General features: G+C 46.7%; 1 long non-coding RNA gene and 1 pseudogene across 4 annotated transcripts; one reads left to right on the forward strand and one right to left on the reverse strand.

The window, feature by feature from the left end:
* Nucleotides 1-35,630: 35,630 nt before the first annotated feature.
* Nucleotides 35,631-35,805, forward strand: LOC132210273 (U2 spliceosomal RNA; annotated as a pseudogene).
* A 1,771-nt stretch (nucleotides 35,806-37,576) lies between these two features.
* Nucleotides 37,577-53,289, reverse strand: LOC132210169 (uncharacterized). 4 transcript variants are annotated; one of them, XR_009446408.1, is made up of 5 exons: nucleotides 53,100-53,289; nucleotides 49,847-50,001; nucleotides 47,594-47,986; nucleotides 44,537-44,634; nucleotides 37,577-39,416 (listed from the first exon to the last, which is right to left on the reverse strand). It is a non-coding gene; the product is annotated as an uncharacterized LOC132210169 (long non-coding RNA). The 4 variants fall into 4 exon arrangements; XR_009446407.1 differs by lacking the exon at nucleotides 47,594-47,986 and having other exon boundaries at nucleotides 49,960-50,001; XR_009446409.1 differs by lacking the exon at nucleotides 47,594-47,986 and having other exon boundaries at nucleotides 49,916-50,001.
* Between the last annotated feature and the right edge of the window lie 7,659 nt (nucleotides 53,290-60,948).

A 60,948-nucleotide genomic window follows, 5' to 3' on the forward strand; every position in this document is an offset into this window, starting at 1 on the left:
GGAACAAGATAAACCCATGGTTGATTAAATGATAAATGTTTTCTGTATCCCCAGGCACGACTGTGACAGACGCTTAAGAATCTCAAATACATCTCACTCCCTCCATCTCTCTCTTCTCCCCCACCCCCCCCGCTCCCTGTTGCAAGTCTGTCTCTCACTAACAATGTCGACTTCACATTCATTCATTATTACCCTGACATCAGAACAATTTTTTTGTGAGATTTCACATTTACAGTTTTAATTTCCTCCTTGGGGAGTCATGTTTGTGTCAAATTCCAAGGCCCCGATTACTTTAACCCCAAGCTTCAAACCCTGGGGCACAGCCTGCCCAATAAGCCTCAGGATGATGTTCCCCCTTTGGAGAAAGCCCTTGTTCGATGTTTTGTGGGCCCCAAACGCTTCCCCTTTGGATCTACTAATCACTTTGGAGAAAAAAAGAGACAGGAATGGTTGAAAGGCAAAGCAGAGACAGTGCAACAAGATCCTGGGATTTCCTCTCTGTCACACGGCCAGTCTCTCGGCAACTTCTGAACACAAACATATCGGGTGACACGTTGAGTTTCCATGCCAGTCCCTTTGTAAAGCTTTGAAATGGTGAGTTACCTGATTAAAACAGTCACAGCCTGTAACAATGGCACTGGGACAATTAATACACAGCAAGATCCCACATGCAGCAGTGTCCCAGCGGCCAGATAATCTGATTTTTTTCCCCCTTCTGTGATGCTGGCTCAGTTTAACTATTTCCTGTAACCCCAGAATCTGACATTACAGTTAATTCGCAATCTCAAATACTCTCCCTGGCTCCTGTTTGTCCTGCTCTTTCAATTCTTCGAATCCTTCTCTCACTGTCACATTTTATCATGTTGCCCTCCTGCATAACCCAAATTAAACCTCAGGGTCAGACACAGATATGGCTCATGCAGGTCCCTCATGGGATGCAGTGGGTACAGGCATTAACTCAATGTTGTCCCTCTCTGGAAGCAAAGGGGGTGGCCATGGGCACCCGCTTTGGCCAAGCTACGCCTGTCTCTCTGTAGGTTACGTGGAACAATCCCTCTCCCGAAGCTGCACTGGCCCTAAACCTCACCTCTTCCTCTGTTACATTGATGACTGTATCAGCGCCACCTCATGCTCCCACAAGGTGCAGAGACAGTTCATCCACTTCACCAACACCTTCCACCCCAAACTTAAGTTCACCTGCACCATCTCTAATACTTTTCTCTCCTTTTTGGGCCTCTCTCTCTCCATCTCAGGCAGCCACCTAGAAACTGATATCCATTTCAAGCCCACCGACTCCCACAGCTACCTAGAATAACCGCCTCCCACCCACCTTCCTGCAAAAATGCGACACCCTATTCCCAATTCCTTCACCTCTGCCACAACTGCTCCCAAGATGAGGCATTCCACTCTCATACATCTCAGATGACCTTGTTTTTCAAGAACAGCAACTCCCCCCACCACAGTAGTTGAGAATGCCCTCGACCGTATCGCTCGCATTTCCTGCGCCTCATCGTGTCCCCGCAATAACCACCAAAAGAGAAGCCCCCTCTTCCTCACATACCACCCCACCAACCTCTGGATCCAACGTATCATCCTCCGACACTTCTGCCATCTGCAATCAGAACCCACCACCAAAGACATTTTTCCCTCCCCACCCTTATCTGCCTTCCAGAGGGACCACTCTCTCTGTGACTCTCTTGTCTGCTCCACACTCCCCACCACACCCAGCACTTTACCCTGCAACCGCAGGAAGTGCTACACCTGCCCCAACACCTCCTCCCTCACCCCCATCCCAGGCCCCAAGATGACATTCCACATCACCAGGTGTTCACCTGCACATCTGCCAATGTGGTATACTGTATCCGCTGTTCCCATTGTGGCCACCTTTACATCGGGGAAATCAAACGGAGGCTTGGGGACCGCTTTGCCGAACACCATCTCTCGGTTCGCAATAAAACAATTGCACCTCCCAGTCGCGAACCATTTCAACTCCTCCTCACATTCTGCAGACGACATGTCCATCCTGGGCCTCCTGCAGTGCCACAAAGATGACACCCGAAGGTTGCAGGAACAGCAACTCATATTCCGCTTGGGAACCCTGCAGCCCAATGGTATCAATGTGGATTTGACAAGCTTCAAAATTTCCTCTCCCCCACTGCATCCCAAAACCAGCCCAGCTCCTTCCCTCCTCCCTAACCTGTCTTTCCACCTATATCCTCCTCCCACCTCAAGCCCCACCCAATCTCCTACCTACTAACCTCATCCCACCCCCTTGACCTGTCCATCCTCCCTGGACTGACCTATCCCCTCCCTACCTCCCCACCTACACTCACCTTTACTGCCTCCATCCCCTCTTCTTTGACCAGTCTGTCTCCTCTCCACCTATCTTCTATCCACCTCCCCCCCTCCCTATTTATTTCAGAACATCCTCCCCCTCCCCCATTTTTGAAGGCAGGTCTAGGCCCGAATCATCAGCTTTCCTGCTCCTCTGATGCTGCTTGGCCTGCTGTGTTCATCCAGCTCTACATTGCATTATCTCTTATTCCCTCTGGAAGTTGTTCTTTTTCAAAGCTTTCCTGGCCCCAGACATTTTGGATCTTCACGTTGTAGCTTTCCAAACCAGAAATTCCTGGGGATAAAAGAGAAAAGATTAGTTGAAAGGGGGAACTAAAGCATTTTGCAGCAAAATTATACAACAAGGGGCCAGGCTTATCTGCACTACCCCACCTCCACGGCATTACAAAACATCATAGCAACATCAAACTACCAAACAAATCATAAGCTGGTAATAAACCAGAGGTTTAAAATATTAATAAACACACGTATACACGCACAATCTCAACCAAACAGGGAGAGCTGCTCACTCTCACAGTGTGTCAGGATAAACCTGATACATTTCTCAGTGAGTGGTTTGCAGACTCCGCCTCTTGACACATTGAAATTCCCTCAGGCTGCTCGTCAGGGAGGCCTCTGTGTGATAGAGATGGTAATTCCCAGGACTGGAGTCTTTTGTTGGATTTTCCTGGTCATTGAGATGTTAATTCTCCAGCAGCAAAGCTTTACCATTCCTTGTTCATTGAAACCCTTTTTAAAGCCCTGTTGGTTCTGTCAGTGCAGTTTGAAAATATTTAACACTGGTCTCATAATAGCACCTAAAAGCCTGCACCCCTCAAGAGACAGGAATGGAAATATAGTGGGGATATTTGCTGAGGATCTCTCAGGATTTTCCTGCTGTCAGTGTGGCTCCCAGAATCAAACTCTCTTTCTCACTCTCTTCTGCCCCTGTCTCTCCCTGGCCTGCACTACAGGCAGCCATTTCTAACTGGGCTTTCAAAATTTTATTTCTTCTCCTCCTCTTAGAGAGGAAGAAGGTGAGGAGGTGACCTAACAGATACATACAAGATGATCAGAGGATTAGATAGGGTGGACAGTGAGAGCCTTTTTCCTCAGATGGTGATGGCTAGCATGAGGGGACATAGATTTAAATTGAGGTGTGATAGATATAGGACAGATGTTAGAGGTAGGTTCTTTACTCAGAGAGTAGTAAGGGCGTGGAATGCCCTGCCTGCGACAGTAGTAGACTCACCAACTTTAAAGGCGTTTAAATGGTCGTTGGTTAAACGTACAGATGATAATGGAATAGTGTAACAAAGTGTGGAGCTGGATGAACACAGCAGGCCAAGCAGCATCTCAGGAGCACAAAAGCTGTGTTTTTGACGTGTTTAAATTGGGGAGGGGAGGGGTGAGCTGGATACTCCTGTCCATCCATCAAACTGTTTTCTGTCCTGCATTTCATCTTGGAATATCTGGGAGAAACTCCACTGGGATTTATTGTCATTTTAATGGAGAGGTGGGTGGGTGGGGTGGGGATGCCAGGAAGTGGGAAGGGAGGAGTAGGATCCCACGACCTTCCCTCACTGCCCCATGTCCCAATCCCACCTCTTGGCCCCTCTCGGTCTGTCTGTGAGGTTTGGGGGTGAATGGAGGGAATTGTTCCCATTGACTGGGACCTTATTCTGATCTCTGGGAGGGGTGGGGGTGAGGGAGTGGAGATCAGTGCAGAGTCTGGGACAGGGGTGGGGCTCAGCATTAGAAAGGGGCAGAAACTGCAGGGTCTAATGTCCCACCCCCACTCCCCCTTCGCCAGTGTTCAGGATGATTTAAGCTCCTCCATCAACGTGTGGCCATTTTCACATTCTGCTGTTTGTGGGACCCTGCACAGCGGGGAGTGTGGGGGTGGGGGTGGGGTGAAGACGAGAGTGTTGGAGGGAAAAGGGATACAGCTGAAACAGAGAATATGGGAACTGCAGATGCTGGAGAATCCGAGGTAACAAAGTGTAGGGTGGATGAACACAGCAGGCCAAGCAGCATGTCAGGAGCACAAAACATTGATGTTTCAGGCCTAGACCCTTCATCAGGAAATGGACTGGGCACGAAATGGCAGCTTTTATGCTCCTAAGATGCTGCTTGGCATGCTGTGTTCATCTAGCTTCACACTTTGTTATCACAGCTGAAACAGATAGAAAAGGTGGGCATGTTTAGCAGGGCTAGGAACGGGATCTAGGGAGGTGGTGGTGAGGGGATAGCTCCCGTATTCAATCCGAGCCCAACTCCAAGTTGAAATGGGAGAGTTTAGTGTTTGCTGGCGGGGAGGACCTTTATTCACTTTGCAGCCTGTGGGATCTTGCTGTGTGGGGACAGCCTGCAGCCGTTTGCTGTACAGTAGCGAGGCTGCACTTTCCAAATTCAGATTACACGGGGTGGTGGAGGGCAGGGTTTCTGAAAGTGGGTGGTAATGATACAGAAACTTTCAGGCTACTTCAGTGTTGGGGCGGGTGCGGGTGCATTGCAGGGAACAGCAGGTGGGATCACGTTGTGCAGAATGCCCTTCATTCCTATGTCAGCTCCTCTCTTTGTGGGGGGCGCTGTGGTGGTGGGGGGATGGGCTCTTGCAGGTTGTTAAGGGAATCCATCTGAGGTCCTGCATACTGCAGTCTGTGGGATCTTGCTGTGTACCCCTTTGGCTGCATGTCTCCCTCAGACTGTCTGCAGGGACCCGGACCGAGTTTTCTGACAGTCTGATAGTGGGTGGGGTGTATAATCCCTCCTTTCCCTGCCTAGGTCAGACACGCCCCTCTCCACCACCTCTCGTCACCCCCCCACCCTCCAAAATGTGACAGTGACATTGCGAATGTCTCCCAGACACAGGGGGGAGATGGGAACACATGGCAAATGTGAGGTAGGAGAGGGCATCACTGTCAAATAGAGAGGGAATAGAGAGAGAGGGAGGCATTGAGCAATTATCGAGCAAGGGAAAGCTCAACAGGGAAGGAGACATTGATAGGGGCAGAGAGAGAAAGCACAGGGCTGAAGGGAAAGAGAGAGAGAGAGGTGACTGTACCAGTGGAAAGCTCATTTTTAATATTTAATGTAGAAACAGCACCAATCCCGGACAGAATGGACGTGGGGTCTGAGCCTGGAGAATGGGAGTGAACCGGGGGGGACGGGGGCATTGATTTTGTTTTTCAACACACGCTCCCCACCCCATAATGTCAAGGAACCAGCTGGAGGGGGCAGGTTAAACACAGAGGGAGGGAGAGACACAGGCCCTGTGGGGTCACTCCTCCCACTGAGTCATTGCCCAGCCTCTTAGAAAATAAACCCTGGGGACAGTCAGAAAGCATTTGCCCCTCGAATCCAGATGAAATCTGTTCCCATTCTCTGGATTTAAAAATGAGGGGAAAGTACTAAGAAATTTGGGAGATTTTGGAAGTCAGTCAATGATGGGACCTCGTTTTGATCCTCATTTTTGTTTCAAAATTTACGGGCTTTGATGGGATCAATTTCCATCTCTCTTTCTCTCCGTGGGAGATTGCTGAGAGACTGAAGTTTCGGCACAGACAGAGGGAGACAAACTAAGCCTGGGAGTGGGGATGGGGGTGTGAATCCCAGCCTCTGGAGTAAACATTTCTCCCACACCCCTCTCCTCAAACAGAAACACTGGGACAGGCCTGAGACAGGTTGAGACAACTTCCTGTTCGCTGTTCTCTCAGTTTAACATCAGAGGCTGTGCTGGGGGAGTGGGAAGCTGTCAGGTTGTGACGTCCAAACAGCCGGGGGATCTTGCTGTGCTTTTGATGGTTTTTTGTTTAATTATTCAATTTTCATTTCTCTCTGTCTTTCCACATCCCACTCCCGAGGAGATTTTATTTGGATGCTGAAACTCGGGGCGATATGGGGCTTCTGCACAGTCTGATCCCACAGATTTCACTATCTCCCTCTCTCTCTGCCTCCAAATCTCAGCTTCCTGTACCTCCCACAGTTTTCCATAATTCTCCTTGTCTCCCACATCCTTCACACCTCCCCGTTCACCATCACCCCACCTCCTCAGATCCCTCCCCCAACTCTCTCACCCCTTTCCCCAGTTTTTGCAGGAACTGTTTTAACGTTCAACCTTTCCCATTTCTGAACTTCCCTGTCCACCTCTCTCCACACCTTTCTCTCTGCCTGATGGTCATTCTATCTGTGACCACCCCTCTCTGTATCTCCATCACTCACTCTCCATGGTATCTATTTGCTCTCCTCTCCTTCCATTTCTCTCTGTACCTGTCCTTTCTCGTTCTCTCCCTGGGATTTCTCTCTTTCTCTCTCTGTCAGTCCTTCTCTCTCCACTCTGGATTTATCCTCCATTCACCTTCTCCCTGATAATAGCCAAGGGGCATCACAGCACTGTCTCACTTTCTCATTGGCATTTCATTCGTAAAAGCTGGGAATTATCTGATTGACAAGAACTGTCTTGAAGCTGGTTAATCTCAGGGCGGTATCAGTTACTGCACATGGGATCTGTATGTGTCATTTTGTTTCTTTGTGTCTGTGTGTTTCTGTGGGTTTATGGTGTCTGCTTCTGCGTTTGTATGTGGCTGTGTGTTTCTGTCTTTGCATGACTGGGTCTGAGTGTATATGTGTGTGCATAAATGTATCCGTGTGTCTCCATGTCTGTGTGTATATGTGCGTGTGTCTCTGTGTCTAAGTGTGCATATGTCTGTGTGTGTGTGTTTGTATGTGTGTGTTGACACTTCTGTGGGCTACTCTCCCTCTCTGACTGAACCCCCTGCTGGCTTTCACCATCTACCATCCCTGTGCAGTGGCATGAGGAGGCCAGCAGGGGGTAGTATTGTTTCACTTTAAACTCGAGGGAGCAATTGCGATCAGAGATGATAAAGTGTGGAGCTGGATGAACACAGCAGGCCAAGCAGCATCTCAGGAGCACAAAAGCTGACGTTTCGGGCCTTGACCCTTCATCAGAAAAGGGGGATGGGGAGAGGATTCAGAAATAAATAGGGATAGAGAGGGAGGCGGACCGAAGATGGTTTGCAGTGGGAGAGAGATCCCCTGAGGTTGGTCCGGAGGGAGGAGGGTAACTTCTTCAGGTTAGGCATCCAGGAAGATGATTTGCAGTGAGGTTAAAATTGTATCAGAGATAATGGGAACTGCAGATTCTGGACCAATAGGGAGTGAGATGTAGATCCTTCTCTCTCTCTCTCTCTCTCTCTCTCTCTCTACCCCCCACCTCATTCTATCTTTGCCCCCTCTCTCTGCCTCTCCTGCCCTCTCACTCCATCTCTCTCCTCCATCCCTTTCTCTCCCCCTCTCTCTCTCCTTGTCTGTCTGATCCCTCGAGTTTGGCCCACCATGAGGAAAGCTCATGTTTGATGTGATGGTGGGTGCCAGAAGGTGCGGAAGGAAGGTGATAAATAGAATGTGAGAAGCAAGATGGAACTATGGACAAAGACAGCGAATATCAGAAAATATTGAGTGTCAGTGAACAGCAAATTGTTGAGAATGTGATGCTTGCGAGCCCTGTCCACTTCCCTTCCATCACTTCACTGAACATCGAAGATAACTCACTGGGAGACAGTAGGAACTGCAGATGCTGGAGTCTGAGATAACACAGTGTGGAGAGACACAGCAGGCCGGGCATAGTCAGAGGAGCAGGAAAGCTTATGTTTCGGTGCGGGAGCCTTCTTCAATAATGGGGGAGGGGGAAGGAGGCTCTAAAATAAATAGAGAGAGGGGCAGCAGTGATAGACGGTACACAGTGGAGGGATAGGGTGGGAGAAAAGATGAACAGGTCAAGGAGGCATGGATGATGCCAGGAGACGTGAGTGTGGGTGGTGGGGACAGTCAGTGAGGTGGAGGGAGAGGATAGGCGGGAGGAGCGGATACGTGGGAGGAATGGGTAGGTGGGAGGGAAGATGGACAGGTCAAGGAGGCAGGGACTGGAGAGGGCGCTGGATTTAGGATAAGAACTAGTGGGGAGTGTGGAGTGTATGAGGATATACTGTCCATGCCTATCTGCCTTTTGAGGAACTGCTGTCTCCGCGATTCCTTCGTGTGCTCCACACTCCCCACTAACCCCACCAACTCCGGCACATTTCCCTGCAACTGCAGGAGGTGCTACACCTGCCCCTTCACCTCCCCCCTCACCCACATCCCAGACGCCAAAAAAGCCTTCCACGTTAAACAGATGTTCACCTGCACATCCAGTAATGTGGTCTATTGTATCCGCTGTTCCCAATGTGGCTCCTCTACATCAGGGAAAGCAAATGGATGCCCGGAGACCGCTTTGTGGAACACCTACACTCGGTTTGTGACAAATGACGGCACCACCCAGTCGTGAACCAGTTCAACACTCCCTCCCACTCCCTGAATGACATGTCCATCCTGGGCCTCCTCCAGCGCCACATCGATGGCACCCGGAAACTGGAGGAACAGCGAGAATAATACAGTTCACTCTGCTGCTTGGCTCTCTTTAATGTGCATATTTATCAATTACATACTGAAGTAATAGTTACAGTCAGTGGAATGGTGCCTTTTCTCTTTGGCCTGTGAGTTGAGAGAAACATTGGCATGTTTCCCTGTAACCCCCTGTGGGATAAGGTTGGATAAACCAGCACTACCCTCAGTCTGTTACCATAGCGACAGGCTGCTTCATTGCTGAAACATTGAACTGAAATGAGAAAATCCTGGATGGATTGATTAATGAGTGAATTTGATTGATTGATGAATTTGGGTAAAGGGATATTTCAGCACATTCTTCAGCTGCTGCCTGAACTTAGTCTGGGTCACGGCATAAATCGCGGTGTTTGAGCAGCAACTGAGGAGCTGCAGCATGAAGCCCAATTCCTGCACAAAGTGATCTAGACGCACAGATTTATACCCAAAATCATACATTCGGACCCACGTAGAAAACACCATTAATGTTGACCATAACAGGATGAAATTGGCCGAGATCACAAACAGTAAAATGATGGATTTTTTTTCGATTTCTCATTTCTGTGTCACACTGACCGTCCCCATTGGTGTGAGCCCGGAGTCTCCTGCGGGCTCTGCTGGTCACTAAAATGTGTCTGACGGTGAAAACATTGAGCAGCAGAATCAGGAGAAATGGGAGAGTCGGGGTTAGAATGTGGTGGAGGAACTCGATTGTGACCCAGACACGAGAGTATTGAACATCGATTGTTACGTCACAAAACCAGGGTTCGTTCCACTGCGAATAGCGAGCTGTGAGCATAAAATACCAGAAAATGTTCTTTAAACAGCTCAGCACAGTCACTGTTCCCAGAACCACAGCCGCCGTTTTCTTACTGCAATATTTACTTTTCAGCTTCTGGCAACAAATGGCCACAAATCGATCAAAGGTGAAAGTGACAGTGAACCAGACAGAACAGTCAGTGGCTGCATAAAGCAGGACGGCGTGGATATTACACACGGGGATGGAATACAGGAATAAAAACTGTTCCTCATAAACAGTGGGAATGTGTCTCAATATCAGGTCGAGGATAATGACCAGTAGATCCGCCAATGCCATGGCCCCCAGGTAACGTCTGACACATGGAGACAATCCACAATCTTTATAAAGCAGGACATAGATCGTCACTACGTTAACTGTGAGGAAAGAAAATAAATAAATTACACATCAGCCTGGAAGCAAAGTTACCAGTTTGCTTGAGGACTCAGTGACATTTTCAAACGTATCACTGATTTATTGAAAAAAAATGAAGTTGAAATAACAAACAGTAATGTCTCATTTATTTTTACAATAAACGTAACGTAAAACACAAGAAACACTCCCTCCCCAAACACACAGATAAACATCCAGGGAACAGATGGTTTCTAGAACATTCCCACGGACTCGATCACTTGAGAGCAGGCACAGGTTACTTCTTTCCAGTTCCTGATATAAAGGTTGAAGACGTTGCCTTCCTGAAGGATTCTCTCCCAGTTCTCCGAAGACAAACAGAGTTTGGAATTTTGTGTCTCTTCGTCTAAATTGTGGCCAATTTTCGGTTGTGTAGAAACAGGAACGCAGGGAAAATGTATTCACCCCTTTCACAGCCCTGAATGGATTTTGAAATAGTGTCTCCTTCTCCCTGGAATGGGACCTTTTCCCTCGGGATCTTATCTTTTGTTCAATTAACTGACATCCAACCGTTCACAAACAATGTCGGATACAGAATGTTCCGGGGAATGTCGGTTCCAGAATGTTCTGGGGAAAGTCGGTTACAGAATGTGATGGAGTCACAAAGACCCACATCACAAAGCCCCTTCTGTCCATCAGTTTTGGTGAGACCCACTCAGCCTCGCGGTGGAAATCTCTCCCCAATCCCAACACAACTGGCAAACACAAATTAAAGGCATTGCCAGATCAGCTGAAGTGGTCAATTATCTCACGTTCTCAATCCACCTCACAGAACCAGCCCAGACACCACATACCCAGATGGAATATCTGTTCAGCATGGAGCACTGTGCAGACCAGGCTAGTGTCCTGCTCAATACAAGCCGGCAATCTGTCCAGAGTGGGACACTGTGCAGGCCTCACCAGCCAAATAGAACTGATATCTATTTGGGAGCTGTGCAGACCACACCAGTGCATTGATCTATAAACCCGGACCAGATATCACTCCAGCACAGGGGGCTGTGAAGTGAACACCACTGAACTGATCTGTAAACCCGGAGCAGTTACCCTCCCAGCGTGTAGATCTGTACAGACCACCCCAGTGCAGTGCTCAGTAACGCTGCGTTAAATCGCTGCCCAGCCTGGGGAAACTTGCAGCCCATGCTGGAAGTGACAGGGTGTGCGGCTCCCATCCATTTACAGCTCCATATCTCCAATGTTCCATGACAAGGGGTGCCATGTGTGTGAGAATCACTGCCAGAGAGAGATGGTGGGGAATCAGTTTAGATACGAACAAATGGGATGGGTTGGATATATAGACAGAGAGGGGGAGTTTGAGAGACAGTACCATGGAAGGATGTGTTCACAAGTTTTAGAATGCTGACATGTGGACATTTTGATAGAATCTTGCAACATGAGTCAGTTTTTCAGGAATGATGCGTGAATAGGATATTGCTGTGAGTTCAGATGATGGAGAGTTTTGAATGAGCATTTGTTCTGCATTTGTGACTGAGAGTGTGGTGAGCACAGTCTTTGACTCATTGGGCTGAAACTAACAGTAATTTGTCTCAGTGACATTTTAATTGAGTGTGACAGAGGGATAGTCTGCAGGAGGCTGAGCTAGTTTTCTGATGCTATCTTATCAAACTCCCCTCATTATCTACCTACCCCAGCACATGCCATTCCTCTCATTCAATGCCAGTCTGATTCTCCCAACCATCATGGCTGGTAATAGTTCCCATCGCCTGGATGGCCCGGGTATCCCATGACCCTTGGCACAGGTGCCAACTTTAAAAAGCCAATCGGCACACATTTGAACTTTCTCAGTTTGGAGCCACCCTGAACAGTTTACGCCGAGTCTGGCAGATAAGGGGCAATTGCAGCAAGATTTGTTGAAAGGGACACAGAGGTCCTGATGGATGGCCTGGTACAAAGGAGGAGCATTCTTTTAACAGAGGAAGCCACACCGAGCATGGTCTGAGCCCTTGATTCCTTGTGAATTTGTCGATTTCTGCCTTGAAGGCATCCAATGTCCTGTAGTTGAGGCAAGTGCCTTGCATTTGTTCAACACGGAAAAGTCTTCCCTTATAAAACTGTAAAGTCAACCAGAATTTGATAAATCCAAACTCAGCTGAAACCTGGCACGCAAAATGTGACCCAAAACCTGGGCATGACTTTGGTCTTCTGTAATGGGTAGCACCAATGCCTCTGTGCCTGTGCTCTGATTTGATTCCCATCCCTGAACCTGTGGTAATGTCACTAGCTCTGGATCAAAAGTTCTGGATTCAAGTCCTGCCAGTCGCAGAGCTGTGTCTCAGCCTGTTAGAACAGGCTGATGAGCAAATATACAGGAGAGTAATGTCGCAGAATCAGGGGCCATCGCAGCGTGGTGCTAGTGTCTCCACCTTTGGGCCCCAAGGTCTAGATTCAAATTCCCCAGATATGTTTCATAATACTTCTGAACAAGTTGGTTAATTTTTTTCTAAAATTGTGACTTGATTGAGAAAGAAGCCACATCAGTGTTGAATTTCAGAATTTAGCCCCAGGGTAACAGAAGAATAATGTTGCGGGATCAGGGACGATTGCAGTGTGGTGGTAATATCCCTACCTGTGGGCATAAAGGTCTAGATTCAAATCCCACGGAGCTGACTCATAGTATGTTTGAACAAGTTGACTGAAATTTTTTTTCTAGAATTAGATTAGATTCCCTACAGTGTGGAAACAGTCCCTTCGGCCCAACAAGTCCACACTGACCCTGGAGGATCCCACCCAGGCCCATCCCCCTATAAGCCACACACCCCTGAACACTATGGGCAATTTAGCATGGCCAATCCAACTAGCCTGCACATCTTTGGACTGTGGGAGGAAACAGGAGCATCCGGAGGAAATCCACGCAGACCCGGGGAGAATGTGCACACTCCGCACAGACAGTTACCCGAGGCTGGAGTCGAACCTGGGTTCCTGGCGTTGTGAGGCTGCAGTGCTAACCACTGAGCCACTGTGCTGCACTGTGGGGACTTAATCGAGAAGCAAGCGGTATCAGTTTTGAATTTCAGGATTCAGGCCTGGGATAACAGAAAGCACAGCCAATCGTGTTGACTCAAGTAAAACTTGCACTTTGCATGTGTGTATAAAATCATGAAGGGTATGGAGAGAGTGAATTGTCAATGTCTTTTTCCCAGAGCATGGGGAGTCAAAAGTTAGAGGGCAAAGATAAAAAAAAGGAATGAACTGCCAGACGAATTGCTGGAGGCTTGTGAAAACAACATTTTAAAGGTATCTGGATGGGTATATGAATTGGAAGGGTCCAGAGGAATATTGGCCAAATGCTGGCAAATGGGAAGACATTAATTCGGATATCTGGTCAGCATGGACATGTTGAACCAGAGGATTTGCTACATCTTGAGGTTCAATCATCCAATTGTTCAAGATCTCTTTGTAATCTAAGACACCCTTCCCACTGTACATGCAAATAATCTCAGTGTATATACACACACACACACACACACACACACACACACACACACACACACACACACACACACACACACACACACACACACAGAGAGAGAGCCATGTCTCTAAGACAGAGATAGATACGTTTTGATCAATAAGCAGATCGAGGGTTACGGTGAGAACACAAACATGTCAAGCATAATCAAATAGCAGAGCAGATTCGATGGGCCAAATGGCTAATTCTGCTCCAATTTCTTATATTGTCTGGTCAGAAGGTATCAGGAATATTTTCCTAAGAGAGCAGTGATGGTTCAGATTGGTAAATACTTTACAGAACAGAGTCAATTGGAATATGGATAGGTTTGAGGGGATGAATGGCCGACATCTGCTCCTATTTGTTGTGCTCTTTAAAGAGGAGGTAACTTGCTGTGAGGTTAACACACTTTAAGGAGTCTCCTAATTAACATTGAGATAAGAATATATCTTTCTCTTTAATATTGTGCTGTCTGTGGTGTTCTCATCCCCAGGGCACAGTGAAGATTGGGTTAGTGAAAATATTCAAGGCAGAGCTCAACTGACCTTGAATGGACAAGAGAGTCCATTATTGGGAATAAACAGGAAAAGTGTGTTCAGCCACAAACTGAACAGCCATGATCTTTCTAAATTAAGCAGCAGGCTTCAGGGTCCAATTTGCCAACTGCAGCTCGTATCCTGCGTGTTGCTCTCTCACTCCAACCCTCAAGGCTGTTACAGAGGGAAAGGAAGTCCCCATTCAAACAATGAGATGGTTCTGGCAATGAGATAGGAGATCATTTTTCCTCTCTCAGGAGTTACACAGGATTAAAATGATGTATTCAGACATCGAGTCAGAGAGACATAAAGACATACAGTATACAAACAGACCCTTCGATCCAACTCGTCCTCACTGCCCAAATATCCTAAATAAATCTAGGCCCATTTGCCAGCATTTGGTCCATACCTCTCTCAACCTTTCCCAAACGTATACTCATCATGAAGCCATTTAAATGTTGTAATTGTACCAGCCTGCACCACTTCCTCTCGCAGCTCATCCCAATAAACACACCACCCTCTGCATGGAAATGTTGTCCCTTAAGTCTCTTTTAAACCTTCCCCCCCTCTCCTGAAAGCTGTGCCCCCTCGTTTTGGACTCTCCCACCCCAGGGAAAAGACCTTGATTCTTTCCACCTCTCTGCCCCTTATGGCTTTGCAAACGTCTGGAAGGTCATTCGTCAAAGACATATTTTAAAACTTTATTGTGTACCAATTGTGGCATTTTTCCACACAGCACCCGCAGCCAAAAATGAAATTAATCATTAAGATTATCTGTGTTCATGGTGTTGTTAAAGGGACAAATGTTAACCAGACTGATAGGAAACTCCCCTCCTGCTCAATACATTTCCAGGGAAAATTGGGCACCTGATTGAGAGGGCAGACTAGATTTATTGCTGCATCTGAAAGGCAGCATTTTTGACCGTGCAGCATTCTACCCACATGTCAGTCTATATTCTGTGCTTGTTTTTTAAACACTCAAGGATAAGAATCATAGACAGTACAACGCCTACCTGATGATCTGACAACAAATAGCCCAAATGGTGTGTTGCTGAGCTCAGAAACACCTCAACAACCAGCTGCACACCACAGGAGAGGCCCTAGAGATAATGGGAACTGCAGATGCTGGAGAATTCCAAGATAATAAAATGTGAGGCTGGATGAACACAGCAGGCCAAGCAGCATCTCAGGAGCACAAAAGCTGACGTTTCGGGCCTAGACCCTTCATCAGAGAGGGGGATGGGGAGAGGGAACTGGAATAAATAGGGAGAGAGGGGGAGGCGGACCGAAGATGGAGAGTAAAGAAGATAGGTGGAGAGAGTGTAGGTGGGGAGGTAGGGAGGGGATAGGTCGGTCCAGGGAAGACGGACTTTCCGTCTTCCCTGGACCGACCTATCCCCTCCCTACCTCCCCACCTACACTCTCTCCACCTATCTTCTTTACTCTCCATCTTCGGTCCGCCTCCCCCTCTCTCCCTATTTATTCCAGTTCCCTCTCCCCATCCCCCTCTCTGATGAAGGGTCTAGGCCCGAAACGTCAGCTTTTGTGCTCCTGAGATGCTGCTTGGCCTGCTGTGTTCATCCAGCCTCACATTTTATCATACAGGAGAGGCCCTGCAACCTTTCCCCGCTGCTACACAGCGAGCCCTGGTTAGCTAACAGGAAATGCAGAGTAGAGATAATTATTTATTTTCAGTTTGGGAAGCTGCAACTACTGGAATTCCTCAGGGATCAGTGTGAGGTCATCAACAGCTTACAAACTAGATTACCGCTTTGGATCAAGGGCTGAGAGGATTGGAGCTCAATTTGCTAGTACACCAGCAGTGTCGTCCAATAAGATGTCAAGTGGAGGCAGAGCATCTACAACGGGCTGTAGGCAGGGGATGAGAATGAGCAAACTTTCGGCATTGCAATTAAAACAGCACAGTGTGTGTTACGGGAAGTTTGTATTTCGGAGAAAGGATAAAACAGCAGTAAATTATATGACTGGAGAAGGAACCCAGAGGTTCGTGCCACTGAGGGATTTGTGTGACCTGGTACATAAATCATATAATATTGCTCTGTAGAAGTTGCAAGTGACTTGGAAAGTGAATTGAATGATGTTGTTTCTTGCAAAGTGTGCCGGGTATGATCTTAGGCATGTTTCCCTGCATCTGTGCAGTGCAAACACGACAATGTTTGAAAATTTTCAAAGATGCTTCTCTATACACTGCCCTGGGATGAAGGCATTATGTTCTGGAGGATTAACAGCTCAGGCCTGAGAACGAGAAATGTTCTTTTTGATTATGCAAGATTTTCAAGATGGCGCACCTGGTGAATACCTGATGGATATTTCCTCGTGTATGGGAGAATAAAACTGAGGAACTAATTTAAAAAAATAAAACAGGTTCTGAGGAAGGTTCACTGGACCTGAAACATTAACTCTGATTTGTCTTCATCAATGCTCCCTGCCTGCTGAGCTTTTCTAGTAATTTTTGTGTTTATTCAGGAATAAGACACATTCATTTCAACAAAGATATTGTGAAGACATTAAACATTTTACTTTTAAATTACGCAGGCACATATAACATATCTTTAAATCAAGTAGGCCCACTTGTTGCAAAGGAAATGGCTCTGTGTCCGACAGCAGTAATGATGCACCGACATGGAGCAGGAATGTGGTGGAAACATATAGTTCGGACAAACAGAACATGTTCCAGTTTGGGGGTCGAATAACATTATTGTGTGACTCAACTCAGAAAGGGAAAAATAATGCAACCTCCCTGTTGAGCAATGGCCTATTGCTCCCTCTCTCATTCCTTCTTCCTCATCTCAGCAATGTATGAGAGCTAAACACCGGTCAGTCACCTTTACCGCTCGTGGAGGATTCATGACAACGATTCACTGGAATCTCCCGCTGCCTGGAGCAAAGGGAATTCAGCCAAATCTAACTGTTCCAGGAAGGAATCTCATTGCCAACAACTTGTGCGAACAGAACATATTTGGAAGCAGAATAACAATTGGGGAAGTCTCATATTTTTCCTTTAATCATCAGTTCATCTCTTATGTGGACAAAGTTATTTCAAATTAACATTTCAGTTTGTCTTCAAACATCCATATGTGTGTGTGTGTGTCTGTGTGTGTGTGTGTGTGTGCGTGTGTGTGTGTGTGTGTGTGTGTCTGTGTGTGTGCGTGTGTGTGTCTGTGTGTGTGTGTGTGTGTGTGTGTGTGTGTGTGTGTGTGTGTGTGTGTGTGTGTGTGTGTGTGTGTGTGTGTGTCATTATTTTTAGAAAGGAAAAATATCAATGTACATATTTGCAGACGCAAACTGTTTTACATTCTTCTTTCCAGCATAGCTTGAGTAACTTTATGTTGGTCATAAAAGTGCTTTTTAGCAGATTAAAGAAAACTGCCTGTCTTGTTCCTAACATCAACCCTGACCCAGCCTGCACCAACCTGGTTGCGTTTAAAATTTGCTGTGACCAGTGGAGGAGTGGGACTGGAAAAGGAAACAGTGACCCGCCAAGCCAGGGAACCATAGACCAGTGAGGCTGACATGAGAGCTGGGTAAGTTGTTGGAGGGGATTCTGAGGGATAGGATTTACATGCAATTGGAAAGGCAAGCATTGATTAGAGATAGGCAACACGGCTTTGTGCGGTGTAAAACATGTCTCAACAACTTGATTATTTGGAAGAGGTGATAAAGAAGGTTGATGAAGGCAGTGTTGTCTATATGTGCTTTAGGATGGTGTTTGGTAAGGTTCCGAACGGTAGACAGTTTATGAATGGGAGGGCACATGGGATCTGGGGGAGATAGCCAATTGAATTCAAAACTGGCTTGAAGGCAGAGGATTGTTTTACAGACTGGAGATCAGTGACCAGTGGTGTACCGCAAGTATCAGTGCTGAGTTCACTCCTTTCTATCATTAATATCAAGGATGTGGATGTGAATATCAGAGACATGACTAGTCAGTTTCCAGATAACATTAAAAAGTGGTGCAGTGGGCAGTGGTGAAGATTATCTCAGAGTGCAAAGGGACATTGATCAGATGGGCCAATGGGCCAAGGTGTGGCTGATGGAGTTTAATTTAGGTAAATAAGAGGTTTTGCATTTGGTAAGGTGAAGCAGGGCAGGACTTATACAGTTAATGCTGGGGCCCAGGGGACCGTTGCCAGATAAAGAGACCTTGGGTGCAGACACTTAGTTCCTTGAAAGTGGAGTAGCAGGTAGACAGGATGCTGAAGAACACGTTTGTCACCCTTGCCCTAATCAGTCAGAGCATTGGGTATAGGGGCTGGGATGGCATGTTGCTCCTGTACAGGACGTTGATGAGGCCACTTTAAGAATACTGTGTACATTTCGGTTGGCTCTGCTGAAGGAAGGACGTTGTTAACCTTGAGAGCAGCAGAAAAGATTGACAAGCATGCTCCTGGATTTGAGGGTTTGAGCGAGAGGGAGACGCTGAATAGTTTGAAGCTTTTTCCCCTGGAATGTTGGAGATTGAGGGTAGATATTGCAGAGGTTTATTCAACCATGAGGAGCATGAATAGTCTGAAAAACCAAGATCTGTTTCCCAGGAGTCAAAAAGTAAAGTGCCTATGTTGAAGGTGAGAGGGGAAAGATATAGAAGGGAATGTGGGACAACATTTTCATGCAGAGAGTGGCGTGTGTACAGAAAGTGCAGCCAGAAGTGATGGGGACGGGTGCATTTACACAGTTAAAGGGAACCTGGATTGGTAAATGCATAGGAAGGGTTTAGATCGATATCGGCCAAATACTGGAAAAGGGGGAATAGATCAGATTGCATTGCTACATTACATGAGTTTCTTATTCTATAAGATGCATGAGAAGAAATTCTAAAAGGCCATTTTGAATGGGAGTTCTCTTCCCCAGAAGTCTGTGGTGCCTTTCTGTTTACATTTATTCAGAGATACAGTCGTGAAATAGTTAACAGATGTTGGGAAAAAAGCCAAAGCCTCTCAAGCTGCTTCCTCAAGTATTATTAACTAGGCAGCTTTGTGCCTCTTGCTCAATCCCTCTCTTAAAAGAAACCAAAACAAAATAACCTCATACAGTTACAGCATTGTCACACTAGTTCGCACATTGAGCTGTTACACAGGTACCCGGGGAAGCCCAATGAGGCACTTGGCCCTGCTGTACAGCCCCTTGAGTCACTGACATATGAACAGGAGGAGGCCATTCAGCCCCTCCAGTCACTTACATGGAAGCAGAGTGAGGTAACTGATGCTCCAACACGACAAGCAAATGGGGCAGGGGCTGCACAGATAGACTGCTTCACGCTGTTCCTCATGTGTCCATTGCTCGTGGTACACATGTGGTACTTTAATGCAGTTTTCCAGAAGTGAGGTGGGAAGCCTAATGTTTTGTGCAAAATCTCAAGCTCGCATCCTCCGAGAAGACAGACTTGTGTTCTCTGTGGACGTCAGAATCTGGTTCGGATGGCTTTCTGTTTCAAAAGTAAGGTATTCTGGAAAATGTCGGGATTGTGAACAACGTGACATTCAGTGTCGGGTCACACATCAATGTGGAGAGAGTTCATTCAGAGCCAGCATTACTATCTCAATCGACATGGAGCTCTGTGTAATTTTACATGTAAAACCAAGATGTATTTACATCGCTAAAGTATGGAATTTCTCACCGTATCAATGTGTTGTTTGGGCATAATTGTTCACCGCCAACCCTAAGTTTTAATGGAATTATCTATTATTCTTTCACAGCTCTACAGATTAAACAGCCAGTTTCCTCATGGTGCCATCATCTCAGGGATGAGACTGGTGATACTCGTCTGCACCGTGCCTGTGGGAAGGTGAGCTTTCCTTACAAAAGAGACCATATTGTACACAGTGACCCTAAATACTCTCTGATCAAGGCTCTACAAGTGCAGAAAGATGGCTTTATTTTTGTACTTGAATCATTTACAATGTAGGACAACATACCATTTACTTCCCTCATTACTGATACCCCTGTGTGTACTATATTTGGCAACCTGCGATCACAGACAGGCAGGTCGTTTTGGACAACAACACTTTCCAACCTCCCACCATTTAATCAACACAAAATGAGATGTATACTCTTGCTGGTCACATCCAAATTGTCTGCATGCCTTTCAAATTACTGTGGTACAAACACGTAACAGTGTTCAGTCTGGAAAAGGGATTAACTCTCTGTATGGTCTCGACTAAACAATTCTCAATCCATGTAGTAGACCCCCCTTACCCCTGGACTCCAGCTTTATTCATTCACCTGTGTGCAACCGTATCAAAAGTATTCTGTTAATTCAAATACACCGCTCCCACTGGTTCTCATGTGTGGATGCTTCAACCAATATATACATATTACTCAGCCGGACATGCACTGGATAAAGGACCACAACACACAGGAATTGCCAAAACAAATAGGAAAGTACATCTACTTCTGACGATATTCTCGTTTTCTCTATTTTTACATCTCATCATCCATATTCTCTCTCACTTTCTCTCTCTCTCATACATACATGACATATACTGAGTTAATAAATACTCCAATCTTTCTCCATGTCTTATCTCTCAAGCCTCCCTTTTTCAGTTTAAATGTATTGCTCACATTTGGATGTGACTTGATTATAATTGAGGAATGAAACTGCAAAGACATGACGGGCGAACAGGTCAAAATTAGAGGAATACAATCTTAGCAGGGAAGACTGTGAAGCAGCAATGGAAGATGTTTCTGGGGATAATTTGGACGCAGGTCCAAAATTTGTGGATGCTTTAATTAACACAAACTCCACAGGTTTATCAAAGATGATTTCCCTTTCCTAACCTAAGTTGACTTTGCCAAGTCATAATATGATTCCCCAAGTGACAAGTTTTCACAGTCCTCATAAAAGATTCCAATATTTCCTCATAAATGGCAACAAGTTGTCCAAATTTTCATTTTTTCCCCTCCCACTCCGGATTTTATCTGGATTACAACAGTTATTTTCCAATCTGCAGGAACATGAAATTCCACAATCTTAAGACTTCTGTATGGTTGCAAATAATTCTTTCTTGCAGTTACGTTTTAAATGACATTTGGATAATTGCATGAACAGGAAGCAATTGGAGAGGTATGGACCAAGCCCAGGCAGGTGGGACTCAGATAGTTTGGGATTATGTTTGACATGGACTGGTCAGACTGAAGAGCTGTATAGCCCTGTAACTCTTTCACTAGCTCTATTGCCACCTCCATGTATACTCTGGGACGCACCAGAGCAAAGTAGCAAACTTCAGTTCAATTAGTTTTGTGTAATTCCTCTTTATTAATTCTAATCTTCCACAGTTTCTCATTTTCACAGTCACTCTGCCCTGTGGAATTTCTGGAAGATTTTCTGTGTCTTCTTCTGTGGAGACAGAGTAATGTATCCCACTCAGCAGCGGGTCAGTGGGGGTGAGGTGAAGAGAGATGTCCTCTGTCACCAAATGAATACATTGGAGCACTGCACTGAGGAGATGATGGACATGGTCCCCACTCATGGCTATTGACGGGTTATGCTGAAACCAGTGATACAAAGCTGTAACCACCTCATTTTAGAATCAAACTGCCCTCACACTTTGCAACTGACATAGGACCAGGGAGAGATAAGAATAAGTACACAATTAAAATATTAGTCACTGCAAGTGTGGCCAGAAGAGAACTGCAACTGGAAAGGAGCAGATTTCAGTTTATTCAGAAAGAGCATTGAATAAGAAGTGAAAAGTGGGAATATTATTGGTGATAAAGGGAATATTGTGATATAAATCAGATCAGGACAAAATGGGCCAATGCTGGTTATGAACACTTTTGTTGCTCCGCGGGTGTTTGTAAGTGAAGGTGAAAAAAGCCATGGAATAAGAATAGAGTTTGTAATTGAAAGTGAATACAGTAGTTTACATCTTTTCCAGATATAGATCATAGAAATTGAGATGCTGTTCACAAAGTTTTACAGAATAAATGAATGGACAGAGATAGAGAGACTTACCAGGAACACCAACAATAGCGAGGATGGGATAGTAACCAGCCTGAATAACCATCAGTACACCTTCTATTCGCCATGTTAACGGGAACCAATCGATCGAAAGCCAGTAAAGGCCATCGGATAAACTCCTGTCCATTGCTGGAACATTCCAATATATTCCTCCCAGATTCTGGTACATTGTTGTAACATTCCGGTGTGTGGTTCTGAGATTCTGATCCATTATTGGAACATCCCAATCTGCTGGTCACAGATTCTGATCTCTCCCTCTCTCTGGAGCTGCTGATCCCAATCGTGTTGAGGATGACACAGCCACGGATACTACGGGATAGCGCATTGGAAGAAACCCCTTATTAATAGCAGAGTGAAACCCTCCAGTGACACAGTTAGTATCCATGGAGACTGACATTAATTCCAGTCACGGAACAAACAGCTCCAGTTAACCCCTTTCACTCTGACACTTTTAATGTAACAACAATACCTGTTCTGTGTGGGATGCTGACATCGCCTGCTATTGGTCTTAGTGCCCATCTCCAATTACTCTCACAATGATAGAGTTAGAGGAGAAAGGTGATGCTTTCTCTGCACAGGCTCAATGATTCTGCCGTGTCATCCACATGCGATATCACATGTAACCGCGTTCCTGAGAGCCAATCGAGAGGTTGTTACTGCACTGATGTCTCCTCCACCACAACACCTGCCAATCTAAACCCTGTCTCTGGCCACAACTGCCTGGAGAAAGACAGGAAATGTGGATTTCGCTGAACTTTCCTCTCACTGCCCTAATAGGGCATCATTTTATCTTTAACACAACACTTTCAATAATTTGCTTCTAAAGTTACAAACAACTTTTTTTGCAGTTTATACAGCTTTTCTTTTACCGATTTTTTGGCTTTCGCCCAAAAGCAAGCATTACATTTCCAATTGCTTTGCTTATTGGGATTAAAGGGTCAGAGACATATTTATGTGAGTGATTCAGAAACAGAAATGGAGAGGGGACAGTGGCTGTGCAGACTGGGCAGGATTAACGTGATATCGCCCAGTAGGCAATTTCTTCTTCATGGACGGAATAAAATAAAACACAGAGAAAGAAACAGAATAAATTTGGCTGAAGGCATGGTGAGTGACAATGTAAACAAAACACGGTAGTTTGAAATGGAATGGAGGAGAAATGATTTTATATACACTGTTTAATCAGTGCGTGTGCAGATAGATAAGATTGCTTGTATATGCACACGACATTCAGAGTTATTAATGGAGACATGTTGAACACAATATGATGCAGAAGATGTGACTTTGTCTTGTTTGAGTCTTGTTAACATTGCACTCAATAGAGAGAACCCATCTCCCCCATTCACACCTTTATTTATTCCCACTGTACATCTGCTCCTCTTTCACCACAATTAAAAGCCCATTGTATCTTATACGGCGTCCCCACACCCTCTGGTTCCTGTCACCACTCCTCTACCTCTGTCAAGGTATTAAAAAGATCATTTTCCAATCCTTTCTAGTTCTGAACAAGGGTCTCACTAGACTTGAAACCTTAACTCTGTTTCTCTGTCTCCTAGACCTGCTGAGTTTCTCCAGAAATGAATCGGCACTGACTGAATTTTCAACAAAACAAAGCACCGTGCATGCTGGAAATCTGAAGAAAGAAAAATTGCTGCAGAAACTGGGATCTTTGAAAAGTCATCACTGGGTCCAACAGCTTAACTTTGCTTTCACTCTGCGGATGCTGCCAGACCTGCTGAGTTTCTTCAGCAATTTGTGTTTTTGAATAAATTCTGAAAAAGTGTGTCAAAGTTGCTCAACTGCCCTGTCCAACACGGATCACCAAACACCGAGAAGTGAGTGACACCGCAAGGTGCACAAATGCATTGGTTCCAAACGACATAACGCTGGCATCACTGACACTGCAGAGCTCTTAGTCATGGTCAGGGAGAGAAACATTCACTTTAAAAACCTTCCTACAGTGTGGAAGCATGTCCTCCAGCCTAACAAGTCCACACCGACCCTCAGAGCACCCCATCCAGACCAATCCCCTTGTTACCAACCTAACCTACACATCCCTCAACACTCTGCACAATTTAGCGTGGCCAATTCAGCTAGCCCGCACATCTTTAGACTGTGGGTGCAAAGCCAACCACCTGGAGGAAACCCACACAGACACGGGGAGAATATGCAAACTCTTCACAGACCGTTGGAATTGAACCTACATCCTGGGCACTGTGAAGCAGCAGTGCTAACCACTACGCCACCGTGCCACCCGAAGGTGCCCCTAGTGGAAGGGAAAAGATTCAGATGAATATGTTAAATGTGTTTTGAGGAATGTAACAAATTGGAGACGTGACAGCACAGAAAGACCGTCAGAAGAATAAGAATATTCAAATGGAAGTGTTGCCACATCAGAAAACAGAGTCGGTCACTGCGTACAAGGGCGATGGGGACTCGGTCTGAACTGGGGGACATTACGTTGCACTTATTGCAGCTCCAAACTGGGCATCCATGTGGTGATGGAAACCACAGCAGCAGCAGAAGCAGAATTGTATTCCACCAGAATCTGTGACTCTTTGTCCCGGATATCCCCTCAGTCTATGATTCCCATGAAGCTGGTCAATGGTTCAGTGACGAGTGCAGGCAAACGTGCCGGAGTCAGAACCATGTGTACCTAAAACTGATGCCAACTGTTATAGATACTGCATTTGACTGCTTGCATTACAAACAGCAGAACTAATGCATTACAGACAGGGTGGAATGATTGCAAGATCAACAGGCCAACTATCCTGCTAGAGCCAATCATAAATGGTGATGGGGGCAGCAGGAACTGCCGGTGCTAGAATCTGAGATAACAAGGTGTGGAGCTGGATGAACATAGCAGGCCAGGCAGCATCAAAGGAGCAGGAAAGCTGATGTTTCAGGTCTGGACCCTTCTTCAGTAAAAAAGTAGGGGAACAGAGCACTGAAATAAATAGAGAAAGGGGGAGGCAGTAATAGAAGGTAGACAGTGGAGCAGATAGGTGGAGAGAGGATGGACAGGTCAAGGAGTTGGGGATAAAGCCAGTAAAGGTGAGTGTAGGTAGGGAGATTTGACGGGGGTTGGTCAGTGAGGAGGGAGGGGCGGGTAGTGGGAGGGAAGACAGACAGGTTGAGGAGGCAGGAATGAGGCTAGTAGAGGTGAGGTGAGTCTAGATGGGAAGAGGGGGTGGGGGTTGGTCAGTGAGGGGGAAGTGTAGGTGCTCCACAAAGCAGTCTCCAAGCATCCGAGATAACACGGTGTGAAGCTGGATGAACACAGCAGGCCAAGCAGCATCAGGGGGACAGGAAAGTTTGACGTTTCGGGTTCGGACCCTTCTTCAGAAATGGGGGAGAGGAAGGGGCTTCTGAAATAAATAGGGAGATGGGGAGGCGGATCGAAGATGGATAAAGGAGAAGATAGGGTGAGAGGAGACAGGCAGGTCAAAGAGTTGGGGTTAGAACCAGTGAAGGTGAATGTCGATGTGGAGTTAGGGGGAGATAGGTCAGTCCAGGGAGGACGGACAGGTCGTTGGGGTGGTGGTGTTGGGTGAGGATAGTGGATAGGGGATGGGGGTGGGGCTTGAGATGGGAAAAATGGTTAGGGAGGTAGGGACTGGCTGGGTTGGTTTTGGCATGTGGGTGAGGGAGGGGAGATTTTGAAGCTTGTGGAATCCACATTGATACACCCTTGGGCTGCAGAGTTCCCAAGCGAAATATGAGATGCTGTTCCTGCATCTTTCAGGTGGCATCATTGTGGCAATTCAGGAGGCCCAGGATGTACATGCCATCCGAGGAGTTGCGGGTGGTGGTGGAAATTGGTTTGCGACTGGGAGGTGTAGTTGTTTGTTGCGAACAGAGCATTGGTGTTCTGCAAAGTGGTCTCCAAGCTTCTGCTTGGTTTCCCTGATGTAGAGGAGGCCGCAACGGGAACAGCGGATACAGTATATAACATTGACAAATGTGCAGATGAACATCTGTTTGATGTGAAAAGTCTTCCTCGGGCCAGGGATTGGGGCGAAGGGGGAGATATAGGGCAGGTATGGCACTTGCTTCGGTTGCAGGGAAAAGTGCCAGGGTTTGGTGGGGCTGGAGGGGAGTGTGGAGCAGACAAGGGAGTCACGGAGAGCGTGGTCCTTCTGGAAAGCAGATAAGGGTAGGAACGGAAAAATGTTTTTGGTGGTGGGGTCGGATTGCAGATGGCGGAAATGGCGGAGGATGATGCGTTGGATTTGGAGGATGGTTGGGTGGTACGTGAGGACGAGGGGTACCCTGTTTTGGTTATTATTGTGAATAGTGGGCGAGAGGGATGACTTGCGGGAAATGAGGGGAAGTTGCAGTTTTTGAAAAAAGAAGACATCTGGGATGTTCAGGAGTATTATAGACCTTGACATCTTTGTCAAAGATCATCGGTCTCGTTCGCTTTGTGCAGAAAAACCTCAGTTTCTCCAACCTGACCTTACAACTAATATCCCTCAGTTCCTGAATCATTCTAATCAATATCCTTTTGATCACTCCACACACCCTCACATCCTTCGTGCAGACCACCTGTTTGTGCAGACCCGAATGCTCTGTGTTCAAGTGGGTGATGTTATCACACACAGGCAATTGCCTAGTGACATCACCCTGATTCCTGGGCATTTCCTGAACTGTGGGCTTCCCCTCACCCCAGTGCTTCTGATATCTTTTGAGCTGCAGACTCCAGCCTTTGATTTTAAAGTTGAAGACAATGAAATTATTTCAGTATTTTTAACCAGTAGTGTACACATTTTGTATCAGAGATAATGGGAACTGCAGATGCTGGAGAATCCGAGATAACAAAGTGTGGAGCTGGATGAACACAGCAGGCCAAGCAGCATCTTAGGAGCACAAAAGCTGATGTTTCAGGCCTAGACCCTTCATCAGAAAAGGGGGATGTGGAGAGGGTTCTGACATAAATAGGGATAGAGGGAGAGGCGAATCAAAGATGGATAGGGGAGATGGATAGAGGGTTCTCCATCCCCTATTCCCAATTCCTCCTCCTCCGCCGTATCTGCTCCCAGGATGAGGCATTCCACTCCCGCACATCCCAGATGTCCAAGTTCTTCAAGAACCGCAACTTTCCCCCCACAGTGGTCGAGAACGCCCTTGACCGCATCTCCCACATTTCCCGCAACACATTCCTCACACCCCGCCCCCCACCAGAACCGCCCAAAGAGGATCCCCCTCGTTCTGACACACCACCCCACCAACCTCCGGATACAACGCATCTTCCTCCGCCACTTCCGCCATCTACAATCCGACCCCACCACCCAAGACATTTTTCCATCCCCACCCTTGTCTGCTTTCCAGAGAGACCACTCTCTCCGTGACTCCCTTGCTCGCTCCACACTGCCCTCCAACCCCACCACACCCGGCACCTTCTCCTGCAACCACAGGAAATGCTACACTTGCCCCCACACCTCCTCCCTCACCCCTATCCCAGGCCCCAAGATGACTTTCCATATTAAGCAGAGGTTCACCTGCACCTCTGCCAATGTGGCATTCTGTATCCATTGTAGCCGGTGTGGCTTCCTCTACATTGGGGAAACCAAGCGGAGGCTTGGGGACCGCTTTGCAGAACACCTCCGCTCGGTTCGCAATAAACAACTGCACCTCCCCGTCACGAGCCATTTCAACTCCCCCTCCCATTCTTTAGATGACATGTCCATGGGCCTCCTGCAGTGCCACAATGATGCCACCTGAAGGTTGCAGGAACAGCAACTCATATTCCACTTGGGAACCCTGCAGCCCAATGGTATCAATGTGGGCTTCACCAGCTTCAAAATCTCCCCTTCCCCCACCACATCCCAAAACCAGCCCGGTTCGTCCCCTCCCCCCACTGCACCACACAACCAGCCCAGCCCTTCCTCTCCATCCACTGCATCCCAAAACCAGCTCACTCTGTCTCTGCCTCCCTAACCTGTTCTTCCTCTCACCCATCCCTTCCTCCAACCCCAAGCCGTACCTCCATTTCCTAACTACTAACTGCATCCCACCTTCTTGACCTGTGCATCATCCCTGGACTGACCTATCCCCTCATTACCTCCCCATCTATACGCTCCTCTCCACCTATCTTCTTTTCTCTCCATCTTTGGTCCGCCTCCCCCTCTCTCCCTATTTATTCCAGAACCCTCATCCCATCCCCCTCTCTGATGAAAGGTCTAGGCCCGAAACGTCAGCTTTTGTGCTCCTGAGATGCTGCTTGGCCTGTGGTGCTCATCCAGCTTCCCACTTTATTATCTTGGATAGAGGAGAAGATAGCTGGAGAGGCAAAGGTGGCAGAAAAACAAAACTGCTTGATGTCCCAACATGACTGCCATTCGTGGATGTGTGGGTGAATGGGGACAAAGGTGAGCCCCTTATTGGGGACTAACCGTTTGACCTCATCAGTGGGAGGTCTGGGGAATGGTGAAAATTTGGCAGGGCTCAGCGTGGCTGTGTCCTCTGGGGCTGCTGGCTGTGGGCTGTTTGGCCTGCTGTGTTCATCCAGCTCCACACTTTGTTATCTCATGTACACATTTTGCTTCATATGCTGTTCCCAGTCATCTGACTCTGGTATTGGTGTGATGTAAATCAAATCCCACTAACTTGAGTATTTTGCAGAGGTGACAAAGAAGATTGATGAAGGCAGAGAGGGTAAACATTGTTTGGATGCACTTCGGAAAGGTGTTTGAAAAAGTTCCTCATGGTAGGCTGGTTAGATCACATGGAATCCAGTGGAAGCTAGTGGTTTGGATCCAAGACTGGCTTGAAGGCAGGAGGCACAGAGTGACGGTAGAGTGTTATATATTGGACTGGAGACCTGTGACCTGTGGTGTGTCACGAGAATCAGTGCTGGGACACTGCTTGTCCATAATTTTATATAAATGATTTAGATGGAAGCACAGGAGGGATGGTTAGTAAGTTTGCAGATGGCCCCAAATTTCATGTTGTTGTGGACAGTGAGGAATGTTATCTCAGAGTAGAACGGGACCTTGATCAGATGGGCCAATGGGCCAATGAGTGGCAGGCAGTGTTCAGATAAATGTGAGGTGATGCGACTTGGTAAGGCAAACTAGGGCAGGACTTACAGGTTAATGGTCAGCCTTTGTGGAGTGTCACCAAAAAGAGACATTGGGGTGCAGATGCATTGTTCGTTGAAAGTGGACTCACAGTTAGACAGGGTGGCGAAGAAGGCATTTGGCATACTTGCTTTTATTGTGTTGAGTAGCGGAGTTTGGACGTTACGATGCAGATGTACAGAACATTGCCACTTTTAGAATACTGCACTCAGTTATAATATCCCTGTTACAGGAAAGTTGTTAAACTGAAAGGTTTCAGAAAAAAAAGATTTACAAGGATGGTGCTTGGAATGAATGGTTTGAGCTACAGGGAGAGGAGGCTGAATAGGCTGGGGCTGATTCCCTGGAACGTCATAGGCTGAGGTGTGACCTTACAGAGGTTTATAAAATCATGAGGGGCTTGGATAGGGTGAATTGGCAAAACCTTTCCCTCAGGGAAAGGAATCCAAACCTGACAGCATGGGTTTAAGTTGAGAGGCGAAAGATTTAAAAGGGACCTGAGGGACAGTTTTACATGTACAGAATGCTGCATGTATGGAGGAGGTGGTACAATCCCAGCTCTTAAACGGCACCAGGATTGGTAAATGAATAGGAAGGGGACTGAGGGATACGGGACAAATGCTGGGAAATGGGACTAAAATAATTTAGGATATCTGGTTCGAATAGACAAGTTGCAGCAATCAGTCTGTTTCCATCCTTTATATCTCTACAGCTCTTGGATCTTAATTTGCAATTCTAAATTAGCAGATTGTAATTGGAATGTATGGAGTCAAAGCCAAACCATTTGTGACTTATTCAATGTACTGAACTTAATATCCACCATCACGCTGTTCATTTCCATGAAGGGAGAGGAGTGATGTTCCACATGTTGGAGTGGTTTGGGGACCAGAGTTCATATATTCTCGGTCAGATGGATTAGTCTAAGAAATTCTGTTTATAATTGTGACCCAGTACTTCCTGACAGGGATATAACTTGATCAGAATTAGAATTTGTTTCAAGTATTTGCTTTGATTTGATTTGGGAAGAGGCAGGCATTTATTGCTTTGCAAACAGTTCAGTTTGTTTAGTGCACAGAATAGAACAGCACAAAATCAGACCCTTTTAGCAACTGCAGGCACATTGACACTGCAGGCAGTTACACATTCCAAAGAAACAGATGGGGTGGGATGGGTTTGGAGGGAAGGGGTGGTGATTCGTCTTTTTTGTACTGAAGAGTCATATTTAATCGAGGGAAGTAGACCCACCATCATCAAGTGGTTCCTGCCAGCCATGCACTGCCTGTGAGGGCACTGGAAATAGAATCATTCGTGGCCCTCAGGAGAGATTTGCATGATGAGAAATTTACAGGGCAGAAGGAAGAGCACAGTGGCTGGGATTGGTGAAGCTGCCCGTAAGGACAGCTGATGCAGACAATGACAGAGAATGATGCAGGCAATGACGGGAGCAGCTGACCTGCAACGATGGCTGTGGCGAGGGCTCGTGTCCCCGGTCAGGGGGTCCAGAACACTGTGGAATTTTCTGTGGAGAAAGTGGATGAAGGTGCACCTGTGGACCAGACCTTCTTTGAGAAGAGGGTCCTGTTGGACTGTTGTGGGTTTTGTGCCACGGACATTTACTGCCTGCAGGATTTCCCCGGGGGAGAATTCTTTGATGTAACATTCAGGAGTGCCAAGCTTTGCGAGCGCTTCCTGGAGGTTTTCAAGGAGAAAAGTGGTGAGGGCCTCCTCTCTGTACTGACAGCCGTCCCGCTGTTCGTGATGCCAGTGCAGAGGAGCCGTATGGTGACTGCACACATGGACAACCCGCATGTGCCAGCAGTTGATGTTCTGACCTTCCTTGGAAGGTACGTGAAGGTGGAAGGGGACCTACCCAACATAATGGACCCTTCGGGATCTGGACCAGAAAAGACAGGTCAGGGTGACGCTGAGGACGGACGCGGATGGGAACATCATACACCCACCCTCCAGATTCACAATCAGCGGGAGCAGGGGCTACTTGACCTACGCAGGGCAACCCAAAGTCTGCCATGCCTGTGGTAGGTCAGGTCACGTGGCGGCCGACTGCAAAGCCACCATCTGCAGGAACTGCAGGGAGGAGGGACACCTTGCAAAGGATTGCCCAAAAGAAAAAAAGCTGCAACATTTGTCGGGAAGTGGGCCACCTCTACAGGGCATGCCCGTGCCGGGGGACCACCTACGCCCAGGTCGCCGGCAGGGGCAATGCAGGCCAGCCCCCTGGAGGAGAGGAAGGCACCAGGCCCCTGCAAGGACCCCCTAGTGTGCAGGAGGGCCAGGTCATGCAGGAGGGACAAGCCCCGCAGGATGGACCCGACGCCAGCAAAGCGCCCCTGCAGGATCTGCACCCCCCCGCCAACAACCCGGAGTCGATGGAGGAGGCGACAGGTGACTCATGGTAGTGGACGACAGTCTGGAAGGCAAGGAGGAAGGCGGGCCCCAGCACCGCAACCATCAGGCGGGAAGAGGCAGCTACAGGGGTGCTATAAGAGCTCCTCTGACGAGGGGGATTCAGAGGAGGTCCGCCCAAAGCAGAAGGTGAAGATTTCCAGGGAGAAGGAAAGCAGCACCCGGCTTCCAGGGGACGGGAGGCATCCTGAGGCTCCCTCCGACACCCAGCCACGCGCCACTGGGGCCCTGGAGGGCCCTCTGGAACCATCAGAAGGGAAGCAGGGAACAGTGTGTCCCCAGTCTGACCCAGAGCCGGACTCTCCTGCCTCCGAACCCCCGACGGTGGGACGCGACCCGGAAGGCAGCACGGATGGTTTCCTGAGCCCAGAGAGCATCCAGCAGTTCGCCTGGGTAATGGGCATGAAGGGACAGATGGAGGGACTGGACCTTGGACTCGGGGAGGGTACTGTGGTCCTTGCCCACAATGGGGGTACGAGTTGCGAGTGTTAATGTGCACAGGGTCAAGTCCACAGCAAGATGTGCATCCATGTTGGCCTACCTGACCACCGTCAAGACAGACCTCCTGTTTCTGCAGTAGTGTGGGATACCGCACCTCAGCAGGTACGGGAAATGGTCGGGAGCCTGGACCTGTGGGCCTTCGATCTGGTTGGGGGGTAACGACTGTCGCTCCTCGGGCCTGGCTATTCTGCTGCGGGGGCACAACTTCACCATCTCTCAAGTTCAGGAGGTGGTGGGGGGCGCCTCCTAGTGGCTGATGTCACCTACAGGAACGATTCCCTGAGGCTGATCAACATGTATGCCCCAGCGGTACGGAGTAAGCAGTTGGCCGTCCTGCAGTGCCTTCCACCTCTGCTGGCGACGTCCACACCGGTCATCCTAGGTGGAGACTTCAACTGCATCATCGATGCAGATTGAAGATCCGGCCTGGGGACAGCAGGTGGGGGGAGTAAGCTGGGTGTCACGTCCAGATTCCTGATGGTCACGGTGAAGGACGCCAAGCTGCTCGACGTCTTCTGCATCCCTGCAGATGGAGCGCAGTGGAGACACGCCTGGTCACGGCCAGACGGGTCTGTCAGCTCAAGGATAGACTTCCTGTTTGTGTCGCAGGTGTTCTCGGTCAGGTCCACCAGCGTCGAGCCGGTATTCTTCTCTGACCACTGCCTCCTGCTGGCCAACTGTCACTTACAGGACGACCAGCAGGCCAGCAAGGTGACGTGGAAGCTCAACACAACTTTGTTGACCCCAGAGAACGTCGAGGAGCTCAAGAGGGAGTATGCTGGCTGGAGAACCGTGAAACCCCTCTTTGAGTCTCTGGGCGACTGGTGGGAGATGGTGAAGGAGAACATCAAGGGGTTCTTTGTCCTCAAGGGTGTTCGGAAGGCGAGAAAGAGGCAGGGAAAGCTGTCGCGACTCCAGAGAAGGATGCAGAACCTGCTCCTTCTGCAGTCGATGGGGGTCGATGTCACGGAGGACCTCCGTGAGGTGAGGGGCCAGCAAGCCTCCCTCTTCGTCGCGGAGGCCGCCAGGATAATCTTCTGGTCCAGGGTCCGCTCTGTGGAGCACGACAAGACACGCTCGCGTTTCTTCTTTCAGAAGGTGCGCAAAGAGAGCTCTGTGCTTAGCCGGCTGAAGGAGGACGACGGCTCGGTGACGTCGTCTTGGCCTGACATTTTGAGGATCGGCAGATCCTTCTATACCAGACTGTACAACGCGAAGCCCACGGACAGCACAGCCTCCGAGTCATTCCTGTCATCTATCACGGAGGTCTTAGACGACGGCACAAGGGAGTGGCTGGACCGGATGATATCCCTGGACGAGCTGACCAGAGCCCTCAAGTCCTTTGAGAGGAATAACAATCCCGAGAGTGACGGGATAAGACTGGTCGAGCTGTATTCCGCTCTGTGGGACCTGGTCAGCCAGGACCTGCTGGAGGTGTGCGATCGTGCACTTCGGGCAGAGGAAATGTGCAAGTCCATGAGGAAGGGCATCATCACCCTCATTTACAAGAGGAAGGGTGAGAGGGAAGAAATTAAGAAATGGCGTCCCATTTCACTATTGTACGTGGACTACAAAATCCTGGCCAAGGTCATAGCCAACCGTGTCAGGTCTGTCCTGGAGTCGGTGATTCACCCTGACCAAACCTGTGCTGTGCCGGGCAGGAAGATCGCCGAGAGCCTCGTGCTCATCAGGGATATGATCGCCTACGTACAGGACAGGCGGGTGGACACCAGCCTCGTCAGCCTGGACCAGGAGAAGGCCTTCGACAGGGTCTCCCATGCTTACATGAGGGACATCCTCTCCAAATTGGGGTTTGGAAAGGGCATCCGCATTTGGATCCGACTGCTCTCCACCAACATCATTAGCACAGTCTCGATCAACGGGTGGGAATCGGACAGTCTTCCCGTCAGATCTGGAGTCAGGCAGGGCTGCCCGCTCTCTCCTGCTGAGTACGTGTGCTGGATGGAGCCCTTCGCTGCATCCATCAGGAAGGACGTGAGCCTGAAGGACGTGATTATCCCAGGCAGCGGAGGCCTTCAGGTCAAGACCTCCTTGTACATGGACGATGTCGCCATCTTCTGCACTGATCGTCGGTCGGTGAGTCGGCTGTTGGGCATCTGCAGCCAGTTTGAACTGGCCTCGGGTGCCAAAGTCAATAGGGGTAAGAGCGAGGCCATGTTCTTCGGGAACTGGGACGACCGCTCCTTCATCCCCTTCACCGTCTGGACAGACTACCTGAAGGTGCTGGGTGTTTGGTTCAGTGGAGGTGGGGCGTGCACTAAGACTTGGGAGGAGCGTATCTCCAAACTGAGGCAGAAGCTAGGCAGGTGGACATTCCGGTCCCTCTCGATCGCAGGTAAAAACCTGGTTGTCAGGTGCGAGGGGCTTTCGGTACTGTTGTATGTGGCCCAGGCCTGGCCTATTCCCTAGACCTGCGCCGCTGCGGTCACCCAGGCCATTTTCCACTTCATGTGGGGGTCAAGGATGGACCAGGTCCGCAGGAACACCATGTGCAAAGACCTTGAAAATGGGGGAAAGGATGTACCGAACGCCAGCCTCGCCCTGATGGCTACCTTTGTGTGCAGCTGCATCAAGCTGTGCGTAGATCCTCAGTACGCAAACACCAAGTGTCACTACTTACCGAGGTTCTACCTGTCCCTGGTATTGCGAAGGATGGGCCTGGCCTGATTGCTGCGGAACGCTCCGAGTAGTTGGACTGTCCCGTACCACCTGTCCTTCATGGAGAAATTTTTGAAAGGAAACACCTTTGACCACAAGGCCGTCAGGCAGTGGTCAGCACGTAGTATCCTCGAGGCCCTTCGAGAAAAGGAGAGGGTGGATCCCGTCGTGTGGCTCCCCCCCGCAGACTGCCACAGTCGTTTGGCAGAATGCCTCATCGCCAGAACTTTCAAACAAGCACAAGGACATTGATTGGCTGGCAGAGAGAGAGGCTCTGCCAGTGAGATCATTTATGCATGCCCGGAATCTCTGCGCCACCGCACGCTGTCCGAGGCAGCTGCGGCGGTGCGGGGGGGGGGTAACGAGACTGTGGATCACCTCCTTCTGGAGTGTGCCTATGCGCAGGAGGTCTGGAGGGGGATGCAGTGGTATTTGTCGAGGTTCATCCCGAGCAGGTCCGTGATATGGGACTCCGTGCTCTACGGGCTGTTTCCCGGGACGCACACCGAGACCAACATCAACTGCGCCTGGAGGACCATCAATGCGGTGAAACACGCTCTTTGGTCTGCCCACGACTTGCTGGTCTGCCAGCTGAAAGAACTGACCCCGACCGCGTTTTGCAGACTGGCGCACTCCAAGGCTCAGGACTACGTGCTGAGGGACACATGAAAGCTTGGGGCAGCTAACGCCAAGGCACGGTGGAGAAAGACCACCGTATGAAACCCCTCGTCCAGAATAGAAAAAAGGGCCCTATCTGGTAACTGGGCCCAGCTTACGCCTTCCCCAACTGGTCAGGGGGCCAACGGGGACTGTGCTGGGAGACGACTGCCAGGGTATTTTTTCTTTTGTTTTGCTTTTGCTTTGTTTTGTTTTTTTCCTTTAGTTGGTGTACGTAGCCCCCTGGGTAACCAGGAGCAGCTTGCATGACTGGGTAGGTGTATAAATGTGTTTTATTTTTTGTACATCTTATGAATGAAGTATATTTTTTCAAATAAAAAAAATCTGTTCTTATCAGCTTTAATATGTGACATGTCCTTTACTTAAGGACCCTATGTCAAACTGATTTTTGGAGCAGGAATTGGAACAGGGGCTTGCTCCATCCTCTCCACGCATCATCCTGGTATTGCAGTGTTTCCAGGAACGGTACAGTCTCATTAAACCAAGTTTAAAAAACAGCCTGATCAAAACTTGAAGAAGGGTGTCTCGGCCTGAGACATCAGACTTCCTGTTCCTTCAGTCCTAGTTGGCCTGTTATCTCAGATTCTCCACCATCTGCTCAACACTCTGGAACCATAACAGCCCTTCAGCCCGACAAGTCCACACCAAACCTCAGAGCATCCCAGCCCGATCTATAACCCACCTGAACTACCTCTCCCTAAACATTACAGGCAATTTAACATGGCTAATCCACCTAACCTGCGCATCTTTGGACTGTGGGAGCACTCTGAGGAAACCCACAGACACAGGGAGAATGTGCAAACTCCACACAGGCAGTCAGTCACCCACGGCTGGAATCAAACACGTGTCCTGGTGCTGCCACCAAAGTGCTTTCTCTCAGTACTCTCACCCAACCTTCTCCAACTATGCTTGTTCCAAGGTACCTGTTAATCTCTCCTTTTGTGCATGTTCAGCACTTGCTCTGAATGTTAGTGCCTCATCCCTGGCACATGCCGCATCTTCCCACCAACACCATCCCTGAAAATCCACACATGGCATCAGAAGTAAAAGAAAATAGCCTGCCAACACTACCTCACTACAAATAGCATTTCAGAAAAAAAATGAAGCTATCGAAGTATTCACTCGTTTTGACTCTGATGATGACGACTTGGGATGTATTGATCTAGAGATTTTGGAAACACTGAGCCAGGAAAGAAGATGGTGTATACAACGCATGTTTTTCATTTGAGTGCAAGAGCAACCAATCAAACAAGTGTGCATGCGACTGCTTTATTTTTCCCACGTCAAGGCCTGTGAGTTTCATCAGATTACCACTTCTCACATTAGCCAGACCAAGAGATATTTGCAGATTTAGTGAAATGAGCCAGAAGTTAAATAAAAATGCTACATCAAGATGCAGAATTGCCTGTGCACAAAGTACATTCTTGCTGACAGAACTCTACAAACTTTTCAGCACCTGAGATGTGTTCTGCCACACTATCTCTGCCTTTCCCTGGCATTTTTGCACTTTGAAGTCTCAACTAGAACCTAATGTCTCACAGTGCTCCTGTCTTGCCTGGTGTTTATCACAGGCATAAGCCAGGCAGCTTAGCACTGTTATTACCAGCAGACAGTCAAGGGCTGGTCAGCAGCTGTGGCAACAAACACATGTTTCGACCAAATGGTCACGTCGCAAAGTCTCAGGGAAACAGTTCGCAGTCAGGGCAAGGGAGACAGGATTCAGTCAGGATATCCTGACACAGCATGTCCACGGAATCATTCAATATCAGGCATGTAGGGCAAGCAGGATCAGGGGATCTGTATCACTACAGTACAGAGAGGTGGCCACACTCACCACTAATTACATTCTCAAAATGCTCCAGTAGATTTGTTGAGCCTGAATGATGATCATCAATCCAAGCTGGCCCTGTCTATTCCTGCCATGGGGGGTCAGTTTGATGAAATTCTCAAGGTGTTCGGGAGTTTGGGAGGTTCAAGTCCACAGCTCCCTGAAATAGCAACACAAGCGGATAAGACGGTGAAGAATTTCACTTCCATGGTACACAGCATCTGGATCTGGTCAACTTTGATATCTGGCTCATAAGTGAGATGAGGTATTTTTTTCAAACACATCAAAGCATGCATTGTTCCTACGAGAACAACTGTGGTTCCATTCACGCATTTTTTTTGTTTCAACCATGAAAGTGAAAGTGACCATCAACCAGTTTGAACTGTCGGTTGTCAAATAAATTAAGACACAGAGATAAATGTATTTGCAGGAGTTTTATTTAAAATTAATTTTTAAAAATTCATTCATGGGATCTTGATATCCCTGGACAAGAATGGCAGTTTCCTTCCCTAAAAGACATAGGTTTTTCCAACAATGAAAACAGATTTACAGTCATCATTAGATTCTTATTTCAGATTTTTTTGTTTAAACTCAAATTCTACCATCTGGAATGGTGGGTTTCAAACCTAGGTCCCCAGACCGTTATCTCAGTCTCTGTGGAGTAATGGACAGAAGAATAAATAGAAAATAAACCAAGACATTGTGTGATATCTGGTGTATATGTATTCATCATGAGATCCATCATTGCTACGGACAACAGGTAAGGATCTGAGGAGACTGCATTTCCCCCGGACAGAGTCACAATGGTCACCAGGTTTCATAGCTGATTGCATTTTCCCCAATCAGGGATTGTAGTGCAGGACTCATCCCAATTTTATGTTTCGATTTAAAACTTTCATTTTGTGGATAGAAATCAAAAGGAAAGATTGCATTGTTTCCAATAAACAAATATCTATTAAAAATTGAAACACGTCTGTGGAGAGCAATAGAATCCGTAATTGTAAAAGGTGCACAGACATATTGACCAGACATAACTAACAAATAAAGGGCCATCAAGATCATCATAGAATTCTTACAGTGTGGAAGATGGCCATTCAGTCCATCGAGTCCACACGAACCCTCCAAAGAGCATCCCACCCTACCCAGTCCCTGCATTTTACACACGTGACACTACGGGCAATTTAGCATAGTCAATCTACCCAATTTGCATATTTTTGGACTGTGGGAGGAACCTGGAGGAAACCCACGCAGGCAGGGTCTGGGTAAGACACTCTTCATAAGTTCAGTGTGGACTTGATGGGCTAAATGGTCTGCTTCCACACCGGAGGGATCCTATGGTCTCCAGAAACAAGCCCAAAAAACATGGTTTGTATATAGCTAACAGCAGAATCAAAAACCAACTTAACAGTTACTCAGAAATTTGCTGCTAGTTAACCAGTCCTGATGAACCGGGAAATCCCTTTTCACATACCGTGCAGGTGGATAGTCTTTCGTCAGTGTGAATGTGTCGATGTGTCATGACAACGTGACTATTTCCAAGCTCTACCTGACAGATACACAACTGATTAACATTTTATCCACAATACCAGTACCTTGAATTGAACCGGGATCAGTAACATCAGTACAAACAGCCCAAAACCATGGTTCATTTGATAGTGACAGTGACAGCAAAATCCTTCAACTGTGCTGCTTTGCGAACCCACTGGTGTGTTAACAGTTTGGATGACTGAGTGAATGCTTTCCCACATTTAGAGCAGGTGAATGGTCTCTCCCCAGTGTCACTGAGCTGGTGTAAGGACATTTCAGATGAATCTTCACAGACCATGTGCATTTCTCCCCACTGTGAGTGCTGCTTTTTCCTTCAGTGTTCAAAATCCTGAGGTAATTGAGTTGTGATGAACAAAGTAACTGTCAGATCTGGATGTGTTCCTGTTTGAATTCTCCAACTGTAGACTAAGCTTTCAAACAGAAAGCAAGTGCAGTGAGCGAGGAACCAGAAGAACACACACAGATTGTGAAACTGAGAAATCCTCTGGACATTTGTGGAGTGATACTTGGGGAATATGCTGGATTATCATTAGAACAAATTCATAAATAAATATCCTCCAGGTAAGGGATCCAGTCAGTGTTTGCACAAACCTACCATAAGAGAGAGGTGGGAGAGCCAGGGAGGAAGGACAGGCATTGTATAGATCTGTAACTCAGTCTTTCAGAGGGCTCGAAAGACTAAGAACGGTGCAGAAGTAAAATTGTGGAAATCTGAAATGTAAACAAAAAATGCTTAGTCAGAGTTGTACACCAGGAAACAATCCCTTTGGTCCCAGTTGTCCATGCTGACCAGATATCCCAAATTAATCTAATCCCATTTGCAAGCATTTGACCTATATTCCTCGAAACCCTTCCTATTCACATGCCCATCCAGATGCCTCTCAAATGTCATAACTGTCCCAGCTTCCACCAGTTCCTCCAGCAGGCCATTCTACACAGGCACCACCCACTTTCCCTTTTAAAAAAAAACCTTTCCCTCTCAGCTTAAACTGGCTACTCACCCTATGCCCACCATAATTTTATTAACTTCTATAAGGTCACCTCTCAGCCTTCAATGCTCTCGGAAAAACAGCCCCAGCGTATTCAGCCTACAGCTCAAAATTTCCAACTCTTCCAACATCCTCGTAAATCTTTTCTGCACCCTGCCGAGTTTAACAGCATCATTCCTACAGCGGGGAGACCAGAACTGAACAGTATTCCAAACACAGCATAATCAATGCCTTGTTCAGCCTATAACATGACCTCCCAACTCCTACGCTCAATGCACTGACCAATAAATGCAAGCAGAGCAAATATCATCTTCACTACATTCTGCACCTACAATCCACCTTCAAGGAACTGTGCACCTGCACCCCAAGGAGTCTCTGTTGTGTAACAGTCCCCAGGGCCTCATCATTAAGGGTTTAAGCCCTGTCCTGATTTTCATTACCATAATGCAATAGCTCACATTTATCCAAACTAAACTGATTTCTGTCACTCCTCGGCCCATCGACCCATCTGATTAAGTTCCCATTGTACTTGGAGGCAAACTTCTTTGCTGTTTACTACACCAACAATTTGTGTCATCTGCACACTTAGTAACCATTCCTCCAATATGCATTCCACATGATTTGTATCAATGACAAAAAGCAGTGGACCCAGCGCCAATCCTTGCAGCACACTGCTGTTCATAGTCCTCTCGACTGAAAAAATAGACAACACGACCCCCCTCACCATGATCTTGTCTCCTACTTTCATGCCAATTTTGTTTCAAGTAGCTAACTCTCCCTGGATTCCATTTGATCTAATCTTGCGAACCAGTCTGTCATGTGGAGCTTTGGTGAATGTTTATATGGACTTCAGCAAGGCCATGTCCACTGCTTTGCCTTCTTCAAAAAACTCAGTCAAGTTAGTGAGACAAGATTCCCCACTCACAAAGCCATGTTGACTATCCCTAATCAGTCTTTGCTTCTCTAAACACATGCAAATCCAGTCCCTCAGAATCCCCTCCAGCAATTTACCCACCACTGACATCAGGCTCAACGGTCGATAGTTCTCTGGCTTTTCCTTAAAGAATGGCACCACATTCGCCACCCGGCCTTCTGGCACTTCACCAGTGTCTGTCAGTGATGCAAATATCTCAGCAAGGGACCCAGCGGTAGTACATGTTCCAGGACATCAAAAGGGAAATGCCCTGAAGCCTCACCACCCTCTCTATTTGTGGGTAGTTTGTGGGTAACACCTGATTAGGTGCCACCTTTATGCAGTTTAAGACGTCCAGCACCTAGACCACTGTAATATGGACACTTTTCACGACTCATCATTTATGTCTCCAAGCTCTCTAGCTTCCATATCCTTCTCTGCAGTAAATACTCATGTGAAATACTTATTTGCTATCTCAGACTCATGTCTTTTTTTTAAATATGTCTTTCTCCTCTCATCTTACACGTGTCCCCTTGTCTTGAAATCGCCCAACCGTAGGGAAAAAAGCCCTTAATAGCAACATAATCTGTGCCCTCATGATTTTATAAGCCTCTGTAAGGTCACCCCTTAACCTCCTATGCTCCAGTGAGAAAAGTCCTAGCTTTGGCAGTCTATTTTAATAATCAAGCCCTCCATTCCTGGCAACATCCCAGCAAATTTTTTCTGACCTGTCTCCAGTTTAATAATAACATCCTTCCTGTAACAACTGCACACAATACCTCAAATGAAGCTTCACCATGTCCTGTACAATCTCAACACAACATCCCAACTCCGAGACTCCAAAGGTTGAGCAATGAAGGCAAGTGTGCGAAACAACTTGGTAACCACCCTGTCTACCTGTCTCCAGAAACTTGAAAGAATTATGTACCTGAATCTCAGCATTTCTCTGTTCCACAACACTATCCTGGGTGCAACCATCAATTGCGCAAGTCCTACACTTGTTCATTTTACCAAAATACAATGTCTCACATTTATTCAAATTGAACTTCATCCTCCACTCCGCAACCCATTGAGCAAATTGATCAAGATCTCGCTGTCACCTTAGATAACCTTCAGTAACCACTATAACCACCATTTCCAGTATCATCTGCAAACTTATTACTTTTGTCCCTTAAATTCTCATCCAAATCAATTATATTTGAAGAACAAAGAAGTGGACCATGTGCAGATGGCTGTGGAACACACTAGTCACAGAACTCCACTCTGAAAAATCCTCCAGCACCACCTGCTCTCCTATAACTGAGCCAATTTTGCTTCCAATTAGCAAGTTCTTCCTGAATCACATGTGATCTAACTTTACTCATCAGTCTACCATGTGGAACCCTGTCAAAAGTTTCACTCTCATTTCAGAGGTGATGCAAATCTGACCCAATTCCCCTGCCATTTGTCCACTGCCCTCTTGATCATGCCTTAAAAGTTAATCCCAACTCTCTTTTGAGAATAACTGCTAAATCTGCTTCCAGTTGCCGTTCAGACTGTTCCAGGTCCTGGGGACTTGCTGAGTCAAGTAATCTTCACATTTTCACCCTGCATTATTTGCCAATTATCTGAGTGTTGTATTCTGCGGTTACCAACATTGACACTGTTAATAATTTTTCTCTCTCTGCAAACTAATATCCTGGAAACAAATCTACAACTCAACAAAATCATTGCTAATTAGCCCCAAGGAGAATTATCTCAGCTTCTTCTAGCTCTCTCCAACCAGAAACCCATAATTTTAATTTACTTATGGGATGTGGCCTTTGCTGCACAGACTAATATTGATTGCCCATTTTTATTTGATTTGGAGAAAGTGATGGTGAACCACTTCCTGTAACTGCTGCACTCCATGTGCTGTGTACTCTACTGTGCTGTTTAAGACGATAACCTGCCCTGAGGCCTCACCACCCTCTCTATTGCAGGAATCATATCGCAAACCTCACCACCCTCCCTATCATGAGAATGACCCTCAAGCCTCACTACTTGCACTATTGCAGCCATCACCTCGAGCCTCACCACCCTCCACATTGCTGAAATCCCTCTCCAGCCTCACGACCTGCCTATCGTTGGAATCCCTCTCTAGCCTCTGAATTATCACCATCTCTGTAGATTCCTCCAGTCTCACAAACCTCACCTCTGTAATCTCCTCCAGATTTCAAGGTGAGAGGGGAAAGTTTAAGGGGGATATGTGTGGTAAATTCTTTACACAGCAGGTGGAGTGTGCCTGGAACACATTGCCAGCGGAGGTGTTAGAGGTGGGCACGATAGCATCATTTAAGATGTATCTAGACAGATACATGAATGGGCAGGGAGCAGAGGGATACAGATCATTGGAAAATAGGTGACAGGTTTGGATAGAGGATCTGAATTGGCACAGGCTTACAGAGCCGAAGGGCCTGTTCCTGTGCTGTAATTTTCTTCGTTCTTTATTCAACACCCTCCTGTCTCTGTAAATTCCTCCAGCCCATATAAACTTCCTCAGCGCTGTAGTTGTCTTTACCCTCACAAACCTCCCTTTGTTTGCCATCTAATCCAGCCTCACAATCCTCACCATTTCTGTAACCTCCTCCAACCTCACTTTTCCCTATTTTTGTAATCTTCTCCAGTCTCAGAACCCTTCCTGTCTCTAATATTCTCCAGCCTCACAAATCTCAACATGTCCCTTCCTCTAATACAGTCCTAATGATGATGCCCCATTTTTATTCCTCCACTTGATGGTGGCACTTGCAATTTCCTGGGATTCAAGCTCCAGAACTTCCTGGTAAACCACTTCATCTTTGTACCTCACTTTTCTCCAGAAAACACTGAGCAATCATGAGTCATTCATTCTAGTATCTCATTTTCTGAGATGGCTTGAAATATTGCTGGGCATCTTCCTATGTGAAGTGTCTCGGAGGTCTACAGTACAGAAAGAGGCTTTGTGTCCCAACCAGCCTGTGCCAGTTAATAACCACACCCTAACTATTCTAATCTAATTTTCCAGCACTTGGCCCATAGACCTGTCTGCGTTGGTATCACAAGTGTGCATCTAAATATGCCTTAAACGCTATGAGGATCTCTGTGCCTACCACCCTCACAGACAGTGAGGCTCAGTGCCATTGTCACAGCATGATGACATCACAGACAGGAACAGAGACGAGCTGAGTCTGTACAAACTAAAGATCCCCCACACACTGTGAAGGACGGGATGGTCCCTGATAGGGGGCAGAGGAGATTTAACAGAATGGTTTGTAGGAAGAGGGTTTTTAGTTGCATGGTTAGGGCTGTTTTTTTTAAAACATTATTCTTTCATGTGACTTGGGCATTGCTGGTACATATTGAGAATATCCATCTACAATAGATGAACTCTCCTTCTCAAACTCTCCCCTTGCCTGGGGTGTGGTAATCTTCAGGTTAAACCAGCCCTATGGTCAGGTAGGACAATGGTGACTTTACCTTTGGCACAGTGATGCCACTTTGCTCAGTGGTGTAGAGGGCAATGTTGAATGTGGTGGATGGGACACCACTCCGACAGTGCTTCATCTGGAGGCTGTTCACTTTCTTTCATATTGTCAGGGCTGCACTGATGCAGGGAAGTGGAAAACGTTTCAACACAAGCCGGATGAGTTCCTTATCGACAGCAAACAAAGTCAGTCATTGGGGAATCAGGTGTTTGGGGAAACTGAGATTATTCTCCTCGTAACAAAGGGTTTTGAGGGGACCTTTGACAGAGATGTTTACAAAAGATATACATTACGATGATAAAACGTACACCCGCTCATCAACTGACCAGACAAATGATTACACGACATATATTGAAAGTTTAAGGGACGATCTATTGAGAGAATGGGGTGATATAAAAGAGAAATTTTACGTGGCAAATGGGAAATGAGCAGGAACACAATACTCACATAATGCGAATATCCAGGTCCTGATGAATTGAGTAATTCTGTCAGAGTCTGGTGCTACAATTATTGAGATTCCCACCTGAAAGTCCACTTGCAATATCCTGTAACACAAATTCATAAAATCCAATCAGTCCGGTTAGAATTTCACACCAGCCCCTCCTCCTGGCCGAGGATAACCGTGCATTGTCCCTGCTACACATTATCCTTTGTGGGGGTCAGCAGTTGATTCAGGGGGAAATGTATTGGGGTTTCTAGGAATTTCCACCTTGGGGCTTCGTGTCACTAAACAGATCAGCAGGTTTTTGACACATGGCAAAGAATGCCCGAGAGTTAGTGAGATGCAGACAGCAGGATTCGCTTCCTTTTCTTTCCTTCTGTGCTGCTGCACTGCCACAATGAGATATTGGGCCGGAAAAGCTGATGCAGCTTGATGGACAAGTTGTCTCGATTCTGAGCAATGGACAGTAAGCCTCTGGTCATTCGAAAGAATGCCCCTTAAAAAGATAGCAATTACATATGCGCCATCTTGCCCAGTGCTCCCAACAAAAAGAATGAGGGAGGATCGCATTTAAAAAGAGGGGATAACAGTCAAGTTCCATGAGGGTTACAGTTTATGGAGAGACATTGATAAATGGGCGACAAGTTGGCAAATGGAGTACAACTGTGGGAAAATGTGAAGTTGTTCATTTGAGGAGACAACCAAAGAATACAGTGTTATTTAAAAAGGTAAAATCTGCGGAAAACCAATACACAACAGGACTCAGGAATAATTGTGCAGGAAACACAAAGTGAGCACACAGTTGCAACAGGTAATCCGGGAGGGTAATGGGATGTTATCCCTTATGTCAAGGTGTTTGTAGTATAAGAGTTTGGAATACAAGTCTTAGGACAAATGTACAAATTGCTGGCAAGACAACATCTGGAGGAATGCGAGCAGCTTTTTTGGTCGACTTATTCGAGCAAGTATATCACTTCACTGGAGGCATTTCAGAGAAGATGGACTAGCATGATCACTGGTTTGGACGGACTATCATTTAAGCTAAGACTAAACAGGCCTGGAATCTACTATTTAGAATATTGAAGATGGAGAGACAAGAATCCTATATTTTTAATTAGCTTAAGTCGGTTTACAGGATAAATGCTGAGGGGATATTTCCCATCGTGGGAGCAGATTCCTGATCAGGCAGACAATAGAGGGTTCTCTTTTGGAATCGTCAAGTTTAAGGCAACACAGACATGGGTGAGGGGTTTCGGTCACAAATGAGCTGGAGTGAGGTGGAGAGAAGGAGCATTTTAGAGATTGAAATTTCTGACATGTGATTGAGAAGACGTATGTTAGGATGTTCATCTTGAGGCCAGATGTGAGAACATTATTGAGAAGAGTGCAGTTCAACCTCAGACAGTTCCCAGCAAGAGGGATGGATTCAGTACAGTAGTAAGGAAAAGTAATTTGTAATAATAACTGAAGGGAACGTGTTTAACTATCACAAAGTGTTATTGGAGGAAATTCCAGCTAATCAAGTAGTGGAAGTATGATAAGCAGTTTTATAATTGAGTAACAGTGGAGCAAAGGAGAGTGATGAGGGGGGAGTTAGATCTGAACATTGTAGAATACATGCAAAACCTGACAGTGCTTGTGGAAGACCTCACCTCCTGGCAGTATGTCGGTGAGAAACAGGATGGACCAAGGATAGACCCTTGAGGGACAACGACGACATTGATTTCAGGCAGGAGTGGAGATGGAGTGGGATTTTCCAATGATGGTGAGGTCAAACATTGGTTTTTAAACAGAATGGGTGAGAAGGACATAGCCAGAAAAGTGAAGCCGACAGAACAAGTAACAATATCTGTGAATTGGCATGGGTTGGGGGGGGGGGGGGGGGGGGGGGGGGGGAGGGGGGGGGCGCGGAGGCGGGGGGAGAGGCAAGGAGGAGGAGAAATAAGAGAGAGAGAGAGTTAGAATGTTTGGAGTTTAAGAGAATAGGGAAAAGGGTTAGGATAAGTTCTGGTAAGGCTTGACATGAGACTGGACAAAGATGCAAGTTTAAGCCTAACATGAGGAGCAACGTGCCAGGCAATTTGGTTTGGTAGGCTCGTGGAAGAGAGGGAAGCAGCAGAGGCAGCTGATTGGATTGACTCAATCTTAGTGACATAGAAACTCCATGTGTCTCCCTCACTTGCTGTTGGAGGGGAGGATGGAGGAGGCAGGATGATGGACAGCGTTTTGCAAAGAAACAAAGCCTGCATTGGTGATATTAACTTTTATCTAGAATATTAAAATGTACAACAGAAGTCTGGATCGAATCCCATCTCAGCAAATGGTGGAATTTGAATTCAATTTAAAAAAGACTGGAATTAAGAATCAGCTGGTTGCCATGGAACCATTGCTAATGGCAGAAAACAAAAACAAAAAAATATCATGTCCTTCAGGGAAAGAAATTTGCCAACCAAGCCACTCAGTTGCAAAATCTCAACAAAGGTATGAAGCTGGGTGGCCCACTTGGCATCTACCAAAGCACAAAGAAAGACACCTGCAGAATTAGTCCTATTGACCCCACCAACTCCTCCTTACTCATATCTGGGGGCTAGCGGCAAAACTTGGAGAGGTGACTCAAAGTCTAGACAAGAAACAGCGTCAGACTCATGGAAACTAACCTTACAGACAACGACACATCACCACTGTCCTCAGTGAAGGCCTGTCCCACGAGCAGGACAGACCCGGCAGACGTGGCAGCACAGTGCTATTCTGACCGGATTATTTGTCCCGAGAGTACTCGACATCGACGCCTGGAAGTCTCATGGCTCCTGCTCGTTACCATGTATCATCCTTCCTCGGTTGATAAATTGGCAGGAGTATTATTGCTAGATTATTAATCCAGAGACCCAGATAGCGTTCTGCGGACCTGGGTTCAAATCCTGCCATGGCAGATGGTGAAACCTGAATTAAGTAATTATCTGGAATTACGAGTCTAACGATGACCATGAAACCATTGCTGATTTTCAGGGAAGACTCATCTGGTTCATTTGTATCCTTTTGGGAAGGAAATCTGCCATCCTTACCTGGTCTGCAATACATATGACTCCAAACCCACAGCAATGCGGTTACTATTAACTGCCTTCTGGGCAATAAACACTGGTCCAGCTGGTGATTTCCATATCCCAAGAGAGAATTTTAATTGAAAAAAAACTCCATGTTGAACAGCACTTGGAGGAAGCACTGCGAGTGTGAATGGCACTACTTGTACTCAATGCCCACCATCAGGAGTAGTTTGCAGCAGGATTACCAATCGAGCTGGACAGGTCCCAAAGGAAAAAGCTGCCTGGCTGGGACCGCAGCAGGTGGTGCCACAACCAACAGAAGGGAAAAACATAGCTGGTCTCATCGTCACAAATTTCCCAGCTGCAGATGCATCTGTCCGTGACAGGATTGATAACAGCGACCAGCGCGTAGTCCTGTGGAGACAAAGCCTCATCTTAAACTTGAGAATACCCCCATTGCATGATAATAAAATATGAGGCTCGATGAACACAGCAGGGCCAGCAGCATCTCAGGAGCACAAAAGCTGACTTTTCGGGCCTAGACCCTTCATCAGAGGAGATGCTGCTGGCCCTGCTGCGTTCATCCAGGCTCACATTTTATTATCTTGGATTCTCCAGCATCTGCAGTTCCCATTATCACTGATACAATACCCACCATTGCGTTGGGTGGCATGAACTTCGGCTGAAAGAGACAGACTTGGAACAGACACAGGAACTCAAAACCAGATATCTATGAGGCTTTGTGGGACATCAACAGCAGCAGAACTTCATCCAGCACAGTCTGTAACCACGTGGCTCGGCATATCCTACAGTCAACCATTAGCATTGATCCAAGGGATCAACACTGGTTGAATGGATAGTATCGGAGGGCATGCCAAGAGCAGCACCAGGCTTACCTAAAAATAAAGGTGCCAACCTCAAAACTACCAAACAGGACTATCTGCATGCCAAATAGCATAAGCAGCAAGCGTTAGAGCTGAGCCACCCCTAACCAATAGATCAGATGTGAGCTCTGCAGTTCTGCCACACCCAGTTGAGAATGGTGATGGACAATTAAGCAACTCACTGGAGGAAGCATGCCAAAAATCCCCATCCTTACTGACAGAGGAGCCCAACCTATCCATGCAAAAGATAAGACTGCAGCAAATGTCAGCCAAAAATGCCAATTGGATGATCCATCTCACCTTCTCCAGAGGTCCCCGACATCTGATGTGAGTTTTCATCCAACTTGATTCATTTCAAATAATATTAATAAATGAACGAAAGGTTACAGACCCTGGCAACACTCTGGCAATAGTACCGATGACTAGTGCTCTAGAGCTTGCTAGCGCCAAGCCAAACTGTTTCAGTCCTGCTACAGTGCTGGCATCTATTGACAATTTGGAAAACTGCCCAGGTCTGTTCAGCACAAAAACACAGCAAATCCAACCCGACCAATTTCCCCTCAACCTGTCTACTCTCTATCATCAGTAAAGTGATGGAAGGTGTTGACAACAGCACTATTAAGCAGCACTTACTCAGCAGTAACCTGCTCAGTGATGCCCAGTTTGGGCCACGGCGGGCACTCGGTTCCTGATCTTATTACAGATTTGATCCACATATTCACAAACAGCTGAATTCCTGAGGTGAGGTGAGGGTAACTGCAGAGCCCTGTACAAAAACCACTTATTTCCACTTCAGTGGAAATGACCCGACAGTGACACCTTAGTTTCAGCTCATCTGCTGAACCTCTCATCTATTCCTGTGTTACCTCTAGACGTAACTATCCAAACTCACTGCCAGTTGGCCTCCCACATTCAACATCCCTGCAACCTCAAGAATACCTAAAATTCTGCTGCACACAAGTTCATTTGTACCAAGACCTGTTCACCATCACTGCTGTGCTCCCTGACCGACAAAGGCTCCTATTTATAAGCAACAATTTAAAATTCTCATCCTTGATTTAATTCCTGGCTGTGATGAGCCCTATCTCCCTGCACCACACAACCTTCAAGACTTGGATAACTCATTTAGTTTCAGCTCCAACAATGCGTTTAATCATTGCTTCACTTTGGGAGGCTGTTTCTACAGTTGCCAGGCAACATGGTCTGGAATTCCCATGATAAACCTCTTAGGTTTGCTTTCCTTCTTTAAGATAGTCATGAAAACCTGCAAATTTAGTTACTTTTTGGTCACCTGACCTAAGATGGCCTTACGATAAAAGTTTCTTGATAATATTTTTGTGAAATTATAAAACATGATAAAAATACAAATTGTTTGTTGATTTGGACATACACCATCAGCTCTTCAGTATTGCTCAATGAATGATCTGTAACTTCTCAAATGGCCGCATTGTGGGAGCACCTTTATCATACAAACTGCAGCAGCACACGAAAGTTAAACATCACCTTCTCCACAGGCAACAGGGCTTTGGCAACGATCGCTGGTATCTGTGGAAGGAGAAACAGTAAATGTTGCAGAAGTGCAAAATGAATGAAACAGAATAAAAATGCTGTCGAATTTGGTGGTCTGAAATGGAAGAAAAATACACTCTCTTTCTGGGAATACATTGCCTGACTGTGAAAGATACCATTCAAAAATTAATCTGGTAAGACAGCAGCACGTGGTCAGCGGGTGTGGAGCAGTGGAAAATTTATTCACAAAAAAGGTACAAGGAAATTACAGTAAAATACTACAGAGATCAAATCTATCCATCATTAGAGACTGAAGAGATTAGACACCGACAAAGGTCATCAGGGAGCACAGAAGTGACTAAGAGCAGTGCGAGCTGCTATTATCCCACACTCTGGGAAAGAAATTCAGAAGAAACAAACATTTCTCTTGGATAAGAGATAATAGGAGCTGCAGATGCTGGAGAATCCAAGATAACAAGTTGTGGAACTGGATGAACACAGCAGGCCAAGGAGCAGGAAAGCTGACGTTTCGGGCCGAGACCCTTCATCAGAAATGTGGGAGGGGAAAGAGGTTTCTGAACTAAACAAGGAGACAGGGGGAGACAGATCAAAGATGGAGAGAAAAGATATGTGGAGAGGAGACAGACAAGTCAAAGAGGCCAGCATGGAGCAGGTAAAGGTGAGTATCGGTGGGGAGTTGGGAGGTGATAGGTCAGTCCAGGGAGGTGGGATGAGGTTGGTAGGCAGGAAATGGGAGTGCAGCTTGAGGTGGTAGGGGGAATAGGAGAGAGGAAGAACAGGTTAGGGAAGCAGAGACAACCTGGGCTAGTTTTGAGATGCAGTTGGGGGAGGGGAGATTTTGAAGCTTGTGAAATCCACATAGACACCATTGGGCTGCAGGGTTGCCAGGCAGAATACGACTTGCTGTTCCTGCAACCCTTGGGTGGCATCGTTGTGGCACTGCAGGTGGCCCAGGATAGGCATTTCGTCTGAGGAAACAGACGGGGAGTTGAAATGATTCACGACTGGGAGGTGCAGTTGTTTATTGTGAACCGAGTGTAGGTGTTCTGCAAAGCGGTCCCCAAGCCTCCGCTTGGTTTCCCCAATGTAGAGGAGGCCACAACGGGTACAGGGGATGCAGTATACCACGTTAGCAGATGTGCAGGTGAACGTCTGCTTGATGTAGAAAGTCTTCTTGGGGCCTGGGATGGGGGTGAGGGAGGAGTGAGGTGGTGTGGGGGCAAGTGTAGCACTTCCTGCGTTTGCAGGGAAGAGTGCCAGGTGTGGTGGGGCTGGAGGGGAGTGTGGAGCGGACAAGGGAGTTACGGAGAGTGTGGTCCCTCCGGAAAACAGGCAAGGGTGGGGAGGGGAAAGTGTCTTTGGTGTTGGGGTCGGATTGCTGATGGCAGAAATGTCAGAGGATGATGTGTTGGTTCCAGTGATTGGTGGGGTGGTACGTGAGGATGAGGGAGATTCTTTTTCGGTTGTTATTGCAGGGCGGTGTGCGAGTTAGGAGTTGTGGAAAAATACAGGAGACACGGTCAAGGGCATTCTCGATCACTGCGGGAGGGGTGCGGGTGAAAAGAGGTGGGTGGTGGGGATTGCGGTCCTCGAAAAGGAACAACATCAGACGTATGGGAGTGGAATCCTGAGAGCAGATGCGGCGGAGGTGAAGGAATCGGGAATAGGAAATGGCCGTTTTTGAGGACAGTGGGTGGGAAGAGGTGTATTCTAGGTAGCTGAGAGTGTCGTTGGGCTTGAAATGGATATTGGTTTCTAGACAGTTGCCTAAGATGGAAACAGAGGTCCAGGAAGGTGAGAGAGGTGTTAAGAGATGGCTCAGGTGAACTTAAGGTTGGGGTGGTAGGTGTCGGTGAAGTGGACGAACTGTTCGCGCTCCTCGTGGGAGCACGAGGCAGTGCCGATACAGTAATCCATGTACCGGACGAAGAGGTGGGGTTCAGGGCCAGTGTATGTACGGAAGAGGGATTGTTCCAACAAAGAGGCAGGCACAGCTTGGGCCCATGCGAGTACCCACGGCCATCCCCTGTGTCTGCAGGAGGCGGGAGGAGTTGATAGAGAAGTTGTTGAGGGTGAGGACAAGTTCACCTAAGCGCATAAGGGGTTCAGTAGAGGGGACCTGGTCAGACCTGCAGGACAGGAAACAGCGTAGGGCTTTTAGGCCATCTGTATGGGGAAATGCAGGCACTAATGTGGTATACTGCATCCGCTGTACCCGTTGTGGCCTCCTCTACATCAGGGAAACCAAGCAGAGGCTTGGGGACCACTTTACAGAACACCTACACTCAGTTCGCAATAAACAACTGCTCATCCCCGCCTCCCTAACCTGTTCTTCCTCTCACCTATCCCCTCCTCCCTAGACTGACCTATCCCCTCCCTACATCCCCACCTACTCATCTTTACCCACTCCATCCCCACCTCTTTAACTTGTCTGTCTCCTCTCCACCTGCCTCCCCCTCTCTCCCTATTTATTTCAGAATCCCCTTCCCCGCCCCCATTTCTGAAGGGTGTGGGCCCGAAAACGACAGCTTTCCTGCCCCTCTGATGCTGCCTGTCCTGCTGTGTTCCTCCAGCCCCACACCTCGTTCTCTCACTTTCTGCCAGACGCGGCTGCGCATGCGCCCAGCTTCACCTCGGCCCTTTCAAAGTTTCAAAGCTGCCGCGCATGCGCCCCGCGGATCATTGCCCCCAATAAAGATGGTGGCGGTCACACGGGCCTATCGCCATCTGAGGCATTGATTTGTTTTTTTGCAAACGTGAGTCTAGGAGTTTCAAATGTGAGGCTGGATGAACACAGCAGGCCAAGAAGCATCTCAGGAGCACAAAAGCTGACGTTTCGGGCCGAGACCCTTCATCAGAGAGATGATGAAGGGTCTCGGCCCGAAACGTCAGCTTTTGTGCTCCTGAGATGCTGCTTGGCCTGCTGTGTTCATCCAGCCTCACATTTTATTATCTTGGAATCTCCAGCATCTGCAGTTCCCATTATCTCTAGGAGTTTCAAATGTGTGTTTTCCGACATGCACTAACTGTTTGTAAAACTTGCAAACCCATACGAATATCATTTCCCTCCAGCTTTCTGCCGTTTTGCTTTCTTTACCGTGTCCTGCTCTTACCTCAATTGCACAAATCTTGGTCTCAGCAAAGGATCAAGGCCCGAAACGTCAGCTTTCCTGCTCCTCTGATGCTGCTTGACCTGCTGTGTTCATCCAGCTCTGCACCATGTTATCTCGGATTGTCCAGCATCTGCGGTTCATATTATCAAAGCGACTCGGCACTGCTCTCGTGGCTGATCACGTGGTTTCCCCGATCCCGCCCCCTCCTCATTCTGAATGGTTAGAATGGCAGCAACATCAGCCGGTCATGCACGGCAACCCTGTGCCCCTATTGGCCCCTAGTGACTCAATCACCTAGACGCCATTGTGAGTTGGAGCATGCGCAGTGCTTTGTGTTGGCATTGTCAGAAGCTGATGATCGCCGTCTCAATGTTGCATTTTGAGACAAATGAGACTGAGAACTGGATGCGAAAGATTGTTACATTAGCGATCCTGGGGTTTTAATAAGTCGCTCTGAGGAAGGGGCACTGCACCCGAAACGTTAACTCTGTCTTTTTGCCTTCACACATGCTGCTAGACCTGCTGAGCTTTTCCAGCAACTTTGTTTTTGTTTCTGATTTACAACATCCCAGTTCTTTTGTTTTTTTTAATAAGTCGCGATTGAAAAGGCTTCCTGCAGCTCAAAGCTAAAGATACTCTTGATACCGCTCTGTCAGCGAGTAGAGAAATGGCGGTGAAATAAGGATAATAAATACAGGTCTAGCAGTCCTCAGGTAAGATGTAAAGAGAATAATTATGAATATGAAAAACACCACGTGGTGAAGTGAGGTGAGTGTTGTTCATATGAACTGTGATTGGGCAGAGAGGGAGGTTAATCAAAAAAGAACAAGCAGAAAAGAGATTCTCAAGAAAGATCTGTGCAATGGAAAGCAACGAGAATCAGAAGATAAAAGCCCAAGACAGAAGAAAAAGTTTCAAGACCGAGGCTGCAAAAACTCCAATAAGTTGTATCACTGCTCTACTGCTGAGTTATTGGCATCAGCAGTATAATCCACATTCACCTGGAAATAGCTGTCTGAGTTTGTCACTGTAGTTTACTTCATAACAGATAAACTCCACACTTTGTCTCAATAAAGCTGACAGTTGGTTCACAAGTTAGTTCTGCTGCCAAGTCCGTTCCTGTTTGAAAAGGGGTATAGATCCCATTTAAATAGACAATGCTAAAGATCAATCCAGGCCGGCAGCCAAACTCCACTCCCTCACCACTGACTCCATCCCTGCCCCTGGTAACTGGCTGCGAACACACTGCTCACAGTCATGGTGCAATATTTCACCCCAAGATGAGCTTCTAACCACATTACTCACCCCCACACTCATTATCACAAAGACCACATACAATTCAAACTCAACAGCATCTCAGTTCATCTGCTGCTGAAACTCTTATCCATTCTTTTGTTACCTCTCGACTTAACTCCCCAAACACACTCCCGGCCGGCTTCTTAATTCTACTTCCCTGAAATCTTGAGGTGATCCAAAAATCTGCTGCCCATGTGTTTACTCTCACCCATTTCAGCATCTTCGAGTTTGCCATCCTGTGCTCGTTAGCATACACATTTTCTGGGTGGCAAAGCACCTAGGTATTGAAATTCATATCCTTATTTTGAAATTTTGTCATCACACCTCCTTCGTTTGATAGTCCCTCCAGCTGCAAACCCCTCTGAGATATATCTGAAGAAGGGTCATTGGACACAAAACAGTAATGCTGCTCTTTCTCCATAAGCACTGCCAGATAAGCTGAGTTTTACATCAATTTCTGCTTGTGTTACTACTTTCAAGCATCTACTGTTCTTTTGCTTTTTCCTTCAAGACATTTGTTCTACCTGACTTCCAACCTCCAGTAGATTTCTGGTTTTAACTCTCCCACCTTTCTCATGTTTTCCGTTTCCAAGGCCATCTTGAATTTACTCCCTAACCATCCCTGGGTTTCAAAGTCCCTTTGTTTGTTCAGGATATTCCTTGTAACCTACTTCTTTGGCCAGTTTTGGGTCACTTGTCCTAATAAGTGCCTGGTATCAAATATTGTTTTGTGACAACCTTGTGTAATATGTCAGATCATTGGATTGAATCAAAAATGTGAAAACATTTAAATTGTTCTTTTGGAAAACATCACTAATCCTTCACGATCATTTGGTAACTCCTTATCTAATATCAATGCAAGTGCGACTTCACCACACGACCTGTACTGGTTCAGAAAGGTCAAACATCAAATTCTCCAGATGTAACTGAGGATTGGCAATAGTTACTGATACCTTTGGAGAGTGATCCAAAGTTCATGTATCAGGATATGGTGAATGAATAGACAATAGGTGCTGGAGTAGGCCATTCGGCCCTTCGAGCCAGCACCACCATTCATTACGATCATGGCTGATCATCCACAATCAGTATCCTGTTCCTGCCTTATCCCCATAACCCTTGATTCCACTATCTTTAAGAACTCTATCTATCACTTTCTTGAAAGTATCCAGAGAGTTGACTTCCACTGCCTTCTGGGGCAGTGCATTCCATATATCCACCGCTCTCTGGGTGAAGAAGTTTTTCCTCAACTCTGCTCTAAATGGCCTATCCCTTATTTTTAAACTGTGTCTTCCGGTTCTGGACTCACCGATCAGCGGAAACATGCTTCCTGCCTCCAGAGTGTCCAATCCCTTAATAATCTTGTACGCCTCAATCAGATCCCCTCTCATCCTTCTAAACTCAAGTGTATACAAGCCCAGTCGCTCCAATCTTTCAACATATGATAGTCCCGCCATTCCAGGAATTGACCTCGTGAACCTACGCTGCACTCCCTCAATAGCCAGAATGTCCTTCCTCAAATTTGGAGACCAAAACAGCACACAATACTCCAGGTGTAGTCTCCAGGGCCCTGTACAGCTGCAGAAGGACCTCTTTGCTCCTATACTCAATTCCTTTTGTTATGAAGGCCAACATGCTCTTAGCTTTCTTCACTGCTTGCTGTACCTGCATGCTTGCTTTCATTGACTGATGTACAAGAACACCAAATCTCGTTGTGCTTCCCCTTTACCGAACCTGACTCCATTGAGATAGTAATCTGCCGAACTGTTCTTGCCACCAAAGTGTATAACCACACATTTATCCACATTAAACTGCATCTGCCACGTATCCGTCCACTCACCTAACTTGTCCAACTCACCCTGTATTCTCATAACATCCTCCTCACATTTCACACTGCCACCCAATTTTGTGTCATCAGCAAATTTGCTAATATTACTTCTAATGCCTTCGTCTATATCATTAATATATATCGTAAACAGCTGCGGTCCCAGCACTGAACCTTGTGGTACCCCACTGGTCACTGCCTGCCATTCTGAAAGGGACCCGTTTATCACTACACTTTGCTTCCTGTCAGCCAGCCAATTTTCAATCCAACTCAGTACTTTGCCCCTGAATACCATGTGCCCGAATTTTGTTCACCAATCTTCTATGCGGGACTTTATCGAAGGCTTTCTGAAAGTCCAGGTACACTACATCCACTGGTTCTCCCTTATCCATCTTTATATGGACATGATGCAGAACTTGTTGGGTAATATAAGCTCAGAAACAGAACAGCGATGGCTTCCTTCTGACTCGAGAGGGTCTAACTTTACTTTTTAATTGAAAAATGCTCAGGTTCATTTATAGTTCTTCACGGAGAATGAATTGTTGAACTTATTCAGCTGCATGTGTACAATAAATTTCTTCAGATGTGAGGTCAAAGAAATTCAAAACTATCCCTCATCCTCCCACAGACTTTCTCTCACTGTTAAGGTGCCTACTCATGGACCTAGGGGATCCAGGTACATGATTATTTGAAGTTTACATCCCATTTAGACAGTGGTTAAACAGTCTTTTGGCACGGCAGCCTTCATTGCTCAATTGTTTCAGTTTAGGAGTTGGGAAGTCATATTGAGGTTGCACAGGATGTTGATGAGCCCTCTTCTGGAATACAGTGTGTGGATTCTGTCACACAATTACAGGAGGCACATTATGAAGCTGGCGAGTGTTAAGAAGAGGTTTACCAGGATGTTGCCTGGTATGGAAGCTTTGATTTATAAAGAAAGGTTAGATAGACTTTGACTTTTCTCGCTGGTGCTTAGGAGGTTGAGAGGCGGCCTGTTAGAAGTTCATAAAATAATGAGACATGTAGATAGTATGAATTGAGGTTGTCATTTCCCAAGGATGGGAGATTTCAAGACTAGGGGATGTTTTTAAGTTGCAAGGAGATAATTTAATAAAAAAGATATGTGAGGCAGAACTTTGCAATGACTGTGAATAAAACAATGGCAAGTTGCAGCAGAGAAACAGGTGGCAAAGAAACAGGTGACAGTGAAGCAGGCATGTGAGGGCTAATGTGTTTCGTTTGCCAGTGACATTCACCGCTTCACAAAGTGGAGAACATTGCAGTGCAGCAGTGACGGTGATTATTTTGCTGGATATTCACCTTTCAAATGGTTTTTCCGCCAGTATCCCTGATTATATCACAATCGACAGGATGAAAGCTACAGCAAGATGTGTGGAGCCAGTGGTGTAATTGATACGGCATCTGAATTTGAATTGGAAGTTTGGAATATTGTATCCTGTCTCACTCGAGTGAAGTTGACAGCTTTTCTACCCTTGCAAATTGACACACGCTCCCGAAGAGGAATGTCTGCCCAGCGCTGTTTTTGTCAGGTTCCCAGCACCTGAAGTGAATGGATTGCTGGGTTTTGTAAATTGAAAATTGAAATTGAAAGGTAAATGAGTAACATGAGTGTGGGGCTACTTCAGCTCATTGTATATTTCATATCCCACCTCATGGCAACAGTACATATTGTTAGGAGAAACTCCTTGTGTTCCACATAAAGCTGCCTTTTGTCGGGAAACCTTGTGTACAGCGGGAGAAGCGGGTAGAACAGTGTGTGGAGAATATCACAAAGACTGACACTGACCCACACATTAAACAGTAAAGTTGACAAGTAAAGTTGTAAACTTGCTCGCCCAGTTGGCTTGTTTTCGTTCAGACATTTTGTCACCATGCGAGGTAACGTCATGAGTGAGACTTCCAAAGAAGCGATGTTGTTCTCCTCCACTTGGAATTTATACTGCCCGGCCTGTTCCGGCAACTTCTGTCATTTCACATTCTGTTTGAATGGGTTGCATATGGGGTCCAATTCTCTCTGTTTGCCGACTACATTATGGATTGAGAACCATGCCTCTAGGAATTCCCATGTGTGTCTGTGTTTGGACTGCACTACTGCAGTTATGTTGTCCCAGTTAAACTGATGGCCTTCATTATCCGGGTGTACTGATATTAGGGAAAGTTTGTCATGTCATTTTGCTGCCAGCTGATGTTCATGCATACTGATGGCTAGTTTCCTTCCTGTCTGTCTGATATAATGTTTGTGGCAATCGTTGCACAGTATTTTGTAAACAATGTCAGCGCTGTATGTTGTGGGTATGGTGTCTTTAATCCTTGAGAATGTTTGTCGTAGCATGGCTTTGGGCTTGTGTGCTACCGTAACTCCTAGTGGTCATAGGAGTTGTCAGTTCTGATATGTTCTTGATGTGTGGCAGTGTGTCCAGTGTGTTAGGGCATAATGTGTCCTCTTCGTGTTGCTGTTTAGTCAGTACCTGCGGATGAAATTGCAGGGATAGCATTCAAAGCGAAGATTTTGTATTGGTGTTCTTCCTCTTTCTGCATAGTTCTTGGTCATTGCAATGAGTGGTGGCCCGTTTAAATAGTGTCCCGACACAGCTTAGTTTGTGCACCACTGACCAGAGTTAGTTGCCAAATTAAAAGTATCCGAGCCCCTCGAGGCACTGACCCGAGTTGTGATGTGCAAAGGACAACACACAAAGGAGGATCCTTGTGTGATTGATCCAATATGATCTGTATGCCAGGGTAACAGTGAAGGCTGGTCTTCAGCACCCACATTGAACCTGGCTCCACTTGGCCTCCAGTCAACTCTCACAAACTACCATTGCCCTTCACCTTTCCTGACCTCCCCTCTGTTCTTGTTTGAAACTGATTGCACATCAGGCAGTTTCAGCTGGCATTGCTGATGTGGAACTGTAACATGGAGTGAATCGATTTTGACTGAGCAACGACATAATTCTGCTTCTCAAGATCATTCAATATTTCAGATTTATTACTTTAAATGATAACCATGAACAGGCTATGACAGTGAAGGCACTGAATCGTAATCACTGGACCAGCAGGAAAGATCAGTTTATGGCACTCAGGACACTGTCTGATTCGGCCTTGCATTCTCCCAACCTTCTGCACATGGTGCCCCTCTGCTCTGTTTCGGTTTTGTTACGTCTTGATATATAACAGTCTCCAGTTATCTATTCTTTTGTTATTTCCAATACATGAGACCCTCTTTCCATGTCTTGTGCCTGGCTGCACAGCTCAGTGGTCAGAGCACTGGTCTCAGAAACAAGTGGTTGTGAGTTCGAGCCTGTGATAGTGTTTGTACACCCCCTGCTTCAAAGGTCAAAAAGAGCCCTTTAAAAATTATCTGAAATTATAACAGTATCATTTCCTCCACAGGTCGGAAATATGTGTGAATTTCCACATTGCTGTTTGTCCTTCCACTTGAGGAGCAGCATTTGGAATGGCAGGAAGCAGCTGACATCAGTGATGTTTGGCTGGAAGTACAAGGTGAAGCAGGAAAACTGTAGGTGAGCAATGGGGGAGGAGCACAAACCCAGGTCATCCATCAAATACTTCCATTTGTTGCTGTAAATAGGTTCTAGTTTTGGAGTCTGGAATGGGACAATAGAGCCAAGTGAGTGACGCTCTGCTTTCTGGGGGTTGCTCTCTCTGAGAGCCTCTGGCACTCTCGGTGGAAGGTGTCCTTGTTAGTTTCCTTCTGTGGGTGAAAATGAGGGTCACTTCCCCGAGGGGGCATGGACACAGTCTTCCCACCTCAAACTTCAGTTTTGCTTGCTGGTTCCTCAAAGTGTTGACCCAGAAACCCGCATCGCACACACTTCATTGGGGAGACAATGGCCTGAGGTTTTTATCACTGGACACTGAATCCAGAGACCCAGATAGTACTTTGGGGACTTGTGTTTGAATCCACTTGCAGCAGACGGTGGAATTTAAATTCAATACAAACCAGGAATTAAGCGTCTAATGATGAGCATGAATCCGTTGTCCTTGAAGGGAAGTAAAGTGCCATTCTTGCTTACATGTAACTCCTGACCCACAGCAATGTGGTTGACTCTTAACTGCTCTCTGGACATTTAGGAATGTGTAATAAATGTTACCCTAGCCAGTGATGCCCTCATCCCGTGAATGAATTTAAAAAGTACGTCAGGAATTCCTCCTGTATGGAATGAAAACTGATTCGCTTTGCCCAATCTTTATGCAGGCTGAAGTCACCTGACTCTTGAAGTCAGTGACCTTTCATCATAGTTAGAGCTCTCCCTTTCTGCTGGTGTCTTCAATTTCCTTTTTAGTGCCTTCTGCTAAAATTACCACTCGAGTTGACTGGGGTGTATATACATCGACCACTGTCAATTTCTGTCCCTTGATGTTTCTAAACTGTACCCAGACTCCATTTCACCAGAACTAATATCCATTGTCATTACCATATTAATTTTATTCCGTAACCAGTAATGCTAACCTACCTCCTCCTTCTTGTCAGTCCTTCCAAGAAACTGAATACCCCTGGAGCCCAGCTTCAGACATCGTAGATATTTTGGTTTCTGATTTACCAAAACATCCTGGATTCTGGAAAAGTCTGAGTTCAGTAGAAATTAGCAGTTGTAACACTGCTATGTAAGAAAGAAGGAGGAGCAAAAATAAGGAATAAAGCCAGTTAACATGACTTCAATCAGTTGGGAAAGTGCTGAATAATGTCTC

The sequence above is a fragment of the Stegostoma tigrinum genome, chromosome 11 (genome assembly GCF_030684315.1).
Source record: "Stegostoma tigrinum isolate sSteTig4 chromosome 11, sSteTig4.hap1, whole genome shotgun sequence".
In the NCBI taxonomy this organism is placed as follows: domain Eukaryota; kingdom Metazoa; phylum Chordata; class Chondrichthyes; order Orectolobiformes; family Stegostomatidae; genus Stegostoma; species Stegostoma tigrinum.